This window comes from Sorex fumeus, unplaced genomic scaffold (assembly GCF_029834395.1).
Source record: "Sorex fumeus unplaced genomic scaffold, SorFum_2.1 ptg000128l, whole genome shotgun sequence".
NCBI lineage: Eukaryota > Metazoa > Chordata > Mammalia > Eulipotyphla > Soricidae > Sorex > Sorex fumeus.
In genome coordinates, this window is record NW_026606185.1 from 15,407,796 (window position 1) to 15,467,076 (window position 59,281).

The window sequence follows — 59,281 nt, forward strand, 5'->3', positions numbered from 1 at the left end:
AGAAAACATTAATAATCTTGAGGACACCTGCAAACTCACACAATTCCTGCTTCCCCACGCCCCACTCCCCACCCCCCCAACCGAGAATTGTTGCTTGCTCAGCAACAACAATATAATGATACAACTTTGAAGAAAACAAATAGGATGGGTAAGTGGACATGACTAGAGAGCCTGCACTGGGTAGGCAGGTGGATTGCCCTATTGTGTTCTGAAGCAGAACTTTCCAGCCAAGCTGTCGTAGAATGGACTTTTGGTTCTGTGAGACAAATTTCAATGCCTATAGGTGACAAACAACAGCCTAAATGGTGGGGACTCAGGAGAGGGCTCAGTTCTGTGACTCTTGTCTCTCTCTCTCTCTCTCTCTCTCTCTCTCTCTCTCTCTCTCTCATTCTTTTTGTTTCTCTTTGGGTGGGTGTGGTGTGAGAAAATATACCTTTAGCTGATGAACAAAAGGAGAAAAACAAAACCAAACTATGAACACTGAGGAGACCAAGCTCTCACATTTCAGAATGTCATCCTGATACAGGGCTCTTTCAAAACGGGTGCGACAGAAGAAAGGTGATCAAAATTTCACATAGATATTTCCCTTTACACAAGATATGTATGAAAATATCTATGAAAGAAATTGACCCTTTTTTTGTTTGGTGCTTTTTAGTCTTTTTTTTGTCTGTTTGCTTTGGGTTTTTTTTGGGTATTTTTTTGGTTTTCGGGCCACACCTGGCGATGTTGAGGGGTTACTCCTGGCTCTGTACTCAGGAATCTCTCCTGGCAGGGTTCAGGGGACTATATGTGTTGGTGAGGATTGAACCCGGTTTAAGCCTACCTGCTGTGCTATTTTTCTGGCTTGACCTTCGTCTTCTTCTTCTTTTTTTTTTTAATTTTTAAGACATGTATTCTCTTTTGGGGAATGTCGGTCTCTGAGGAATATCTCATTAATCTGACTCCCAAAAGCACGGAGATGAGTAAAAATGAGTGTTTAAATTTTTTCTAAAAAATAAAACAAACAAAAAACCCCTCAAAATCATTTTCAAACCATTGTTTTCAAACCATTTTGATTGTGTATTTCTACGTTTTTAGATCCAGTCATGTATTATTGTTGAAAATAATACCTAATATGTCTTCCTTTTTTTATGCTTCTGGCTTAAGAAAAGATCGTTCTGAAAAAAAAAGTAAGCAATTTAATTACCAATACAAAAATTATTAAATGAGATAGTATCAAGCAATGCCAGGTGACTGTTAGCAATACTTACCTCATATTTACTATGCTTGTGTTTGAAAAGCCAAATGCACTCACTTCCAAGAATTAATAACAAGAGATTTCACTATGATTTGGAGGAAAACTTACTCAGGAAAACCCAGGCCTTAGTAGCCACACAGCTGTATGCTACCTTTTAAAAATAGACTTGTGTCTTAAATATCTCATGACATCACACTCATTGGTGGCATATAAACAAAGCCCAAAAGATAAAAGGAGAGCAGAAGAAAGGAAAGAGGAGGGGAGGGGAGGGGAGGGGAAGGGAAGGGAGGGGAGGGAGGAGGGGAGAGGAGGGGAGGGAACAAAGCAAGGAAATAGTGCGCAGTGAAAGCAAAAACTCGAAACACAATGAAAGACTGACAAGAGAACACTGGCAGCAGTTGCCAGGGGGTGATGGAGGGATACTGGCACTGGTGTCCTGCATAACACTATATACCTAAAGCTTCAATCTGGGAGCAGGTGGTTGAGCTACATGGAGAAGGGCCTGCTCCTGGCTCTGTGTGCAGAGCACCACCCCGGTTGTACTTGGGGGACCGTGCTTAGTGCTGCAGATTAAACCAGAGTGCGTCACATGCAAGGCGGGGGCCTAAACCTTTGTACTATCTGTGCTCATAAAGCACAAATATATTTACACTGTGGTAAAACATATTACTTCAGTAATCACAACCATCCTGTTGTTCGTCGATTGCCTCGAGCAGGCCCCAGTAATGTCTCCTTCGTCCTAGCCCTGAGAATTTTTTTAAAAAGTGCCATATTCAAGGCTCTTTCAGGGTTAGGAGAATGAGACCCATCTTTGTTACTGGTATTTGGCATATTGGGGACGCCACGGGGAGTTTGCCAGACTCTGCCGTGTGGACTTCAGTAATAATTTGTTAAATTAAAAAAATAAACAAACAAGGGTGGAGAAAGAATACGGGGTTAAGGTGTTTGTCTGGCATGCAGTCAGCTCCTGCTTGAGTCCGAGCACGGTGGGGCTGAACAGGCAACACAAGTCAGGCTCGGGCGCCTGTGCTGCAGGCATCCTGCTGGGATTTGATCTCCAACACCACAAGCTCCCCTGAGCGTTGCAGCAGTGACTCCAAAGCACAGAGCTGGGAATAGCCTTGAGCATCAGCATCACCAGCTGTGGCCCCAAATTCAAAACAAGTTAAAAAAAAAAGTATCGATGAAATGAAAATACACTAATCCATTTTAAAAACTGTGGATCTGGAGTGATAGTACAGCGGGTAGGGAGGATGCCTTGCATGCAGCCACTCGATCTGGACACCTGAAATGGCCCCCTGAGCTCCACCAGGGCTGATCCCTGAACACAAAGCCAGGAGTAAGCCCTGAGTACCGCTGGGTATACCGCCCCTCCCCGCAAAAAAAAAAAAAAAAAAAAAAAAAAAAACCCACAAAACTTGGCATATCTTTACTACTTATTTCAGATTTCACTGGCAAAAAAGCATTCAGACTTTATATCTTTGCATTGTGGTCAGCCCATGAGATAACAGCACCGAACTTCCACAGGCTTCAGTGTAAGTGAAATTAGGTGACGGGCACAAAGAACTGTAGCACTGTAGCACTCTCTTCCCTTTGTTCATCGATTTGCTTGAGCCGGCACCAGTAACAACTCACAACCAACTGTGAGATTTGTTACTGCTTTTGGCATATCGAATACGCCACGGGTAGCTTGCCAGGCTTTGCCGTGCAGGCAAGATACCCTCGGTAGCTTGCCGGGCTCTCCTAGAGGGGTGGAGGAATTGAACCCAGGTCAGCCACGTGCAAGGCCAACGCCTTACCCGCTGTGTTATCACTCCAGCCCTACACGAAGAACAATAGTGTCTATTCTTTAAGTATCATTTTTCTTAATAAGGAGGGAACGATGCAGTTAATAAAATCCTGGTATAAACCGTTTATCTTTGAGAAAGCAAAGAAAGGTCAGTGTTCATCAAATGCGGAAGCCTGTGCTTGTGCTGGCTTTGAATGGTCCTATCACAGCATGTTCCCATGCTGGACCGCCAGACTGAGCCCGGACCCTGCAATGATGAGTGGGGCTGGGGGGGGGGGGGGGCGGGGAGGGCCCATGCAACGAAAAGCCATTGTCTTTTTTTTGGGGGGGGTGGGGTTCACACCTGGCAATGCACAAGGGTTACTCCTGGCTCTGCACTCAGGAATTACTCCTGGCGGTGCTCGGGGAACCATATGGGATGCTGGGAATCGAACCCAGGTCAGCCGCGTGCAAGGCCAATGCCCTACTCACTGTGCTATCGCTCCAGCCCCAAGCCATCATCTTTAAAGGGTAAATACAGTGAGACAATAACCAAAACCTACTGCTCCTTATCAACGTGGCCCAAACCCTCCTTCTCCCTAGAGAAGTGAGCTGAGACACTTAGGTCTGCCTACCCCACAGCATTAGAGTCCTTCCATGTCCCTGCTATCATTTGGACACACTCTTTCCTCATCACCACTGAGAATTATGACTTTCCTGGCACAGCCTCTAGCTTGTCTTCATGGTCTTAGTATGGCAGTGGCTGAAGCAGGCGCCTCTACGTAGGGACTAGGATCGCTGGTTAGGTCAAGAGCCAAGTCTTCTCCCTCCCTCCTTGTACCCAGCACTGATGATGTGCTAGGTGTCACTCAGCTAGGAAGCACAGCAGGACACAATCATGGATTGAGTTACTTAAGACTTTTTTTCTTGACAGTTTGGGAATGTCTTCGGGTCATTTTGCCATTCCATAAGGTTGTATCAGGTGAATTCACATGGAGGCATGAATGGCAAAGGGAAGCAGAAAGTTTAGGTCTTAATTTTTCTGTATTTTTGAAATTCTGTATACACCCGACATTATAGACTTTATTCTGATTTGCGCTATATTCTGAAACTTGGTGCTACATAATCTGTGTCCGGTAAAAGGGAAGAGTCAACGTATGTAGAACACACTTTAGTGCACAGAATTGTTCGTTTCAGAGGATCTAACTGCTTAGCCTGATTGTTCAGTGATATTAAATGCCAATATATCATGTCCTAGATCACAATGTGTGTGGGGGGAGGGAAGGGTGGGTGGGAGAGGGGCTGCTTGGTGCCGGAGTCCTTGCCTTCCACGCATGAAGCCCTGGGTTCCGATTAGGTGCGTGCTGCCCCTTCCACCACCACCACCCCACCATCCCCATCCCGCCCCAACACCGTTGGGGGGAGGGGGGATTCCCCACCCCTCATCCTAGCACTGAGCATGCGGCGTGGCCCTAAAATAAAACCTAATTACAAGACAGAAATAAAACGTGCGACTTAGAATCCCTTCCAGTCTCCGAAAGAACAGACCTCCAAAGCGGCATCGATTAGACGCTGCTCTAGTTCGGATTACCATTTGGGAGGCTTTGGGGGAAGGCGGAAGCGGGTCACGGTTTTGGAAGTCAGGGGTTCGGGTCCAGGTCTTAGCGCTTCACCGAAGCGTCTGTGCTAAAACTCGACCCATCTGCACGGCACCCCTCAAGTGCTCGCTCTAGCCGGGGGGAGACCCAGGCGGAGGTGGCCGGGGCTTTGTTGGCCGTCGGCGGGGCTGGCCGGGCGCGGGGTGGACGCGCCTTTGTTGGCCGCCGGCCGGGCCCGGCGCGGGGGCGGCGCTTCTGCCCGAGGGGGACCCGGCCCGCGTCGGCTCGGACCCGCCGACGTACGTGCGGTTCGGTGGGGGGTGGGGGGGCGGTGGGCGAGGCCGTGACCCAATAAAGCGGGCCGGGCCGCCGGGAGGCCCCGCCCGCGCCGGTTCCGGCCACTGGCCGCTGGTCCCGGCCGGCGGCAGCTCGCGCGCCCCGTCCTCCAGGGTGTGAGCGCGGCCGGGCCGGAGGGAGCGGGGCGGCCCGGGGGGGAGGGGGGAGGCCTGGGCGGACCGGAACCGGAGCCGGAACCGGAACCGGAGCCCGGCGGGGGCCTGGGCGGACCGGAACCGGAACCGGAGCCCGGCGGGGCCTGGGCGAGCCGAAGCCGGAACCGGAGTCGGAGCCCGGCGGGGCCTCGGCGAACCGGAGCCGGAACCGCTGTCCGCGCCCACCCGGGCCTCGGTGTGCGGGAAGCGCGGCCCCGGAGCCCCGCCCGCCGCCGCGCGCCCGGCGCCTCCTCCGCGCCGCCCTCCGCGCGCGCATGTAGCCGGCCCGGCGGGGCGAGCACGCGATGGCGGGTACGTGGCCCGGGCGGCGGGCGCGGGTCCCGGCGCGGGGGCGGGGGCGGGCGGCGGGCGCTGACCGGCCCTTTCTTCTCCCCGGCGCAGACCTCTCGCTGCTCCAGGAGGACGTGCCCGAGGACGCGGACGGATGTGAGTGGTCGCGGGGGAGGGCGGGGACCGTTGGGGCCGCGCCGGGCCCGGGAGGACGGGGCCGGGGGCTCCTGGGCCCGCGGCGGGTGTGGCCCCGGGCTGGGCCCGTCCCGAGGGCTGCCCCCACCACCCCCCACCGAGACCCCCAGCAGCGGGTCTGCAGCCTTGGAGGAGGAGAAGCCGCGAGTCTGCAGAGTCGGTCATCACAGCCGGCCAGCACCCGGGGACGACCCCCGGCACACACCCCGGCCAGCGCCCGGCCCCGGGGACGGCCACGGCGCATACCCCGGCCAGCACCCGGCCCTGACACACCCCGGCCAGCACCGGGCCCCGGCACACACCCCGGCCAGCATCCGGCCCCGGGGACGGCCACGGCACACAAACCCCGGCCAGCACCCGCCCCAGGGACGGCCACGGCGCACACCCCGGCCAGCACCCGGCCCCGGTACACACCCCGGCCAGTGTCCGGCCCCGGGGATGGCCACGGCGCACACCCTGGCCAGCCAGCACCCGGCTCTGGGGACAACCACGGGACACACCCCGGCCCGTACCCGGCCCCGGCACACACCCCGGCCAGCACCCGGTCCCGGCACACAACCTGGCCAGCACCCAGCCCCGGGGACGGCCACGGCGCACACCCTGGCCAGCACCCGGCTCTGGGGACGGCCACGGCACTCACCTTGGCCAGCACCCGGCCGGGGGGATGGCCACGGTACACACCCCGGCCGGCCGGCACCCGGGGGCGGCCAGCCTAGCCCGTGTGCGCTTCCCGAGCATCGGGAGATGATCGGAAGGTGCCCGAGTTGGATAACCAGAGGAGGATTTGTTGTGTAGGGGGAAGCCTGTCCGATGCCGAGATTTCCTGTGGTTCATGCCTAGGTAAGGAATCCGGGACGACTGCGGGCTGAAAGCGCCTTTTGGATACTGTGAAGCCTTTGCCTTAGTAGTGTGTTTTCTTTGCCCAGGTTGAACTTAAATTTTAAATTCTCTGAGTGAAGGGGAATTTACAATTTAGGTGAATTCCCCTAAAATGTTAACTGTTTTCAAAAGTAAATGACCAGTGTGCAGACTTTGGCCACATTTTTCTTTTGTTTTTTGCTATTTTCTTGCTTATTTAGAAAAAAATCGAAGTTCTTTAAAAGAGCTATATTCAAGTAGTGAAGCATAGCTCTTCTATTTCAATTAGTTATTACCTTTCTTCACTTTTTGCCTATTGGAAAATTAAAACTTATTTAAGGCAGCTCTTGATTGCTGGCAAAAGTTAGATTTGAGGGGAGCAGAGATGGAGAGATGGTACAGTGTGTTGGGTGCTTGCCTTGCACGCAGCCAACCCAGGTTTGATTCCTCTGCATATTAATTTGGTCTTGGAGCCCACTAGGAGTGATTCCTGAGTGCAGATCCAGGAGTAACTTCTGAGGCATGCTGGGAGTAGACCAAAATAAAAAACAAACAAAAAAATCCCACAAAACAAAAAAGTTAGAATTGAGCAGTGACCCTGATTGTTATTAAACCAGAGCTTGGGGTCTTGTATTTAGCCCTAAGACTGTCACTGGTTGGTCCAAATGATAACACTTGGGTACTACAGCTCTTGCATGGCTGCCCACCAGTGTTCAGATCATCACTCACCGTATGGTTCCCCTGGCTTGCCAGCATGGTCCCTGAGCACAGAGCCAGGAGTAAGCCCTGATCAGAGCCAGTATGGCACTTCCTGAACTCCCCAAAAACTTTGTAACGAGTAATATTTTATATAAGTAGAAGATCCTCAGGACGTGTTTCTGAATGTCCAGAGCAAAAACTTAGCATTTGAATGTATTTTCACATAGATGCCATCAACTCTTGACCTCTAGTGGCATCCTTGGGTCTCAGGCAGGGTTTAGAGGGCTAGGGCTGAGGAAGAGCCTGGCAGTCATTCTGAGTGTCCAGCCGTCTGCTGAGGGCCCAGGATACAGCTGAGAGAAAGATGTTCCCAGTCCAGTGGTTTCCAGTTTCCATATAGGTGTGACGCTACAGGGGCCAAGGCAGCCTAGGGCCTGGGTTAGTTAGGGAACGACTGTAGAGCCGAATGGCTTTCTTCTGGTCCCGGCCTTGTCCCTGTGGACAGACTGCTGCAGCCCCCTGACCCTCTCTAAGGCTGTTTGCTCATTTGTCCTTGGTCATGATAAATATTACCTGTTTGAGTCTTATGTAAATAAATTGCACACAAAGCGTGTGCAGCAGTACCTGGTAGGGAGCAATTGAGTGTCCGCGTGAAGAGCAAAGGGAGCTTAAAAGCAGGGAGCCAAGGAAGTGGGGTGTGGCATTAACTGTTAATGGGAGAATAGATGACCCAGATGCCGCCAAGGCTTGGAGTGAGCTTGTCAGATGTGTATTGGGTCGGGGGTAGCTCAGAGGACTAGAGAGTATACCTTGCACGTGTGAGGCCCCAGTCTGACCCCCAAATCACGTACTCGGTGCGCCACCCCACGCTTGTTACCCCATGGATTGCTGGGTGTATTTATGGTGGCACGTGGTACACCTAGACATGAGTAGCATTAAAATCTTTATCTCTCAGGGGCCAAGTATCATTGTGATTGGCCCCTGGGGTAGCTCCCCAAGGAGATAAAGTGTGCTTTATTTGGGGAAAAAACCCAGATCTTTGAAGGCACAAGTAGTTTATTTATAACTTGAAGACATTGTTATAATAATTGCTTATTTTTCTCAGCTGCTAAAGGTTTGCTAGTTTGAACAGAATTTTCAGAAGTATGGGCTGGAGCGATAGCACAGCGGTAGGGCGTTTGCCTTGCATGCAGCCAACATGGCCAACCTGAGTTCGATTCCTCCGTCCCTCTTGGAGAGCCCGACAAGCAACTGAGAGTATCTCTCCCGCATGGCAGAGCCTGGCAAGCTACCCATGACTTATTCAATATGCTAAACACAGTAACAACAAAAGTCTCCAATGGAGACGTTACTGGACCCGCTCGAGCAAATCGATGAACAACGGGAGGACAGTGACAGTGACAGATCACAAAGAATGGGCTCTTTGAACTGACGAAAGACCTTTAGGTGTCATCTATTGAGAAGGCTGGGAGAGTGAGGAGGGAATCTGGCCGTAGTGCTCGGGTTGAGGGCGAGATGTCGGGAACAAAAGGGCATATCGCATCCTGGAGAAACTGGGAGCGTAGAGGAGCAGAGCTGTTGGTCAGGACTCAGCCGGCCTCCTGGCTCAAGCTCTTGTCTGGCAGCTGTGGAGCTGTGTGCCGCTGAGTAGGCTAGGGTACAGTCAGCCCTGGACGCGGGACGCAGGTATCTGCTCATCAGCCTGGTTGCTTTCTCTAAGTGCAGAGCTAACACTGAACGATGAGAAAGGGACAGTTAAGTGCTGCTGTCCAGGTGAGTCAGTTGGGGCTCCGTTGGCAGGGCGGAGCGTTGCCAGGCTCTGATTAAGATTCTCAGGTCACTTGTAGGTTTTTAAACTCCAAAACCTCCATACAGGGTTGGTGGAAATGTTGATAGAATTGGGGAAAGGATTCCTCAATCAAGGATTTGACTTGGCTGTTGGAGAAAAGGAAACAAAATACAAAATACATGAAAAATAGTACTGACATGTACATGTCAGAGGGTCATAAAGGTAAGTACATACAATTATTAGGTACTATTAAAATTAGATTTAGTAGTGTGTCCGCTCTGTATTATGAAACATGCTTTGAATTTTGGAGTGAAAGCAAGCTTGGGTTGCATATCCCTTAGCTGTGACTTCAGGTTGGGGAAATTTTTTGTTCCTGGAGCAGTAGGAAACAGTCAGAATGCAGATAGACTTTCAACGATAGTTTAAATTTCTTTGATCAGTTTTCCAAAGATGTAATTTGGAGTTATTTAGTTTATGAGGCTTCTAAAATGGATGAGATAAACTTAAGATACAGTAGGATTTGATGAGTTAATACTTGTAAACATAATGAAAATATGAAATTTTTAACATAGTAATGTTAGAGTCATTCACAAAAGTTCATTCTTATTATAAGAATGATCATTCCGCTCAGTAGCTTCCATCCACAGAATGCCTTCCCAGAGGCAGTTGTGGGTTATGTAGGCTGTGGTATTTGATGTTAACAAACAGGTCTGCTGATGCTTGAAGGGACAAATATTTTTTCCTTAGAATAAAACTCTTGAGTAACAACTAGCCTTTCTAATTTTATGTATATATGTGTGTGTGTGTGTATATCTGCTCTTGATTCTAAATACTCACTTTTAAATACTCTTTTTTCTTAAACTACCCAGTTTACTACATCAGACTGCCGAAGTTCACTATAGGCCTTTTGTTTAGACCTCTGCTTAAAGTCCTTAAATTATTAATGCATGCTGTGTATGTTTTGTTCTTACCTTTTTAGACCTTTTACACCTTTTTACACCTTTTAGGTATAAACAGTGATGCCTTTTTGGGACTATGGTATGGGATATACCATGGATTTTTATGTCTGTTGAAGGTTTGGAATCAGTCCTCTTACATTATATTTTTGGACCTGAGAGCAATGTTGAAATTGAGTGACTTAACTATGGATCCGGAACTAATCAGAATCCTTAGGACCTCTGACTACTTTTTGAAAACCAAGTTTTATAAACAGTGTAAACTTGGGGCTTGAGCGATAGCACAGTGGGTAGGACGTTTGCCTTGCATGTGGCCAACCCAGGTTTGATTCCCAGCATCCCATATGGTCCCCTGAGCACCACCAGGGTAATTCCTGAGTGCAGAGCCAGGAGTAACCCCTGTGTATTACCTGGTGTGACCCAAAAAGCAAAACAACAACAACAACAACAAAAAACTGTGTAAACTCTTTGCCACCTGGGAAAGGGAGAAGCCAAAAAATAAAATAAAGCCATAATTGGGACTGTATCTATTTCATGTGCCCAGGGAATTGTTTAAAAACCTTAGGAGGGGGTGTGTGGGAGTATGGGAAGCACCCCAGGAAATGCCGTGATATGTAGGAATGTTGTTAAATAGGAACTTGGAAAAGTGAGTCATTAAGACTTGGTAGCATGTTTTAATTGCAGCCAACCAGGCTAGACAGGAAAAATAATTTTTTTGTAAAATGATCTATTTAAGGATAATATTGATATCCTAGACAAGAATGTTGCAGATGGCTTTAGTGGTCCTGCACGTGTGTAGTCAGTAATTGATTCCTTGGTGACAATTCCTCATGTAGAATTTTCCTTTTGAAAAGCAAGAAAAAGAGGGAAGAGCTTTGTTTTTAAGTATGTATGACAGCTGTCTAGGCTTGCAGCTACATGACTAAAAACTCACAAAATGAGTAGTCATTGTTCTTTCTGCCGATGGTAAGAAGTCCTCTGGAGGTAAAGTTCAACTCTGCCATTGATGTTTGAGCACTAGCTTATTTTTAGTTCATTGGTCTCTGTTCTTCTCATCAGAACAAAAATACCATATTTTTTATTAAACTATTGTTATTGTACTCCTCCACCCCTCTCGGAGAACCCGGCAAGCTACCGAGAGTATCTCTCCTGCATGGCAAAGCCTGGCAGGCTGCCCGGGACGTATTTGATGTGCCAAAAACAGTAACAAGTCTCACATGGTTACTGGTGCCTGCTCGAGCAAATCGATGAACAATGGGAGGATAGTGCAGTGCTATTTTCCTGTATGTTTTGTTATCTTGTGTATTTTACTTTATTTTTATTAGTTTAATTTGTTTGAGGGTCACACCTGGAGATGCTCGGGACTCTTTCAGCCGTGCTCAGGGGATCTTAAGGGGTGCTGGGGGTCAGACCCAGGTTGGGTCTAGCAAGGCAAGTGCCTAACTGTTGTATCGCTCTGGCGGCCCTAATTTTAATTTTAGTTATTTATGTTTTGCTTTTCTGGGCCACACCCAGTGGAACTCAGTTCTTACTCCTAGCTGTATGCTCAGGGATTGATCCTAGCAGGATTGGAGGACTGGATGAGGGGCCAGGGATTGAAGCACAAGCACCCCGCCCACTATACTATGGCACCGGCTCCCCTCCTTTTTATTTTTTGATAATGAATTTATGCTGTTGGGGCCAAGGGGTAGCTCGAGGGTAAAGCACATGCTGGCGTGAGTCAGGCCAATATGGTCTCTAACGTTCTCAAGGCCCCTTGACGCTCCCCAGCTCTGCAGACGCCTCCCCCCCCCCTTTTTTTTTTGCCATCGGCTATGTAATAGGGTGTGAACTCTTCAAACTTAAATTGAGGTCTTGTTTTCCTCTTAATTTGGATCTGAAAATAACCCTCATTTAATGTTTGAAGATGAGTTGACAGGCACGGTTTTTGTGTGGCAGAATCTTCCATCTGGCAGGTCTTCCAGGGCCCTCTCTTGAAGCATTGCCGCCTTTATTTTGACCGCAGTCACTTTCGTCATCATACTCATCACAGATGTAGGGAAGAAGTCTCTGGCTTATTTTTATTATGCCCTGCACATTTCACCATTTTTTGGTCAGTCTTAATTGTAACAAGAATATTGATAAATAAAAATTAAGTTTTATGTTTTCATTTGGTGGATCATTAGGATCAAGAGTATCTCATAAACTTCTAATAAAACCAGAGCTGCTCTCTACCTCGAGTGAGCCAGAAATTCCAGAACTGCAGATGTTTAATGCTCAGTGGATCATTGTTTTCATCACGGGCATGAGAGTGATCAGGCTCAAGTTCTCGTGTACAAAGGACACATGGTGGCTGAGGCCAGAATACAATCCAGAACCTGGAGATGTTGATGTGCTTTTCCTTGATGGCATCTCACAGAGCATGTTATCTCGCTGCCAGTGGGCAATGGGAGAAATTTCTGAATTTCATTGATATTGTAAAGCACCATGTACTGTCATGGTGTGTGCTGGGCACCAGGACCTCGTTGGGCGTCGTGCTTGGGTCCTTCTCATGTTCCCCCTGGAGGTCTGGAGTTTCACAGATTGACAAAGACGGCACTTTCCAGGACTTATCTATTGGCCAGTTTGCTCAGTCACCTTACTTAAAAGTATTTGACTTAAACCTGTTTAACAGTTTATATGTTTGATAGTTATTGCTATTTTATTATTTTACAGATTTATTACTATTTATTGTTGTGCTCTAATTACAGTTTTGCTTTCCCTTAATTTATCACTCATTTAGGTCACTAAGTCTTCTAAATATAATGGGGGATTCAAAAGTACTAGCAAGTATTTGGGGGTAAGATAATTTTTTGTTTTGGGCACCTCCATCTGTCTTAGAAACGTTTGACACAAAGTGCTGTAAATACATTTTTCTTGGTGTTGTGACACCCTCGTTCATGAGAGAGACAGTCATTGGTGCAGCTGGAGCGTATCAGGGTGAGCTGATAGACTGCCCCCAGCGTGTAGCAGGTGTGCCGCTATCGTGGAGCAAGGGGAGCACTGAGGGGAGCATGTGCTCAGACCTCACTCCTGCTGCGCATGGGGGACCAAGGGAGTGCCATGGGTGGAGGCTCGATCAGTCCCTTCGAGGCACACACCCTCCCCACTATATTCTCTCCAGTCCCTGCACAGCAGAGTATGTTAAAAGAACCCGTATCCCCTAGTGTGTCTGTGGACTGTCACTTCATTTGCAGCATTGATACACATGCGTTCTTCAGGATAAGAGACAAGATGCAAGACTGTTTTTGTTAGGAGTATTTATGTGTACTTGAGAGGGAGAAATAGAAGGTAAAAAAAACAGCCCAAAGCATGTCCCTTTTTTTTTTTTTTTTTTTTTTAAGGGCAGGGAATAGAAGAGCTATAGGCCTTATTGCAGTAGAAAGAGGTTTCTCCAGCAGGGGCAGTATGCAGGGCAGACAGTTAATGTGGACCCAGATCTTGGAAGCTGCAGCATTAGGGGGCTAGAAGGATGGAACAGAAGGATGGACTTGACTTGCACGCGACTGACCGAGGTCCAGTCCTCAGCATCTCTTCTTTAACCCCGAGCCCTCCCAAGAGTGATCCCTGAGCACAGAGCCAGGACTAAGTCCTGAGCACCACAGCATGTATCCCCAAAACCACAGTGGATAAATAGATATATCATGGCATTAGGAAGTTGTGCCTTGATTCAGACTGCCGGGGCAATCTAGGGGTAGATGACACAAGTTGGAGGGAGATGGCACTTACGAAGTGGAGTGATTTATTTGAAAGTGAAGTTCTGATTTGTGAGATGGACTGAGGAATCCTCATATTTTTGACTATTCAGATATAAGGACTTACACAGTCAGAGCCCACCCTAGGAGTTGTGCCCGTATCATAGTCTACATGGAAGGTCTTGTACCAGAGAGCCGCGTGTGACGGGGACGCACCTCCAGCCTCTTCCCGTGGGCCCTCTTTCAATATTCCAACACCAATCCTACCCCAATAACACCTTTCCTCCACCATTACTTCAAACTTTCCCACCACCATCCAAGCCTGCCCCCAAAGTGGGTCCTAAATAATTTATTATGTATGGCTTGTTATGAATAACGTATTAAAAATGATCCCAAAAAGTTTCCATAGAAGAAAGTGTGTGATACAAGATTGTTGTATCTTACCCTAGAGCCAGTAAGCCCTTCTAACTATGTTCCTTTAAATACAAGATACCGGGGCTGGAGAGAGAGCACAGAGGGTAGGATGTTTGCCTTGCACGTGGCCAACCCGGGTTCGATTCCCAGCATCCCATATGGGAGTAACTCCTGTGCATCGCCAGGTGTGACCCAAAAAGAAAAATATATATAAGATACCAAATTCGTTATCAAATTGTCTGTTTTGTTATTTGACATAATACAGGGTAGAGGTCTTCAATTAATTGGTCTTCAATTCAGTTAATTACACCTAAAATCATTTTGGAAGCTCTTATTTTAAAATTTAAAATTCAGAAGTAAAGCTTATTTCCATTTAAAATGGAATCCAAGTACCAGAAAACTTTGCTTCCCACTACCCTTTTAAACATCAAATTGTTTTTCGTTGTTTTAATCAAGTATTTTAATTATTAAGCAAATATTTTGTTGTTGCTGGGTCATGCCTGGCAGTCCTCAGAGACTACCCCTGACTCTGTGCTCGGATCTCCCCAGGGGTGCTGAAAGACTGTGTATTTTGGACCCTATGTTGGCTCCCGTGTGCCAGGTATGCACCCAGCCCACTGAACGTCTCCAGCCTTATCCTTACCTTTACATTTAAGAATAGACTCTTTACATTGGAATTTCAAATCCTTTTCTCCCAGGTAATATGAAATAAATTAGTTATATGTGTATCAAGGGGATAGGCTGGGTAGTGGGAGGGAACCCAGGGATACTGTGGAGGAAAGGATACCCTGGTGGTGGGATTGGTGTTGGAATGTCTGATGCCAGAAAAAACTGTCATGAACATCTTTGTAAGTCACAGTGTCTCAAACATTCCTGGAAAAAAAATTTTTTTTTTCTCTTGTCTTTCCAGTTACTGCATACACAGTTTCTATACATTTTTATACTTGAAAGTTCTGTTTACCCTGTCACATTTTTGGTACCAGACTTACATATATAGACAAATTAGAAATTTTAACTTTTTTAGCCTGATGACAGCTACAACTTTTCTGTTTCTGTGATGGCTGTTCTTTTCCATGCCAGGACACATGCACAGCGTGTACCCTTCCACTGAGCCTCGTGTGTGGCCCCCTTCACTCCTACTGCTCCTGAGCACCAGAGAGGGTTGCAGACCGCCCTAACTAGGTACTAAACGAGATTTTTGCAGCAGTCATCTCTCAGTGAAGGCTTGAAGATTTTTTAAATTATGTATTCATGGGTGAATATAGTTTCTTTATAGAATAAGATAATAGCATCAACTCCTACTTATTTTTAAGAGCTAAGAATCCTGGGAAATGTTGTAGTTCTTGTTTGGGATCCACATCTGGCATTGCTCTGTGTGTGTGTGTGTGTGTGTGTGTGTGTGTATGTGTATGTGTATGGAGGGGGTTGCGGTTTGCTGCCAACTCAGGAGGTAGCACACCCAGTGGAGTGAGGGGGCTGAGGGAGCCCAGGCCTCGTGCGGGCAGGCATGCACTCTAGCAGTCTGGGAAATTTTGTGGACTTGGATCAAAAGAGATGTTAGAAGAGTCAGTATTTTTCCTTAAAGATTTTTTTTTTCAAGATGGGGGGCTTGGCAGGAGGACATATCTGACGGTGCAGAGGACTGAGCCCTGGCTCTGTACTCAGGGGTCACTCCCCTGGGACTCTGGGGCCCACATACGGTGCCGGGGATTGAATTTTGGGGATGGAACACGAAGTACCTTAGCTGTTCTGTTATCTTTCTGGCCCACCTAGAACTTCTTCGATGCCAAAAATGATTTTATTTTATTTTTGTTTTGGGGGCCACAGCCAGTGATGCTCAGGATTCACTCCTGGCTCTGCACTGAGAACACTCTGGGCAGGCCAAGGGACTGTATGAGTGTTAGGGATCGAATCCAGGTTGGCTGTCACTACATTGTATTATCACTCTGACTCTGAAGTTGATTTTTTACTGCTCTCTCTTTCTTGTACACACACAAACACACACACATTATTTTTAAATTTGGGTGTTTTGGCTATACCTGGAGATGCTCAGAGGTTTCTTGTGACTCTGCACTTAGGAATCACTCCTGGTGGTGCTCAGAGACCATATGAGCTGCCAGGGATCAAATCTGGATCAGCCACATGCAACGTAAGTACCCTACCTGCTGTTCTATTGTTATGGCCCAATTTTAATGTAGAAAAAAGCCAAAACTGTTGATACAGTTTTTGAATCAAAATTGATTAGATAGCAAAGCTGAAATACTAAAATCAGTAGATACGGAAAATTACGTGAAAATTGGTATATTTGATTGTAGTGTTGATAGGACCAAAGTTGATTTTTAATAAATTGTTAGTTTCAGTTATTTTGACTTTTTTCTTTTTTTTTTTATTGAATCACCATGAGATCGTTATAAAGCTTTCGTGTTCAAGATTCAGCCATACAATAATCCCATCCCTCCACCAGTGTACATTTTCCACCACCAGTGTCCCCCAGTATATCCCTCTTCCCCATCCCAGTTCTCACCCAGCCTCCATCGCAGACAATTTCCCCAGTACTTGCTCTCTACTTTCGAGCATTATGTTTTGCTCGAATTTTCCCACCACTATTCAAGCCTGCCTGCCAGGGGCAGATGCTAGATCATTTATTATCCATTGCTCATTTTAAATACCTTGGGTGCCACAGCCGTATGCTTCTGGAATCCTAGATTGTAGACGATTGGATTCCAGAGACATCTCTGTAGGGCACTAATCCATTTTGGGATTCAGTTGGGTGTCTCTGGACCAGGGCAGTTGGTGTGCTAAGATGGTGCCCAGAGGCACATTGTGGGCATGACAGCCAGGCCAGTGAGCGGGCAGAGTCAGGAAGGGACAGCCCAGTGCCTCTGCTCCCATGCGGTATGAAGATTTAGTACTGGAACAACGTAGGCCTTGCTTCTGGAAGCTCTTGGTTGTCAGGATTCCGTCTGGAGTAGGTGGGGAGACTGCACAGGCTCCATCTGGGGTGCCCCAGTGAAATTGGTTCAGTATGGGGACCAGAGATATCTCCAGTTCAGTGGTATCTTCTGGGACTCACTGCTGTGTCTCTGGCTTTTGATCTCTTTTGAAATTTATTTATGGGTCTCTGAAGCAAAGCCAGTAATAGAGTTTACAGTGCGGTGCTGGAGTTGGTTTGTGGGGGTGACTGCCAGTGCTTACATGTGTATTGAGAAGTGGGGGGGGGGGGATGTAGCCCACCCCAACTCTGTGAAAGCCTGGAGATTTCAGTCACAAAACTCACATACCCAATTTTTCAGCAGATCATATCTTGGTGAGGTCCTTCCTGAGACAGCGGAGTCAGGCCAGGGGCATGGGCAGCAATTTTGGATTGTAGAAGCAAGCGGCTGCTGGGGGCTCAGCTTGGGCAGGCACAGGCCAACCTGCCCCCCTACGATTTACCCCAGTCTGGTCAGCCATGCTCGGGTCCGAGATTAACTGTGACTTTTGATCTCTTTCGGGATTTATCTATGGGTCTCTGAAATAAGGCCAATAAATAAGCTTGTATGGCTGAGCCAGAGGTGGTTTGTGGGTGTGGCTCCCACATACCTAACTTTTGGCTGTTTAGTTTCTTGGCTAATTTAGTCCCAAGTTGTTGGGGTCCGGCCAAAGGCACAGGGGCAATTTTGGGGTATCAGAAAGCCTGAAGGCACCATAAGGCTGCTGACACACTTGCCCTGCAGGTACAGGTTGACCTGTTGCAGCACCATACCACCGTTTTTACTTTTTAAAAGTACCTGACTTGGGTCAAAATGTGATTCAGCAGTAGAGTACTTGTCTTTGTGTGTAAGGGCGTGGGTCTGCTTACCTGCCATAGCAGAAAATAAATACTTGTAAAATAATTTCTAAACAAAAAAAAAAAGTTGATCCCTTAATACGTCAGTGTATTTTTAAACATCCAAAATACAAAATTTGGCTAAGGTTTGTATTTGCCTTGCGGGTAGCTTATTCAAATAGCTTTGAGATAATGGATTCACTTTTGTTAGTCTAAAGGGAGGCAGTCTGCCTTGAAAGGGAACGTCTTCCATCCAAACCCCAAGGCTCAGTAGAGTACCCCTGAAAGTGTTTTATTAGAGTTACCTCCCAGAAAATCCTGTTCCCTAGTTTTCTTTAAGCCTGTAGTCTGCAACTTTGTTCCTTGGAGGGTACAGGTTCACAGGTACAGAAAGTTTGGAAACCACTGGTTTTCCTACCACAGCAGTTACAATTGCCAATCTTCTTGTTACTGGTCTTAGTGATAACTATCCATGGGTGGGAGAGCTGCTGATCTGCGGGTCTAAAAAAGGGTTAAGAATGGTGCTATACACCGCCAGGAGTGATTCCTGAGTGCATGAGCCAGGAGGAACCCCTGTGCATCACCGGGTGTGACCCAAAAAGCAAAAAATAAAAAAAAATAAAATAATGGTGCTATAGGCAGTCGCTCTTAGTACTTCTCAGGTTGCTGAGAAATGGGAGGTGGAATCTATTTAATTTATAGTTTCATAAATTCTACTTTATAAAACTAGAATTCATGGGTCGGAGAACTATTGAAGGAGTTCATGTGCTTCTCTTGCATGCACTGGACCAATCCCCAGTACCACATACCGCTCCTGGGCATTGCCAGGAGTGAGCCCTGAACACAGAGACTGAAGTAAGCCCTGAATAAGCGTTGCCTGTTGTGGTCCCAAAATTAAGGAAAAAATTGCCCTGGTAGACTTGTCGATAGGTTATAATTTTTATTATGGGAATCTGCCTTTCATGTTAAATCCATTCAGATTTAATATACTGAGCTGGCTGGGTTTTAGGTCTACACTTTGAGGTGTGTGTGTGTGTGTGTGTGTGTGTGTGTATTTGTCACAGGAATAGTTGCTTTCTTTTTGTTAATGAAAATTTTTTTTAGTATTACATTTTAACTCCTCTATTGACTTTCTAGTATGTATTGAAATTATTCCTATGAATTGTAATTTGCATCTTTTATTTAAAGTAAATGTACTTCTGTGTATAAACTATAGAATCCTTGCAGCAGTATTTCCACATTAATACTCAAGGCCTTTTTATCCGAGATTATTACTGAGGTACTTGTGGTATTTTTTTCAGTAGTGATGGTTTTTTTGGTGTGTATTCCCCATATTCAAATAGCTGTGGTAGCTCTGTGTTAGATCCCAGTCACCTGTACCTCTAGTAATCAAATTCTGTGTTCCCCATTAAATGAATTGATGAAGAAAACTCCTCAGTTGGGTGATGATTCAGGCCACAAGAATTCCACAGGAAACAGTGGAACTGGAAATAGAAACAGACCTTTGTTCTTGATAGCTGTACTGATGACTTTTGTAATGAAGGAATTGCTAACTGGGCGAGAGGATGACTAATAAAGTTGAGGCAGAATATGACTTTGTCTCAGAGCATGTTTCTCAAATCAGTGGGGTTATTTGTTAAAAATGAACACTGGGCCTGATTGCTGACCGATGGAGTTAAGCACACCAAGCTTCTCCTAAGCAGTGATGTTTGAGAGTCAGCCCTCTGGGGATGTTCTCCAGGGCGCTGGCTTTGCGTGGACCAGAATCAGTATTGCTAATGTCTAATGTGTGACTGATGAAACAGTTTGGTCATAGTCATAGAATTCTAGAGCCTGCATAAAGGTGCCTTCCATGGCATGCTAGCCAGTTGCATCAGGAGAAAACTGAGGCCAACTGAGGCACATTTTTACAACACCCTGATGCATAATACATAAGGTACAATTCTATGAATAGAAAATCAGAATAACTGGTATTAAACAAATGTCTGCACTCTGTTAGTTTAAGTGTGTTAGTGTTATTTTAAACCTATTTGGCAATCTGCCTTCTTGCTGGGTCATTGTTCGTTATGTGGTATGGGTGGTTGTTGACGTGAGGGGGGCTGGGGATTGAGTCCAGAGACCACACAGGGTGGGAGTGAGTGCTCTGCTGCGGAACCACAGCTTGCACCTTTGGGGGTGGGTTTTAGGAGAGAGAGTCTGCGCTTAATAGGATTTATATGATTGGGTTTCACATTTTCCATCTCTATCCTTTTTGTTATTGTTGTTACTCTCCTCTGCCACCTTTTGGAATATCTGTTGTCATTCCATCTTAGGTCCTTTATTGACTTACTGAAGGCTGCATGTTTTTGTTGGGAGTTTTTGATGTTTGTTGGCTGCCATAGAGTTTATAATTAGTATGGAACTTATTTGTGGTAGGGGTTTGGGCCACACCTAGCAATGCTCATAGGTTATTCTGGGCTTTGCACTCAGGAATTACTCCTGATGATACCAGAGGACCATATGGGATATGGGATGCCAGGGATCAAACCTGGTTGGCTGCGTGCCAGGCAGATGCCCTGCCTGCTGTACTACCACTCCCTTCCAAGACCTTTCCAGTAACCTCTTCACGTACTGTGGAATCACTTTATGTACTTTATTTTCCACTGTCATTTATTTTACATGCATTTATTTTACTTCTGTTATAAATTCCACAAAGTACTTTTTCATCTGTTTTATATGCTACATTCTAAACAGCCACTTATCTTTTGAGATTTTAAAAATAGTAAAAAGACTCTTGTATTTATTTACCATTTCTGATGCTCTTCCTTCCTTTGTGTAGATCTCTAGTTCTGTCTGATATGAGGAACAGACTTCTTTTTCTTGTAGTTCTTGTCTGCTGCTGAGGTCTTTTCACTTTTGTATGTCTGAAAAATCTTTTACCTTTGCATTTGGAGCATACACATTTCAGATTTCAAAGATAGTTGAAAGATTTCTGTTTCCTAGCTATCGAGTTTTAAGTGGCTTTTTTACTTTTAGAGCCTTTGAGATGTTGCTGTCCGGCCCTCGGGATTGCGTTATTTCTGTTGGGAAGTCCACTCTCTTTGTTCTGTATGTGAGCCTTTCTCTGGCTGCATCACAGAATGGACTCAGTCAGTGTTGGACTCTCTGTCCTTTCAGTTGAGTTATCAGGTCTATGATGACTCTTGACTGGTTTCACTGCTTTGTGGTCACGAAGTTTCTGTAACTTCTTGTCTATATAAGCTTCTAGAGGCAGCTAGAACATACCTGTACACAAGAGGAGGCGTCCTTGACTCTTGTCTTAAAAGTTGAAACTAAAGATTTACTGTGATTCTTTGTGCCTCTCCACCTCATTTAGTCTGTTAGGCTGCTTCAAATAGATAAGGGCTGCCTTTTAGTTTCAAGGTGTTATAAGGAGTATTTCTGATGTCTCTGATAGTTGGTGTGGATGACTACAGCTCAGAGTCTGATGTGATTATTATACCTTCAGCCCTGGACTTTGTCTCACAAGATGAAATGTTGACGCCACTGGGGAGGTTGGACAAGTATGCTGCAAGTGAGAACGTATTTAACAGGTATGTGCATATTCTTCTCATTAGAATGGAAGGGGGTGCTGTTTATTATAGTAATCTCAGTAAGAAATGAAATTACCAGTTTTAAGAGAAACTACTAATAATTTATGTGGTCTGAGATACCACAAGGGTACCACCTTACAGTAATACTCATAATTGTGACCTGTTATACTTACTTTTACTTCTTGGTTCTTACAACAACATAAGCACTTTTTCTCTGCTTTTTGGCCAAAAAAAAAAAAATCTTTGGGATTGGACATACTTTTGATGTCTATGTAAATCAGTCACTGAGAGGAAGATGTAGTTTTTTTCTGTTGAAAATGATGTATGCACTGTGTGCCAGCTCATGGCCTTAGGATTTGGACGTGGGAGTTAATACTCTTGATGCATTGGCTTCAGATGTAGCCCCAGAACAGCCCTGTCATACAACTCTGGAAAATCAGTATTTCTTTCCTAAAATTCGTTAAGAGTAGATATGTAAAACCATACTAGTAAAAAATAATTTAACAAATGTTTTGTGTAATGAATACACGTTTGCCCATGATAGTGAAAATCGAAGATAGCTAAAATGTGTTTTCAGTGACTTTGGAAATTTTTCAAATCAAGTAAAGATGGAAAATATTTTGGCAACTGTGATCTTGTTAAAATCCAGATTGACATTGTCACTTAGGAAATTACAGACGTTATGTAATAAAAATATATTAAATATTTTTCTTTACCGAAGCTTGCCTTTTAAATTTTTAACTGTTAAGTATTAATGCCACTGAACAATAATTTTCTTTTTCTCTGTAGACAAATGGTGGCTCGGAGTTTGTTGGATACCTTGAGGGAAGTCTGTGATGATGAAAGAGATTGCATTGCTGTTTTGGAAAGAATTAGCAGATTAGCTGATGATTCAGGTATTTATGTAACCCTTTCTCCACACAGAGTATTTTTATGTCAAGTTTGTTTCTGTCTGGTGAAGAATTTAATGTGGAATATTTACAAAATGATTTTTTGACTAACCCATCGATGAAGATCAAGTCTCAGGTTCTATCCCTTCTACTACATATGGTACCCTAAGCACTGCCAGATGTGACCCAAGAACAAAAGAAAAAAAAGTATGAAACTAAGGTCTGCACATTTTATAATAGGTTCATTTAATTGAATGATTTAATTTTGGAGGGGCCGGAGGAATAGTACAGTGGGTAGGATGCTTACGTTGTACATAGCTGAGCCAAGTTCAGTTCCCAGCATCCCAGTGGTCCCTGCCAGACTGCCAGGAGTGATCCCTGATTGCAGAGTTCAAAGTGAGCCCTGAGCACCACTTTTAGGTCAAGTGTGACCTAAAAACAAAACCCCCCAAAAAGTTTAAGTTTGGACATATAAGATGCTTTTTTTTATATGCTCTCACTTGCTAGAACATCCATCATCTATCATAAAACAAAAGCAAAAAAACAAGGGTCTACTTAGAGAGGTACATTGTTTTTAGACTTTGAAAATGTTTATGAAAATTTAAAAATGTGTATATTTATTTTGGTTTGGGGGGCCACACCCAACGGTGCTTAGGGTTTATTCCTGACTCTACTCAGAGATCACTCCTGACACAGGGTTCTGTGTTCGCCTGAGTTGGCTGCATGCATGGCAAATGCCCTACCCACTGTGTTATCAATACTATCATTTTGGACCCCGAGGTATACGTATTTTTTAAAAGCAAGGTCTTGGGTAAAGAAATTGACAGACATGGAAAGATTGTACAGACAAAATAGAAGACAGTGGGTATCAGAAAGTATTTAAGGCCATCATGCACTCTTTGTAATTTTCATGTGTTCTTTTTAATGTTAAGTCTAGAATGCTTTGTTTATTGACTAGGTTAGGAGTTGGTCCTTATGATAGCTCAGAGGTTCTGAAAGTGGTGGAGTTTCTGGATACTCACCCTATTAAAGCTGTCCTGTATTAGTAGGCATTCCACTGAGTGCAGTATGGCACTGTGTGGATCAGAGCATCCCAAGTGCATTTGCCCTGTTACCCAAATAGGTGAGGAAAAAAGAAAAAGTCACTTGCCACCCCTCCGGAAATCAACTGTCTCTACATGAACAAGCAGAAAGCACACACGCACTTTTTTGTCCCCCAGGCCACTAGCCTTCACAGCTGGGGGGGGGGGGGGGGGGCTTGCTTAGTTGTCTTTGGGAAACACTAGTGCAGATAATAAAAGTATTAATTTCTTACTGAAACTGATTACTTAGTAGCATAGACCGTGAATGATAAATGCTTGGGATGCAGTAGTCTTTTTTTCACTCATGGGGTTGGACCTATGGTAGGTCGTGCGAAGGATTGCAGAGATGATGCACTTTATAAGCCATTTTACACTGAGGGTGAAAGTCCAGAGCTATGTCTGAAGCCTCCAAATTCTGTTACTATGGAAGACTGTTCGCTCACATTTCTCTTATTTCAATAGAACCGACCGTGAGAGCAGAACTGATGGAACAGGTGCCTCATATCGCATTGTTTTGTCAAGAAAACCGGCCTTCAATTCCATATGCATTTTCCAAATACTTGCTTCCTATTGTGGTTAGATATCTTGCAGATCAGAACAATCAGGTAAGAATGCTAGTTACATGTTCTTAATGGGAATTTGTGTATATATATATATATATGTAAAATGACCTACGCGATCTCTTTTGGATATATTTTCTTTAATTTCTTTCTACCTTCAAAATAGCCTATCTTAGACAATTCTGGCAAATCTAGGCGTTTCCTTAGTGCTGGTTTCCGCACTGCTAAGGAGCCATCTTCTCACTGACCCTCAGGGATCTCCTTCAGAGTCAGTGGTTCATTTGGGAGGTATCTCTAACCAGAAATGATTTCTGTTCTGTTTCATCTGTTACAAAGTGACCAAGTTCTGTCTTTGTAATAGTTGAAGAGCCACAAATCTTTATTTGCAAGGTTTGAAAACTACAGCTACCTTTTAAGCTGGAATGTAAGTTTTCAAACTTGTGAAAATAAAGTAGTAGGGCTTTTGAATATTGTGTAAAAACTTTATACATAGTACTGTAGCACTGTAGCTCTGTCCTCCCGTTGTTCATCGATTTTCTCGAGCGGGCACCAGTAACGTTTCTGTTGTGACACTTGTTACTGTTTTAGGCATATTGAATACGCCAAGGGGAGCTTGCCAGGCTCTGCTATGCAGGCGGGATACTTTCGGTAGCTTGCCGGGCTCTCCGAGAGGGACAGAGGAATAGAACCCGGGTTGGCCGCGTGCAAGGCAAATGCCCACCCGTTGTGCTATCACTCCAGCGTCCACTTTATACATACTGTTACTTATTCTCTAGGTAAGGAAAACAAGTCAGGCCGCGTTGCTGGCTCTGCTGGAGCAGGAGTTAATAGAGCGATCTGATGTGGAGACCAAGGTGTGTCCTGTCCTCATAGACTTGACTGCCCCGGACAGCAATGACGATGTGAAGACAGAGGCTGTGGCTGTAAGTCGAATAGATTTTGGGGTTTGTTATTTTTCTTAGAACACAGGTTGTTTTTGTTTTTTTTTCAATTTAGGCAATACTTTCATACAATACAATTATATTGATTAATAACATTGTATTAATATTTTAATAGTTACATTTAATACAACTTTATTAATATTTTAATACAATTATATTGATTAATATAAAATTCCCATAATTGCTATGCTTCGTTACATGCTCTAGGGCTATGTGTGTTAGGTATCTATTAAAATAGCTACAAATTAGTGGCCAAAGTGAAGGTACAGCAGGTAGAGTGTTTTCTTGAAAGTGGCTGACCTGGATTCAATCTCAGCATCCCATATGGTTCCCCTTGCCCTGCCAGGAATAATCCATAAGCCCTACCGGGTGTACACCGTTCCCCAGAAAATAAAATAAAGTCGCTATAGTAGCTATAGAGTAAATTTGAAAAGTATAAGTGAGCTACAATGGGACATAGACCTGTTAGGAAAAAGGTGTGTCTTTGTGGGCCCCACTTGAAATTAGATGGCTTTATTAGCGTCTGTCTCTGAAAAAATACTACGGATATAGTTGATCTCTCCATTTAAGTGTTTGGTTTATTTCATCAGTGTTTTATAGTTTTTAGCAGATGTCATGCATTTTGTAAAGATTTCATGTTGTTTAAACTAGGCCTTCTAAAAACTTTCCCACCCACTTGTGGTTGTAAACACCTGAGAAGCACATCCTCGCAAAGAAGCACCTCAGATCCTGCCAGAAGCACCTCAGATTCGTTTTCTGGTTGATTGTTTTTTTATTTTTTGTTTTTTTGGGTTTTTTTTTTGTCAGAAGTGGGTGGAGGGAACACCCAGCAATTCTCAGGGTTATTCCTGGCTCTGCGCCCAGGTATCACTCCTGGCAGGGCTCAGGGGACCATTTGAAGTGCCAAGGGTCAAACCTGGGATGCAAAGCAAGTGCCCTAATCACTGTACTATTTTTTTGGCCCCTGTGGTTGATTTTTGATTAATTTTAGTTTCTTATATGTTTGGGAATCTTGCCAGCTATGGAGGGAATTTGTTTATTCGGCCAGAGTTCATGCTCAGTACAGCTTCATTTTATATGGTATTACATGAGCTGAAGCAGGAATATCAGAATTGCCTTGCTTTGGGTCGTTCTAATTTTGGTGACTGTGAAAGGTATGAACTGCCACTGTAGAGTCCTTTCTTAGTGATGTTTCTAACTTCAGATCCTTCAGATTCTTTTAATGGATAATTTTTTTGCTCTTGAGCAGTCACCATTACGAGGATAAATATAGGGGAGTTTTTTTGTATCTAAAGTTACCAGGTAGAATTTGGAATTATTTTTCTGGGTTTGCCATACTTACTGTAATTACTGTTTGATTTTATTGGTAGTTTATGTTTATTTTTCTGTTTTTACTTAGATAAAATGATTTTTGTAATGTATGCAGTATAATGGTACTGCATTTCGTATTTCCTCTAATTATATACTTTCAGTAAGTTGGCAGATTTAACTGCGAAGTCTCAGCTTGACGGTATTTCAAGTATGTTTCTGTCCTTATTGCAGATAATGTGCAGAATGGCCCCCATGGTCGGGAAGGACATCACGGAGCGCCGCCTCCTCCCCAGGTTCTGTGAGATGTGCTGTGACTGCAGGATGTTCCATGTGCGAAAGGTACTTGTCAGTCAGCTTCTGCTGAAGGACACATTGCTCTGGTCAGTGCACCCAGAAGTGAAAATAGAAAGATTGGTTGAAAGAGCTCTGTCTGCAGTATTTTGAAATGTCAGTGATGCTTATGTTGTTTCAGGTCTGTGCTGCCAATTTTGGAGATATCTGCAGTGTAGTTGGCCAGCCAGCGACTGAGGAAATGTTGGTAAGTATTGTAGAAACAAAGGAATACATTGTGCATTACAAATTTATATGTGGAGCTTGAAATGTATACATTTACCCACAGTTTTTTCCAACAATAATTTTTTGACTAAAGAGCCATGACTTCAAGTTTGGCATTTAAATGTCTTCAATCTGAACACCCTTTTTATTTTTGGGGGTCACACTCGGCGATGCACAGGGATTACTCCTGGTTCATGCACTCAGGAATTACTCCTGGCGGTGCTCAGGGGACCATATGGGATGCTGGCAATTGAACTCGGGTTGGCTGAGTACAAGGCAAACGCCCTACCCACTGTGCTGTTGCTCCAGCCCCAGACACTTTTAAATTACATTTTGATAGGAAGAGTTTGTTGAAAATGGAGATGTGCAATTTTTTTTTCTTTATTTGTCTTTGGACCATATCCGGTGATGCTCAGGACTTAGTCTCCTGACTCTGATTTTAGCATCATTCCTGGCGGGGTTCAGGGGACCATTCAGGATGTCAAGTCGACTGCATGCAAGGCAAGCTTCCTGCCACTGTACTATCACTCTGGCCCCTATGAACATTTTTTTATCTTTATTTTTCTTATCCCTCTTTATTAAATCAGCTCTTACTCAGGTGATTGTGTTGCATTTTAGTAAGAAGCTAAACCTTACTAATTATTAGTACTTCCTGAGTACTAATACTGAACTGTGTTTCTACCATCTTATTAAAAATGTAATATTTGACAACACTCTGAATGCAGAAAGTAAAATAGAAGTCACCAAGAAACCTGTTCTGTCTGTCTGCTAAACAAACATCCTTATTCCCTAGCTTCCCAGGTTTTTCCAGCTTTGTTCTGACAACGTGTGGGGAGTCCGGAAGGCTTGTGCCGAGTGCTTCATGGCGGTTTCCTGTGCAACGTGTCAAGAAATCCGGCGGACAAAATTATCAGCATTGTTTATAAATCTCATCAGCGATCCTTCACGATGGGTAGGGTTTGGTTCTGCTGCACCTTTTTGTAAAATAAGACCTTTTTTTAGCTAAGTTGATTTTAATTTTGTAATTTAGGAAATAATTTCTATTTTAAGATGTTTTTAATGCCAGAGTAGATAGTAGATTACTATCTTAGCTTTTTAAAAAATGCTTTATTTCTGATGAGTATGGTATATAGTACTTGCACACATCTTTCTTATTTCCATGCAACGAGTAAATCAGTCTTTCCTACCTGGAAACATTGAACTTAGCATATCTTATTGGTTTTGCTGCTTAATATTTCCCCCCTGGCAGTAATGGTTTTCTTCATTCTTTTTGTTATTTTTAATATTAGGGCCACTCCTGGCTGTGCTCAAAGTCTAACTCCTGGCTCTTTGCTCAGGGACCGTTATGTGGTGCTAGGGATTGAGTCGGGGTCAACTACGTCACATTCCCTGTAAGCACCTTACCTGTTTCTTCAGAACACCCATTCTTTGTGTTCTTAAGAATACACAGCACCGGGCTGAAGTGATAGCACAGTCAAGAGGGCGTTTGCCTTTCATGTAGTTGACCTGAGTTCAATCCCCGGCATCCTGTGTGGTCCCCTGAGCACTGCCAGGAATAATTCCTGATTGCAGAGCCAGGAGTAACCCCTGAGCACTGCTGGGTGTGACTTTTCTTGAAGAAATTTTTTTTTAAGGCAAATGTTATCTAGGATCCTATTTCAAATTTTTGTGTTTGTTCTTTATTTTTGTTAAAAACTAGGATAAAAAAACAGAAAATACAGTGACTTTTAATTTCTAACTAAATAATGATCTACAGTAGTTCTGAATCTGAGTGCTTTTTTTTTTCTAATTGAATCACCGGGTAGGTTGTTTGCCTTGTACACGGCCGACCTGGTCGGCCCAGGTTTGATTCCTCCGCCCCTCTTGGAGAACCCGGCAAGCTACCGAGAATATCTCACCCGCACGGCAAAGCCTGGCAAGCTCCCCTGATGTATTCAATATGCCAGACACAGTAGCAACAAGTCTCACAAAGGAGACATTACTCGATGAACAACAGGAGGACAGTGACAGTGACAGTTGAATCACCATGAGCTACAGTTGCAAAACTTTTATGTTTGAGTTTCAGTCATACAATGATCGAACACTTTATCTCTCCAGCAGTGTACGTTTTCCGTCACCAATATCCCCAATATCCCTCTCCCTACCCCCCTCCCCTGCCCCTGCCACTATGGCAGACAGTTGCCCTCTCTCTCTCGCTCTCTCTCGCTCTCTCGCTCTCTCTTGCTCTCTCTCTCTCCTTATGGCTATTATGGTTTGCAATACAGACTACAGATAATGAGAGGCCATCATGTTTTTATCTATTTTCAGCATGTTTTTATCTATTTTCATGTTTTTATCTATTTTATCTGGGCTGGAGCGATAGCACAGCGGGTAGGGCGTTTGCCTTGCACGCAGCCAACATGGTCGACCCGAGTTCGATTCCTCCACTCTGAGAGGAGCCCGGCAAGCTACTGAGAGTATCTCGCTCGCATGGCAAAGCCTGGCAAGCTACCCGTGGCGTATTCGATATGCCAAACAAAGTAACAACAAGTCTCACGATAGAGATGTTACTGGGCCCGCTCGAGCAAATCGATGAATAACGGGAGGACCGTGATCTATTTTATCTATCTTTTATCTATTTTCAGCACACATCTCCCATCCTGAGCGATCCCTCCAGCCATCATTGTCTTAGTTATCCCTTCTCTATCCCAGCTGCCTTCTCCCCCAGCTTATGAGGCAGGCTTCCAACTATGGAGCAATCTTCCTGGCCCTTGTCTCTACAGTCCTTGGGTGTCAGTCTCGTATTACGGTATTTTATATTTCACAAATGAGTGGAGTTATTCTATGCCTGACCCTCTCTGACTCATTTCACTTAGCATGCTTGGGTTTATTTTTTCGAGGTTTGATTTTGGGGTCGTACCTGGCAGTGCTGCAGGGGTTCATCTGCTGCTGGGCGAGGCATCAGCCTGGGTTCTTGCTGTGGCACGAGCTCTCCTGCCCAGTGAGTGGTCTCCCGGCTGCAGTTCAGGGTTCTTTTAGAAAGTTTTATTGTTAAATATATATATTAGTAGCAAATTTAATAATAATATCTCATTTAAAAAAATTATTTTATTTACTTATTTAGTTTTGCTTTTTGGGTCATACCCAGAGATGCTCAGGGGTTACTCCTGGCTCTACACTCAGGAATTAATCCTGGAATTACTCGTGGTGGTGCTTGGCAGACCATATCGGATGCTGGGGATCGAACCCGGGTTGGCCACGTGCAAGGCTTACCCGTTATACTGTCACCTTAGCCCAAATATCTCATTTTTTTGTGTGTATTTTAATACTGTCCTTTAATTCCTCCAAGGTTCGCCAAGCAGCTTTTCAATCTCTGGGACCTTTCATATCTACCTTTGCTAATCCGTCTAGCTCAGGGCAATATTTTAAAGAAGAAAACAAAGGTTCAGAAGATACATCAATAGAAGACAAAAATAGGTATGATTTTAAAACTTTGCTTTCCAGTTTTACTGCTTGTGAACATTTCCTTTATATTTTTTTTTACAGTAGATATTCTTTTTTGGAGAATTAGTAATTTCTCTTAATTATAAAAATTGATAAATATCTTTATAGTTTTAGCTTAAATATTTGTTAAACATCTCTGGTTTAATATTAAAATGTGAAGCCTAATACCTAGCACTTAGAAAAGTATATATTATAGATTTGATAATGTTTGTACTAGGTTACTTAATAGATTATTTGTTTGCTAAACTGTTTATGTAATATTAAAAGTATTGGTTCTATGAATTAAAATATTTGGGATTTTTGAAGTAAAATATAATTTAGAAATACATTCATTTTTATTATATTCTTTTCAGTCACAATTTAATTGTGGATCTTGGATTCTCTGTCTAAGATAATGATTGAATTGCTCAGTTCAGGGGAGAATGTTTCAGTGATGAGCATAAAATTATAGAATATACATTTCAATTAACTAGATTTCTATATCTTTAAAAAAATTACCTTAGAATAATTATCTGTAATTTTTTTTGCATTAAAACAGTTCAGCTTCAGGTTTTAAAAGCTTATTATATTCTTAAGGAAAAATGATTCAAGACCAACAGTGCATGGGAAGTTGTGCACAAACAGTTAGCGTTTACACTTGAAATAATTTAGTGCCTGATTTTGAAACGGTCCCTGCCTATAATGCTTGAGTTACCATAGTGCTTGTCCCTCCCTTACCATGATGCTAATGGACATTTTCTTCGTAGGTCTTGATACTGTGATAATTGCTTTCTTGGTGTTTTGATTTGGCAGTTCTTCCTTTCTTCTCTGCTGCCTTGTTTTACCTTTTTGCCCGTTCTCCTACTGTCCTGCTGAATAGCCAAACAAACCTGAGGTACTGTTTTTTGTAAAGGAAGAAAAAAAATCACTCTAAGCCTGTCTTCCTAGCAAGCAAATTCTGTCAGTTCTTTTGAAAACAGCTGCTACAAAGAGTTTGACAAAAGTGATGAGGGTGGGGGGTGTTACCAGCTTTTCATTTTTTATACCAGCAGACCTTTTCACTATCTAATTGTATAAAAACTTTATGTGATTTATTTCTTTTCAAATCTGAGAGTCTAGTGAAAATTAAATTTTACAGAGAATAATATAGAACAAAGTCAAGAAACTGTGTGGAAGGCCAAATGATAAATATTTTTGGTTTCTTTCACAACTTAATTTTACCTCTACCTTTAGAGTAGAAAGCAACCGTAGAAAATGCATAAGCACGTGGCCTTACTGTTCCTATAGAACTAATTGACCAAATGGTTGGTTTGCCTACCATGGCCGATAGTTTACTATTGATGTTGAACATCATTGGAAGAGATTCTTAAAAGAGATCTGACATGTTTTCACTACACATCTTAATTTCTCTTCCATTGTAAAAGGATACGTTTTCATATAAAATCAGTACTGTTTGTAGCATTGGACATCACTTTCTTGAATTGTGTGAAGGAAAGGAGAGTTCTTGTCTAGGGAAGTTAGGTTAAATACTGTAAAAATATTTGTATCTATTCCTAACTTCAGAATGAGTTACTCCTATATTAATCTCAGATCAGTAGTTTGTCCACCCTCTCTTCAGTACTTCACTGACATTTTCTTTTAAGTTAGTTTTAAACTGTTTTTATTTAAGACCCATAATTGATTATAATTGAGCACTTACTATGAACCAGCTACTGTAGATGAAAGTGTAGAACTTGATTCCTCAAGGTTCTCTCAGTTTCTAAAATATTCAAGAAATATTTCACAAAGCAAGTTTTTGGCAACATGCTTCCACTATTATGTAATATTTCATCAAATCCTGGAAATAATGTTACTTTACTACTCTTGAAGCATTTATTGCTTATAAATCTGACATTTACGCTGAGTCAAGTTATTGAACGCTTTGGAAATGTTAATAAAAGGCAATTTCTAAGAACAGGTAGACACTCAAATTTGCTATTTTTAATTATGTAAAATAAGCATTTTCTTTTCTACTCTGTGGAGCCAATTGTTACTTAGTTCTCTTAATACACTGTGTTCCTTTGGTTCTCCCTGCTTTCTGTTCGGGAAGCCATCCTGATCTGTCCGTCCGTACCTCATTTAACAAGCTGAATGTCAGTGTTTTGTTTGCTGTCTCGAGACTTACTCCCAAGAGTCTTTTCCTGACTTTTTTAGGAAATTCAGTGTGTTCATGTCTTTGCTGTCAGTAGCACTGGAATGAGGGCACTAATTTTAACAAGCTATTTTAAATTGTGTGTTTGCATAGATACCGTCCAGTTAGCCAGCAGCCAACCACATGGAGCTGCCTTGGTTTCTATGAGCGCCACACCTGAAGGTGCTCAAGGGCTCCTGCCTCGGTACTCAGTGCTAGCCAGCAGTGCTTGGGACTAGGACTTCTGGGCGTGGAGCCCCCCCACACCACCACCACCACCACCACAGGATCGCCAGTCTTGCACTCCAGCCCTTTGAGCCCTCTTCCTGGCACCATCTCCCCTCCAGCCTAGTTTGTCTTTGAAAACACCTTCATTTAGTCTGGCACAGAGTTATATCACATAATAAATCTTGACAGAATTATTTTAAGAAAATACTGGTGGCTGGAGGGATAGTACAGTAAGTAGGGTGTTTGTTTGCCTTGCACATGGTTGACCCGAGTTCAATCCCTGGCATCCCGTATGGTCCCCAAGCATTACCAAGAGTGATTCCTAAGTGCAAAATCAGGAATAATCTCTGAGTATTGCCGGGTATAATGCAAAAAGCAAAAAAAAAAAAGAAAGTTACTGGGCTTAATCTCAGAAGCCATATATAACTGAACTACTTAGGCTAACTTTTTGTCCTAAACGGTTAATCCAGCTGTATATTCATTCTAAAGTGAAATTGGAAGCACGTCACTGATGTTATCATTTCACTTAGTTTATTCATACTACATGAAAGATGTGTCTTATTTTTTTTCTTTGATTTCAGAATGTTTCATGACTTAATTTCCTAGGCCCACAGTCATAAGTGAAGAGTCATAAGGATATGATTGTAATTGCATGGAAACACCAGAGGAAGCAGAAGACTCTGTGGGAGAAACTGCTGAGTCCCCTCTGGAGCTCTTTCACCTATAGTCTCTCAGGAGACAGTACTGTTCTCTTCTTATAAAGAATTCTGTCTCATCAATTTTCAGAACATACTTTGATTGTTTTGAAAGTATTTTGAAAGCTTTTGTGTCACAGTTAATGCAGTTTTTACTTTTGGTATCTTGCATTGACTGTTAAACAGCTCCAGGAAAAATGGGTATGCAGGGGGCTGGAGTGATAGCACAGCAGGCAGTGCATTTTGCCTTGCATGTGGCTGACCTGGATTTGATCCCGTAGGATCCCAAGCACCGCCAGAACTTAATTCCTGAGTGCAAGGCCAAGAGTAAAACCTGAGCACCACCAGGTGTGTCCCTAGAACAAACAAAAAAAAAAATAGAAAAGGGAAGCAGCTATTAAAATTGTAGTAGTTCATAATGGAATGTAGTACAATGTTTTAGTCAAAAGAGGTTACTATTTGGGACCAGAACGATAGTACAACAGGTAGGGCATTGACCTTGCATGCAGCTGACCTGAGTTGAATGCCCAGTATCCCATATGTCCCCCAAGCACCGCCAGGAGTAATTCCTGAGTGCAGAGCCAGGAGTAAATCCTGAGCATCTCCTTGTAAAAACAAACAAACAAAAAAATGTGTTTACTTTTTAAAAACTTTATTAAAAGGTTGAAGGTTGGACACTGAGTAAATTTGTTATCACTGTTTTTTTGCTGCCTAGAATACTAAATTTTAATCTGCATGCCATGGTGAAGTTAATAAAGTACTTCAAAACCCAAGAAATAGTTTTAGAGTGGAGTTCATGCCCAATTCAATCAGCCCAATCATTGGCTGAATAAATAGCAGTACTCCTACATTAAAAAAAAAAAAAAGAAATAGTTTTAGATACTGAGTAGCTTTTTATTTAGATTCATTTTGCATATTTTCTTAAACTCCTCACATAACAGATGAAATCTTAAAACATTTTACCCCATTTAGTTTTTATCCTCACTAAACTACTCATTATGCTAAGTTTTAAAATCACTCATTTTTATGATAGTAAGAATTTGAGTCCATGGCACTGGAGCCTTATTATAGCAGAGAGGGTGCTGGCCTTGCATGTAAGTGATCCAGGTTCAGTTCCTGGCAACCCACATCCCTTGAGCACTGCCAGGAGTAATTCCTGAGTGCAGAGCCAGGAGTAACCCCTGAGCACCACCAGGTGCTGTCCCAAAAGCATGAGAGAAAAAAAATGGAGTCCCTAAAAGCTGTTTTATATTAATGTGCCAGTGCTTGAAAAAGAATTTAAGAATTTGAAGTCTAGTTCTTGTTTATAAAATCTTCATTAAGATACTATGACTCATAATGATGTATAGGTAGTGATGGTTTCATACATATGTGATTCCAACACCCTAGCTCTACCACCAGAGGACTCAGTAAAGTTTGATTTCTTCAAGTTGCAGCAGAACTTCATTGTTTACAAATACTACATGTTTTTATGGGCTGGAGCGATAGCACAGCGAGTAGGGCGTTTGCCTTGTACATGGCCGACCCGGTCGACCAGAGTTCAATTCCTTCGCCCCTCTCGGAGAGCCTGGCAAGCTATCGAGAGTATATCACCCGCACGGCAAAGCCTGGCAAGCTATCCATGAAGTATTCAATATGCCAAACACAGTAACAAGTCTCACAATGGAGATGTTACTGGTCCCACTCAAGCAAATCGATGAACAACGGGAGGACAGTGACAGTGACAGGACATGTTTTTATGGTTACACGAACAAAAGGGAAAGAACAAATTAAAATACTAGTGCTGTGTAGTATGCTTGCAAATGACATTTTTGTACTAAGATTTAAAAAAAAAAATAGGTAGTTTTTTGAACTATTCTTTCAGAGAACAAAATGAAGGTGGCTTTGGGGGCCAGCCCTTGCAGACTGGATGCTTCATGCCCAGCAGTGCTGTTCTGCCTCTTACTCTGCATCCTCTCCGCTCGCTCTTGTATATGTGGAGACACTTATCTCAAGAATCATCTTTGCTTTTTCTTTGCTCACAGATTTGCCTGTGTCCTTTTCTCCCTTTCATACTTCTTAGGAAGATGTTCCCCGTTCACCCATAAAAGCAGTGTTCTTGAGAAGCTTTCTTTATCTCAGAAAGACATTGTTCTTCTCAGCTACTTCATCCCTTTGCCCTAAACCTAAAAATATGCATAAATGGACAGCAGGGAGGAAAAACTGCTTAAAAATTCCTCGCTCTTGTCTGCATGACGGTTATATTTTTTTATCCATTTTTCTTTCATCACACACATCCACGGCTCAAACACACTCCCCTCAACTGATAATCTTCATATCTGTCTCTCGTGGCCAGCTAGTTTTCCATAGACATCACCACCTAAACTTTAGCGTAGATGCCCTACTGAGCCTGTCTGAAGCAGAACTTTGCACTTCTGGATGGTCATCCCTGCCTTGTTGTAGTGCCAGCATGCAACAAGTGTTCGAGTCTTTGAGTGTCATCACCTGTGTTCAGTGTCTTACGTAACCTGGAGATTCTTTTATTCCTGCCTGTATTTCCTCCAACCCATTTTCTAGACTGCATCAATTGGTCTTTCAAAAATAACACATCAAAAACTGTAATTCCTTTAATTCTGCATCATTTCCCATAGCCTGTGGGATCAATTCCAGAGGGGTTTGGTATGGAATTCACTGGTTCCTGAATTTTTCTGCCGTATCCATCATTTTCTTTTCCTAGACATGAAAGAAGTCATTCTGTTTTCCCGAGAAGGCTGTGCCTCTTCTACCACTCTGACCTTTGCATCTGCTGTTGCTTCTTTGAGTACATTTGCTGCTCTTTTGTCTCATGATCACTGCTTCTTCTGGATGTAACTCAAATCGTTAAAGCCTTTCTGTTTCCATTCCTTTTGGCTTGCTTCCTGTGTTCAGTGTGTACTTCCTTGCTTACCACTCTCACAGTTATTTGCTTATGTGTTTAGACCTCTCTCTGTACCTAAATACTAATCTCACAAGCAAGATCTGCATCTTATTCACATATGAATCAATATAGATTTCAGTTCCTGGCTCCTAGTAGGTGCTCAATCCATGTTTGTCAAATTTACTTGAGTCAGATAAAATTTGAGGGGATAAACATTAAAAACTAAAACTGTCATGCCTGAGTTAAAGTCATGAGTACAGTGCTTTAACAAGTACTAAACTTTAGAAATTTGTCCTAATTGTTTACATTATGACATTACGGGAAAATCTTTGGGAACTGCAAAGTGTGAAAGAAAAAATATATCTTTGTGTTTACACGTAAGCAGATTTTAATATATTTTGTGAGAGTAGATATTTTCTGATGAAGTATACTGTTTTTTCCTTTTCTTTTTATGTAAACAAATGTGTTTTTAGCTTTTAGCATATCATTTAAGCAGAATGGCAGCACAAGTCCTAAAAATCAAATAATTTAAGAATTTTACTTAAAATCTACTGGAGGATTTATCTTCCTACTATTTTTCTGTAGCTTTTAATTATTGAAATCAACATGGTATTGTAGAATCCCAGGATTCTTGAATGTTATCTTCTCCAACTAATATATTTTCATATCTAGACTTATGCTTCACGGATGTGTACCTCTCTGAATACAGACCCTCTGATGGAAAAAGAAGCATTATCTGTAACATACATAAATCACTCAATTTGAATGGATTGTCTATAAGTTTTAATACTTAGCTTGTCTAAGTGCTTTTTTGGACGATGTTTCATTGACTTTTTTTCAGTAACTTTCTTATACTTTCATGTTTTTCCCCCAAATGAAACAATAAAAGGATCAAAAGTCAAGAAGTGCCAGAGGATGTACAGATCAGGCCTGAAGATGATTGTTCCGATCCCTTTGTGGATAATTCCAGTGTCAAACTGGAAAAAACGATGGAAGAGGATACTGAAACATCTAAGAAATCTCCAGGTGAAATAAATGTTCCAATGGACAGCTCTTTACTTTGTACTTTGTCCTCAGAAACTCCTCAGGAAGCAGCTAGTAGTGAGAATGATAAAAAGCCTGGTAACCCCAGCTCACAAGATTCCGCTGTCTTAGATCAGGAGTTGTACAACTCCTTCCATTTCTGGAGGACTCCTCTTCCTGAGATCGATCTGGATATCGAGCTTGAACAGGACTCTGGGGAAAAATGCAGCCCAGAGCACCCTGAAGCATCGTGTGAAGTCACTGTACCAAGTATTCCAAATATCCCCATGGCCACCCGAAAGGAACTTGAAGAAATGATAGAAAATCTCGAGCCCCATATTGATGACCCAGATGTCAAAGGTATGATGAAGCATCACTCAAGTTCTTGATTCTAAATATATTGTTTTCTGGCATTGTCTCCTAGAAAAAACTACCTTTTATATTTTGGTGTGTCTTTTTTTTTTTTTTTTTTTTTTTTAGGAAAATTAAGCTAATTTTCCTAGAATTTCATTTAAGATGTGGTTACCTCTTTATTCTTAAGTAGCATATAATAGATTTGTGTTAATTTACAAATCACTCTTTAATTTTCACTGTATTTTCACTGAATAGAGTTTTCAGTAGAACATCCTATTAATCTTTCACGATAGATTATCTTTTACAAAAGTCCTGTGGCTTTACTTTTAGTTTTCTATATTCTGTGGCTTTTTAAATGACAGATTGTGTTTGATGGTACAGCAAGTACTGAATTCTCATCTCCTTATGAGAAATGAGACACAGAAACTAAGAATTTAGACCTTCTTTTAAGGGTGTTCAACAGCTGATGTCTTGAAAAATATTTGACTCCAGTTTTCAGCTTTTTGTTTAAAATACATTTTAATAATATTTGACAAGTTTTGTTTATTTGCTCTAACTTCAGTAATTATAATTCTACATTTGTTTTTGTTTTGGGCCACACCCAGCTGTGCATTGGGCTTAATCCTGGATTTGTGCTCAGGATCATTCCTGGTTGGGGCCGGGTCAAACCCAGGCTGGCAGCATGCAAGGCATGTGTGCCTTACCTAGGGTACTCTCTGACCCCTGTTTGTATTTCTTACATAGTTTTCTTATGAAATAAAGATTACCAGCTATGCTTTAAGCCTATTTCAGGAACTTTCATTGCATTGTATAATTTGCTAGTCCTCTGCCACATGATAGGTACTTTAATAAGTACCCATTGAAATTTGAATAAGCAACATATAAAATTCTTTTTTTTTTTAACAAGTAAGCTGTAAGTAATATGCATGGTTTGCTTTAAAAACAACTTCACATGCATGCAGGCTTCAGGATATCAGAAGAAGCCTAATACTATTGGACTGAACTTGTACTGGGGATTGGGGCAGAATGATAGTACCGTGGTTCGGGTGCTTGCCTTGCATACGGCTTACTCTGGCACCTCATAATAGTCCTCCAAGCCTGCCAGGAGTGGTCCCTGAATGCAGAACCAGAAATAAGCTCTGAGCACTGTCGGGAGTTTCCCCCCACTACTAAACCCCCCTCCCCCCACCAAAAAAAAAATTGTGTCATGGGCTGGAGAGATGGTACAGGAGCTAAGACGCTTGCCTCACATGTGACTGCCCCTGGTTCAGTCCCTGCCATTGCAGAGGGTCCTCTTGAGTACCATGAGGAGAGATCCCTGAGCACTACTGGGTATGCCGTTTCCCCCCCCCCCCCCCCCCCCCCCCCCCCAAATAATCAGTACTGTGAATTTGCAGACTTCTGGTAAATTTAAGTATCAAAACTTAGTCTGTTCTGTTTCCCATTTATCTTTTACACCTGATAGTGTTTATGCTTGTCCTGGTGTTCTTTTCTCTCGTGAGGGCAATACTTCACAGCCTGCTCACTGTGACTCGTCTTGATTGTGAGTGAAGTATTTCCTCAGGCACTCAGAGACAGCTGCAACAGACCTAGCAAAACCCCCAGCCTAAAGAACAGGAAGGGCTGAGTGGTGCAACAGAAAGAGGGGGCTGGGGAGGAGTGGTGTGGGGAGGGGTGTGGTGGGGTGAGGGAGCGCGGCTGAGGCTGCATGACATGAGCTTTGGATTTCATTGAAATCTAAGGTCATGTTTGACTTTCCTTAGTGGTGAATGTTGTAGTGCACTTTGTTAAAGGGTGTCTGAGCCTTGTGCTGGGTTCAGTCCACAGTGCTGCAGAAAGAGGGGTATATACCGTAATACTGGGTGTCTTATATGGCCATTGTGAGCATTCACTGTCATTGTCATTGTCTTCCCATTGTTCATCGATTTGCTCGAGCAGGCCCAGTAGCATCTCCATCCTGAGACTTGTTACTGTGTTTGGCATATCAACTACGTCACAGGTAGCTTGCCAGGCTTTGCCATGCAGGCGAGATCCTCTTGGTAGCTTGCCAGGCTCTCCAAGAGGGGCAAAGGAATCGAACTCGGGTCGGCCGTGTCGGTGGCGTGCAAGGCATGCGCCCTATTTCTTTCAAACTGTCAAAAATATCTACCTGGGGCTGCAGCCACGTACAGCATGTAGGGCTCTCGCTTTGCACGCAGCCAGCTTGAGTTTGATCCCGGTACCCTGGTGCCAGCAGCGGACAGTGGGTTGGACACTTGCCTTGCACACAGCCAATCTCTGGCTTCCCTTGGTCCCCCGAGCACCACCACAAGTAATTCCTGAGTGCAGAGCCAGGATAACTCCTGAGCATTGCTAGGTGGGTGACCCCTCCCCCCAAAATGATGCCCCGGTACCTCGTGGTCCTTCGGCACTGCCTGGAGTCACTCCTGAGTGCAGAGCAGGAATGACTGCATGTGACCTCCTCCACCGGCAGAGTCTGCCTTTGTGGGCGGGGCTGAAGGGGTGCCCCTCCAGTGGTGTTTGGGGTCCAGCGACCGCTGCTCCCCGTACCCCGCCCTCAGTGCTGGGGGGGACCGAGTGCATGGTGAGCACGCGGCCTCGGGCTGGCCCAGCCCAAACAAATGCCTGCTTTTAAATTTATTTGGGGGGGGGGCATGGGGTACAGGGAATCAAACCTGCTGCTCCTGCCTACAAACCCTGTATTCCAGCCCTTCCCTTTGCTGTTTCCCTGATCCCAAAATACCCTTTTCAGAAGGTCGACATTTAACCCAGGTTGGAGAGTTTTGATCAGAGACTAAATTGTGGTGTTTGTAGGTCTTTCCCCCTTGTTTTGGATAGATGGGTGGGCAGTTTTTTTCCCTCCCATTTTTTGTGGTAGTGCTTGGGATCTGACCCAGGCCTCACACGTGCAGAGCAGTGCTGCTTTCCTGCCCCTGGGAAGCGTTCTTCCAGGGTGAGTCCCTTGTCTGCAGAGGAACCTTTCAGCACGGTGGTCGCTCTCCGTGATGACCAGCGGGGAGGGGCAGGGATGCAGTGCCAGCACTGAACTTGGACCTTGGCCATTTCAGAGCATCTGCTCACAGGCCTGGGTTCCCTTTGGTTCCGTTTTGCAGACCTCTGCACCATACTGCACTCCCCCGGGGGCGTGTCCTGAGGAGCTCTCTCAAGTCATAGGCACTCTTTGCTTCTAAGGCTTTGTTTGCTTTTTAAAGTCTTGCTCATGTAGCTTTTACCATCCTCAAAGTAGTGATGCTTTTCTTTTTTCTTACAAGTTTTTGTCAAAAAAAAAAATAATATATATATATATATATATATATATATATATATATATAGTGTTTTCAGGGTCTAGATTGATATACACCTGTCAGGAACAAAGAAAAGAGACTTTACATGGAAGGCCAAAAGGGAGCCAGGGTGTCCACATTCCAGATACTAGGAGAGTGGAGGCTTTTCTGGCATCATTCAGACACAGTTTCCAAGGGCTGGAACGACAGCACAGTGGGTAGGGTGTTTGCCTTGCACGCGGCCGACCTGGGTTCTATTCTCGGCAACCTTATAGTCCCCCAAGCATCTCCAGGAGTGATTCCTGAGTTCAGAGCCAGAAGTAACCCCTGAGCATTGCTGGGTGTGACCCAAAAAGAAAAAAAAAAACAGTTTCCAAATCCCAGGCAGTTGAGATTACTAGGTGGCTAATTCTGATTGACCTTGAACAGTGACTGCGTTGGATTATTGCAGCAGCTTGATTTATAATGGCTGCATCATACATAGCAAAAGGAAAAAATGCCCAGATTCATAGATTAATTCTTTCCAATTCAGACCCGGCAAACAAATTCGACCCTTTTCTTTGCAGGGTGCTCCTGCACGTGTGTGATTTGCCAAGGATCGTAGGAGCAGCCCCGCCAGCTCATTGTGGGGGTGGCGGATGCCCAGTAGGCGTTGAACTTAATACGGAACTTTCACACAAACCCCTTCTAATGCATTTTATGGGAACAAAATGTTTTAGCCCGTATGCATTGTATAGGCTGGAGCGATAGCACAAGGGTAGGGCATTTGTCTTGCACGCAGCCAACCTGGGGTCCATTCCTCCGTCCTTCTCGGAGAGCCCATCAAGCTACTGAGAGTATCCTGCCCACACCAAGAAGTCTCACAATGGAGACGTTACTGGTGCCCGCTTGCGCAAATTGATGAACAGTGGAAGGACAGTGCTATGCACTGTACATTCTCTTTCACTACTATTTGAATTTAATATGGGGAACTTAAAAGAAGGAGGGGAGCTAAATGATTAAAGCCCTTGTTTATGTTGAAGCTGAAATTCTACGAAGGATCAGGATGAGTTTCATATGTTGATTTTTTGTGATTAAATACCTTGGATTTTTTTAATTTAGCAAATCTAATCCTATAAAACCTCATTCTCCATAATTAACTCTCTATAGGTAAATACCTAATATAATGTAGTAAATTTATTAAATTTATAAATGCTGTAGCATAGTGACAGCATATCTCAATGGTTGGCCACTGGTTGCTTTACATTTTTAAGTACACTGGGGACAACTTACTGATTTTTTGCAAATTAAGTTAAGGGAGCAGAGAGAGACAGTTGTGTGGGGAGGGTATTTGCCTGGCATGTGGCCGACCCAGGTTCAAGCCCCAGCATCCCACATGGTCCCTCAAGCCTTGCCAGAAGTGATCCCTGAGTACAGAGGCAGGAGTAACCTCTGAGCACTGTCAGGTATGGCCCCAAAATAAATTTTTTTGCAATAGCACAGCGGGTAAGGCATTTGCCTTGCATGCAGCCGACATGGCCGACCCGGGTTCGATTCTTCTGCTCCTCTCGGAGAGCCCAGCAAGCTACCAAAAGTATTTCACCTGTACAGCAAAGCCTGGCAAGCTACCCATGATGTATTCAATATTCCGAAAACAGTAACAAGTCTCACACTTTGTTGTGAGACGTTATTGGTGCCCATTTGAGCAAATCTATGAACAACGGGGGGGGCAATGCAGTGCTAAATAAATTGAAGTTACTCTATTTTCAGCACCCAGATAGATCATTATTCGAAGTTATACTAAGCGCCGTATCTTGCTAAATTTCTTATTTGGGAGAGTGGAGGGATGCTTTTCATTAGTTTTAATCCCTTTCGTAAAGAAGGTGCAGTTCGAAACCTCGACATCTGCTGCATGCTAGCGTTTGGTGGTCATTTCTGTTTGTTGCACTTACCATGAGCCATTGGAGTTTGGTGTTTGGGACAGATCACTAATCTCACATTTAGAATGAAATGCAGCAGAACTGGGTTAAGGTTTGAGATGTTAAAAATTTAACTGCAACAAAAATCTTTGTAATTACCGTTGTTTTATATTGGCAGGGTTTGTGTGGCGCTCTTCTGCTAAAATAGCTTAGTAAGTAAGCCTTGTCAGTTTGCTTCGCGCACTACCACAACATAGTTCACTTACTCTGAAATTGACTCTTAATCAATTGGGGGTCCCGCCTAAACTAGATAGAATTCTCTCCTCTTACTAACGCAGAATAATGTACAGTAGTGGATAAACATCTTTAATCTCGCGAAAGCACACCGTTTTCTCCTTTTCCTCTTGGAGGACTAATGATTCACCATAGCAGCGTCCTCCCCGGCAGAGCCACCGCTCACCTGCCTCTCCCGTTCTGCCCGCAGCACAAGTGGACGTGCTCTCGGCCGCGCTGCGTGTTTCCAGCCTGGATTCCTGCGACGAGGCCGGCGATGCAGAAAAGAGAAGAGACGCGCCAGACGAGCTGGTCGCCGATGAGCTACCCGACTGTCAGCTGAATCATGACTCCTCCGTGCCTTTGATCGGCGATGCTGTGGAGGTAACACACTCAGCCGCGTGCCTGCCCCGCGAGAGCTGCGCCTCGGACCTTCTTCTGCTGGGGATAGTGTTGTAGCCGGCCACTGTAGTCACTCGCTAGTGTCCTCATCCTGTCTCTGTGACTCTGTCCTGTTAGAAGTGCTTGGACAAGAGGAGCCCAGTCCTGTCTACATGACGAGCTTAGAGTAGCCGCCATGCGAACGTAGCTCCCTGCAGTGAAATAGTCTTACTGGAGACAAAGCCCTTTGTCAAGAATCATTAACTCTTCCCTTTTCTTTTCGGAGAGGTGCTTTGTTTCTGATCGGACCATTTCACTGCAGCAAGCAACACAGTATTCTGAGCGGAACATCGGGACTTGAGGCCAAGTTGCGGAGGGCCAGTGGCATTATCTGGAGTCTGGAGAGTGAGGGTGGGTACTGTTCCCGCATCGTCTCTGCCGTGTCCTTGGAGCTGTTCTGTATCAGCCTCCCAGATCCCTGCTGCAGCCCAACCAGGCCAGCGACATTTAGGGCCCCTAGTCCCTTCCCCTGTCTGTACACAAGCAGGGAGCAGTGTAGCGCTGATGGCCAGAAGCAGGTGATGAGTCGCTTCAGGAGAGAGGGCGCCTGCATCATGTCGGGCTGGCGAGAAGGTCCTTGCACGCGTGGGGGTTTCTCTTGTTTTCCGTTAGAGTGGTTAGAAGTCAGGTTTTTAACAAGTTTTGTGTAAATGCTTCAGTGCTTCCTAATGAAATCTTGACCACTTAATGTCATTGACAATTTGAATACTGTGGCTTACCTGTGTTTTAAAAGGTGCTTTATTTTTCTTTTGGACTCTCAAGAGAGAAAACGGATGAAACTGGGAATTAATAATTAGGAATACTACTAATAATAAAAGCATATGACAGCCCGTGCCTCCAAAATAGTTCACTAAAGTACCCTCTAAATACTTTTGCAAGCAATTTTGAAGTTACTTCTAAATTTACTTTTTAATTACATTCATTCTGGAATTCATTTACCAGCCTGTTAGGTTTGATATAGTCAGTGGAAGTTAGTAAAAATTGTTGCATATGTTTATAAACTTTCAAGAGAAAACAGGAGAATTTATACGTACTTATGTGTCCTGGCACTCTCGAAAGGTAAGTAACTTAGTCAAGATAGCTCAGTGAGGGAAACTTAAAGCCAGACCAGCTCTCTAAGTCAATATTTTTTCCTAACAGAATATGGACTCCACTCTTCGCTACATTCACAATGATTCAGACTTGAGCACCAATAGTAGTTTTAGCCCTGATGAGGAAAGGAGATCAAAAGTACAAGTAAGTAACCAGAGATTTCTCGCTTGTGTGGTTTACCGTCTGCTTTAAGACTGTTTCTCACCAGGTCTCGCCCTGATGTGCGGAGGGGTCTCATTTTGTTGTTTGTGCAAGTTCATACCAGTCCCTCTCTGTCTGAGAGAAGCCCCCACCATTTGTTCACGCCTAGTATGTTTCTTTATACCCACAATAAAAAGAGATCATTCTGTATCTGTTGAAAAAAAATCTTTCTACAGGAGTGTTAGTATGTGATAGTTTTATACTTTCTTTTTTGTCTTCTCTTCTTTTTTGGAAAATCATGCTATGTTATGCTCCATGATGAGAAGGGGCTATACCCAGTAATTCCGTAGGTGCTGATAGCTTTAGCTATATTGTGATGTCATAAACTGCTACATGTATTGTCCTTATCTGAGCATGTTGTTTGCTTCAAGATCTCCTACGTCAGGCTCTGGTGTGATCCATCTTTATTTCTTCTGTTAGTTAAAAATGGAGCTCGGGAACCAGAGAGACACAGGCACTAAGGCCCTTGGCACTGCACACAGCTGACCCTGCTTCAGCCACCAGCACCACGCCGAGTCCCCTGAGCACAGCCAGGAGTGACCCCAGAGCTCTGCTGGGTGTTACCCAAAAACAAACATTTTAAAAATGGAATCAGTATTCTTAGTATTTTCTCCACTTGGGCACGTTTTAAGTAAATACATAGATTATGTCATGCCATGAAGTTGAATTTCAAGTTTATTTCACACAAATGGGTTATATGTTTTCTATGTGTATGTGTATATACACACAGTTTACATTTGTGTAGGTTATTGCAGAGTTTCTCCCTAAAGGCAAGTGGCTTATTCCCTTGGGCCTCTGTCCCCCGCAGGGTGAAGAGAGCTCTGCCCCGACCTGCGGCCCAGGGGGACGCAGGGGCTGGCCCTTACAGCAGGAGTGGTGTCCATGTTGGCACCTTTGAGCAGCTGCAGCCTATGACCCCAGCTGTGGAGCTCACCGTGGCCTGAGCAGCCGCGCCCACGTGGGGCCCAGAGTCACATCCCCAGCACAGCCAGGAATGTCTCCTGTTAAAACAACATGTTGCTTATGGCACATGTGCTCATTTTACTCCATTTATAAGTCACTTATAATCAGCCACACTCACTGATTTTTTTTTCTCCTATGGGTGTTTTTATTCATTTATGTGTATGTTTCCTTGGCGTGTTTTTCTTAACTCTATTTCCATTATTAGAAAGTTGGTATTTTGAGATTTATTTTTTTCTTTTACTATTTGAGATGGCATGTTATATGCTTACATTTTAAAATGTTTGTTGTGCCAGAGAGAGGGTACAGGAGGTGAGGTGTTTGCCTTGCTCATGACAGTCCTGGTACCTACATGTGGTCCCTTGAGCACTGCCAGCTGTCACTTCTGAAAACAGATACAGGCAGAGCTCCTGAACACTGCCAAGTGTATCCCCATCACCTCCCCCAGTAATAAAAATAAAGCTTGCCTAATCTAGGCTACAGTACCTCAGAGTGCTTACTGTCCACTGTCCTTTTTTCTGCATTAGGATGTTGTCCCTCAGGACCTCTTAGACCAATATTTATCGATGACCGACCCCTCCCGCGCACAGACTGTGGACACAGAGATCGCCAAGCACTGTGCGTACAGCCTGCCTGGCGTGGCCCTGACCCTGGGCAGGCAGAACTGGCACTGCCTGAGGGAGACGTACGAGACTCTGGCCTCGGACATGCAGGTGAGCAGGACATGGAATGTGCATGGGAAACAGGCAGTGTTACCTTCCCAACAGGACTTCCGTTCCTGTCCTAACAAGTGCTTACAGTCAGAGAAACGTGGGTTCCGGAGAACTTAAAGCAACAGCACGGCTTTCCTGTAAATGACCTGAGCCCAGGCTGGCCCAGACAGCCCCAGGACAGATGCGCAGCTGCTCCAGGCCTCACCCAGGCAGATTCGCATCTGGTCATGCCCACCGTCCTGTCTCCTGCTGTCTGGTCCCGAGTGCCACAGCCTGGGAGAGGGTCTCTGTCAGCTCTGTGTGAGCGACACAGCTCAGTCGGCGACCCCAGTCATCACAAGAGCGACCTCAGAGTGGGAGGGAGGACCTTTCTGTTCAGGGTTTCCTTTCCAGGACTAATAGGGACAAACACCTGTCCTCAGTCTTTCGTGACACCAATTTAACAGCCAGGTGGGGTGTGTTGTGACCTAAGAGAAGCTGTGGGGTATGGGGCCAGATAGAGTGTAATGGCAGCTGGGCTGCCCAGAGAACACCACACGCTCCACCCCCCGGCCACGCCCTCATCTCAGAAAGGAAGTGGTGCTAGTCTGTGCGGGGACCTGCAGCTTTCTGGCAAGTTTGAAAAATGCATAATAGCCATTTAAGGCCTAGTGTTTATTTTTACTTACTGTCCTATTTGATGTTTTTTGTGATTAAGCCAGATATAAATTTGCTCTCATATTTTGTGTAAAAGTTTAAATCTAAGTGCTTTCCACTTATTAATGCAGTTATTTTTGCTTCTGCAGTGGAAAGTTCGAAGAACTCTCGCCTTCTCCATCCATGAGCTTGCAGTCATTCTTGGAGATCAGTTGACAGCTGCAGATCTGGTTCCGATCTTTAATGGATTTTTGAAAGACCTTGATGAAGTCAGGATAGGTATCCTTAAACACTTGCATGATTTTCTGAAAGTAAGTATTGATTTCTTTTGTATAAAATTTTAAATACCAAAATACCACTGTAGGTCTAAAATTTATTTTCAGCTATCACCAAGCATCTAATGCAGATTTCTTTATGGTCTGTATATAAAATATGTAGCCACGAGTCACTGGTGAGATGTAACTTTAAAAAGAAATAGTCCAATTTTTAGATCAGTTTGATTAGTGTCATTTTATTTATTTTCTTTTTGGGTCGCACCTGGTGATGCGCAAGGGTTACTCCTGGCTCTCTACTCAGGAATCACTCCTGGCAGTGCTGGGGACCATATGGAATGCTGGGAATTGAACCCAGGTTGGCTGTGTGAAAGGCAAACGCCCTACCTGCTGTGCTTTCTCTCCAGCCCCATTTAGTGTCATTTTAGTTTAAAAGTAATTGTGCTACGTTTGGCTTGTAAACTTCCAATCATAATTACACCTCTCTGACTTTGGGGGTGGTTGAGCCATAGTGGGCGGTGCATGGGGGCTACTTCCAGCTCAGCACAGGGCTCCTGCTGGTCAGGGGAAGTAGCTCTAGACCTGACTAGATCTGACTCCAGCCCTGGAGTTTCCCTGTACAATTCACCCCCCTCCCCTCCCAACCCCTGAAATTGCTGAATTCTGGAGAGAATTGTGAGGTAGTCAAAGAACAGTATGCACTGGGCCTCAAGCTCAGTTCCTGGCCCTGTGTGGTTTCCCTGATGCCGCTGGCCCAAGCATTGACTGTTGTGCCTGAATTGCCCAGCCTGCTTGGGAGGCATCCCCCCAAAACTGCAGGGATTAAATACATGTAACAAGTGGTTTGAAAGCCTGGAGGTCTCTGTGGCACTCCGGAGGACAGAATTCCCCTCTCCCTCTCCCTCTGAGAAGGAATCTGTCTCAGGTGAACACAGACTGTACAGATTGTTTCCTCTGGGAAACTGCAGCTTCGCAGACTCTGGCCTAGAAACGGACTCTTAAAGAGTCCTAAGGTTTGAGGTACCAAAGTATTGATCCCGGTGCTGTTCACAGAAGTGCAGATACCTGTTATAGACATTTCAATTCGACTTGTGCAAATATTTGCACAAGTCGAATTGAAATATCTATCTAAAACCTTTCTGGGTTTACCCTTCATTCAGAGCATTGTCAGGAATTGCATTTTAACCCTGAGTGTGCTGGGGCTGGCGCAGCAGTACAGCTGGTAGGGCACTTTCCTTGTGGCTGACCTGGGTTCGATCCCTGGTATTTCATATGGTCCCGAGCTTACCAGGGATTCCTAAGCACCGAGCCAGGAGTAAACCCTGAGCACTGCTGGGTATGACCCAAAAAAACAAAAAAGATAAAAGAATCTAACTCAAAGATGTGTGGCCACAGGGCATTAAGTTCAAATCTAGACTTTGCTTTCAGTGTCATTCTTAATTTTTGACATACAGCTCAGTTTGTTCTAATCACGTGAGTTTAGGGAATGTTTTTCCCTTGTTGACTATAGATACTTTAAAATATTTATAGGACAATTATTAGGTTGTTTTTTTTTTCCCCCACTCCAAAAAATACTTCTTGAGCTAAACTTGCTCTGTGCATCCCTGTGCCGCCCTCTGGCTCACAGATGTAAACAAGAATGCCATCGCCTTCAACAGGAGTTCTTGGGTATCAGAGTTAGGAGCGCGGTGGAAGGTGCTGAGTAGTGCTCTGCCCAGGACACTGCAGGCACAGGAAACAAGCAGCTTGAAAGTAAATTGGGATTCTCAGGAAAAAATCAGCTGACCAGTTCCTAAAAAATTAAATGCATCTTCCACACCTCCTCTACAAGAGTTGACTTTATCATTTGTAATTGTTTGAAACAGTCTAGTAGAATAAAATCTATGCCTTATTCTAGTAAATTGTTTTTAATTTCCTTTAGCTTCTCCATATTGATAAGAGAAGAGAATACCTTTATCAACTTCAGGAGTTTTTGGTGACAGATAATAGTAGAAACTGGCGCTTTCGAGCTGAACTGGCTGAGTAAGTCCAACAGCAGGGTCTCAGATTATGTTTTGGGTAGTCTGCCTCGCTTTATCTTTTCTGTATTTCTTTATTGCTTGTGTAAATTCAGGCATTGCTCACTTTAATTTGGGAAAGAGGGGCCTTTTGTCAACAGTGCTTAGGAAACACCAAGTCCCCTCCAGCAGTCCATGGCCCACCCTGCTGGGGGCTCAGTGCCTGGCCTGAGGGTTCAGTGCTGCCCGGACCCTGGCTCAGGGGCTCCTGGGGTGCCCGCCTAACCCGTGCGGGCCTCACTCCCTTGATTAGCTCCAGCCCCATCTCTTAATCATTTCACATTTCTTGTAATGTCTTTTTGGCAGTGAATTTTCTTAGCTTTTTTTTCTTTTCCCCTTTTAAAAAAATGGTAAAATAATTACATATTTGCCATTGGTGATAATGTAGTCACAGTTGTGTGGCCATCACAGCTCTCAGCCTACATGGAAACCCAGATGCTTGGCCCTGAAACAGCCTCTCGGTACCTTCCATCACCTCAGCACAGTTGGCATGACCCAGGGTAGTCTGTGTATTCTCATACTCCAGATTTTTCGTATAATTGAAATTGTACATTTACACTATAGCATTTATCAGTACTTCATTCCTTTTTAATTTTAAATGTATAGTACTCCATTATATGATTATATTCACTTATCAATTATATTATTTCTTCTTTTGAGTTGTTTTACCACTTGGCTTTTTTGTGAGTTGTGCTGATTGTTCACATCTTACTCTATTTGGGCATTTATTGTCGACTTTTGGGGGCTGCCTTGGGCCATCCATGGCTATGCTGGCACCGGGGCCCCTCTCCCTGGTAAGCTTAGTCTTACAGTCCAGATCTTTGAGGGGGTAGAGAGGGCAGATAAGAGTGGGAAGTTTGGGGCCACACAGTCTGGTGTCCAGGGATTACTCCTGGTGAGACCCAGGGGACCCTATGGAATGGCGGGAATCAAACCCAGGTCATCATGTGCAAGGCAAGCACCCTGTACCCCTGAGTTCCCGAGGCCCTCCCGCCCCCGCCTCTGTACAGTGGAGAATGGACGCTTCCTCTAGCTCAGTATCAATCCCTACGAGGTGGGGCGCAGAGCTTTCAGAATTCCTACCATGTGTTCAGGCCTGCCCCTCCTGAGCAAAGCCAGTGTCAGTGAGGGCTCTTAGCTTAAGACACTTGATTGTCCCTCCTGAGGCTGAGAGTTTTTTCACTGTGCTCCCAGTTGTCCTGGGAACGCAGTGGATGGGAGCCAGGGAGATGTGCCCCTGGCAGACAGACCACCCTGCACCTTCACCAGCAGCTCAGAGCTGGACTTTGCATTAGAGAAAGACTTGAGGAGGTGGGCACGCTTCCACCCCGTCCCCACTGCCGGCCAGCCATCCTCCAGTCCCGGGCCTCCTCTGCCTCCTGACCCTGATGTCCTGGGGAAGGCCATTGCCAGTGTGTGGAGTTTATACTGTCAAGACAGTGATTTTGTGTCTCATTGCTACAGAATTTAAAATCATATTTGTTAGTTTGCTTCCTGTGATTATGACTGATTTTTAAACATAAACACAGGTAGAAGTCATTTCTGTCCCAGGTGTACCTGTCATATGAACCTGGTGGGTGCTGGAACGGTCAAGTTCCAGTCATACATGGAACAGGCGCCCTTAGTGACTGGGTGTATTTGGAAATGCAGGTTTCTCAGTGATTTCTAAACAAAGGTTATGGGGGAAAATGGGTTCCAAATGATTGTGGTTGGAGATTCTAGCTCAAGCCCCAGAAGACACTCGATTTCACACAGTCTGCTTAATTTACCTGCCACAGGAACGAGCTGCTCCTAGAAGGTGCTCTGTGGTTTAGATGCATTTCCAGAACAGCTGGGGATGTCCCTGCACACCAGTCCTAATTAGTTACCAAAATTGTATGTGATTGTCATAAAATTTCTCTGTGTCCAGGCCAGAGCAATAGGATAGCAAGTATTTGCCTTGCATGCAGCCTACCTGGGTTCGATCCCCAGCATCCCATATCCCCTGAGCACCACAAGGAGTAATTCCTGAGTGCGGAGCCAGGAGTAATCCTGAGCATCTCTAGGGTTACTCCTAGAAAACCAAAACCAAAAAAAACAAAAAACCAAAAAAGAGAAAAAGTTGTCCATGCCCAATATTACAGTTTAGATGATTGCAGGCTGTTTCCCATAGTCTTATTTTTTATTTGTAATGCAATTTTAATTTTTGCAATTCACTTTTGCAGACAGCTGATTTTGCTTCTAGAATTATATAGCCCCAGAGACATTTATGACTATTTGCGGCCCATTGCTCTGAATCTTTGTGCAGACAAAGTTTCTTCTGTTCGTTGGATTTCCTACAAGTTGGTATGTGTTGGACCTCCGTTGTCGAGTAGCACACTTGTAGAATCTGAGGGGAAGTTCCTCCTCACCTCTTTATTCTGCCTTAGGTCAGTGAGATGGTGAAGAAGCTACACATGGCCACACCACCCACATTTGGAGTGGACCTCATCAATGAGCTTGTGGAGAATTTCGGTAGATGTCCTAAGTGGTCTGGCCGGCAGGCCTTCGTCTTTGTTTGCCAGGTAAGCAAGGGTGCATCATTTGTGACATAGTCTCTGTGTTGAACTGTGTTTCTTCTGTCACAGCTTCTCCGAGCATTGGGGGCCAGGGAGCAAAGCCCAGAGGGCTGGAGCACCTGCTGTGCGCAGCAAGCCAGCCAGGCCCAGCCCAGCACCACAGCTCCGAGCTAGGAGCATCCATCTAGCTGCGTCCTCTGGCTCTACGGGGTTCCCTGAGGGGGCTCTCGGGCACTTTAGGAAGCAGCCATCCCCAGTGCTGTCCACTAGAGGGCAGTCGGGGTCGTAGCTCATAGTGCAGAAAGATGACTAAACCAGCAGCACCCCAGGTCTCCATAGCTCACAGACCATGCAGTATGCATGTATATGTGTATGTGCTTTGTGATGTCCTTCTTGCTTTGCATTCCCAATAACTTGGAATATTGAAGCGCATTAGGGGCCAGGGCGGACGTAGCGTGTATAGGGCCTTTGCCTTGCACGCGGTTGACCTGGGTTCAATCCCCAACACCACGGAGAAGGGTTGCCTGGGCCTGCCAGGAGTGATACTTGAGCACAGAAGTAGCCCTGAGCACTACTGGGTGTACCCCCTCCCCGCAAAAAAAAAAAAAAGTGGGGGGCAGTAAACTCAATAGCATTGGGTTACGGGAAGATTAACGACTAAAGTGCTCATTGGACTGGGTGGGCAGCTCTAAAGCATCATTCCTTCCCACAGACTGTCATTGAAGATGACTGCCTTCCCATGGACCAGTTTGCTGTGCATCTGATGCCACATTTGCTGACCTTAGCAAATGACAGGGTTCCAAATGTTAGAGTGCTCCTGGCGAAGACGTTAAGACAGACTCTGCTAGAGAAAGGTGGGTGACTGAGGCTCGGGAGAGGAGGGGTGGTTTGGAGCCTGCCTGAATGGATGAATGTCTTGAGTGGAAGTTGGCTGTGCTCATAGAAATCATCTGATCAGAGACGGCCCTGTAAGCTGCTGTGGCTCTGAGAGGGGCACAAGAGTACTGAAGAGTGAGGAAAGGCAGTTTCACTCATCACTCTTGCTGTTCTTAATTTTAATACAAAATTTGTTTTATAAATTGAACAGTCACTTAGGATTGAAACCTAAATTGAAAACTACCTTTGATACACCCACCTTGTCTTCTCCTACTGCATGTGGGGCTAAGAGGCGTTTTGTTTTTCTCATTTTTATTCTTTGGTAAGAAGACAAATACCCCAGAGTTTGTTTTGCTACAAATGATAAATTCATCTAGATTTATCGTTTTACTTATAATAACCTCTGGATACCTAATAAATACCTGTTGAAAGGTATGAACTAAACGAATGTAGCACCACAAGAACTTTGTTGTAGACAGTATAGAATATGGGTACATACTGCTTTTTGCTTTGGAATCATTTAAGTGATTCAGAATTTAATAGATTTGAATAGAAATAGTGAAGTAGAGAAGATTCTGGTGTGGCTGTATCAGGAGTGCTTTCCCACTTACTACGGTCAGTGATACAGCAAAGTTTAGGTACCAGATATGTGAGTCAGTGATAAGAGGTCATGCCTTGCATGTGTGAGACCATGGGTGCATGGAATTTATATATGGTATAAAACTTTAATGGTATTATCACTTTATCAAGATAGATTAAGTACATTAATATATAAGTAACTGACTTAATGTATTTGAATTTTATTTCATTTAAATGTATTAAATGAATGCCATTGATCACTATAGATTTAGGCTTATATACGTGGTTGAAATGAATCTGTCAGTTAACGTTTTCATGTAACGTCAGTCTGGATGACCGGTCTGGCCTGCTTGTGCTCCCTCACCTGTGATCTGCTCTTTGTCTCCAGATTATTTTTTGGCCTCTGCCAGCTGCCATCTGGAGGCGGTCGAGCAGACCATCATGGCTCTTCAGATGGACCGTGACAGTGACGTCAAGTACTTCGCCAGCACCCACCCTGCCAGCACCAAACTCTCAGAAGATGCCATGAGCACAGCGTCCTCGACCTACTAGAAAGCATCCCCCTCGGGGTCTTTCCTGCTTCCCGGAGAGCCGAGCTGTGGCCAGTCCCTGCAATGTGGCCGGGGACAGCTTGGGGAGGAGGAGGGACCTTCCTTTCTTGCAGACTCAATCGCAGGCGAGTTGCCTCCAGGACACCAGGGATTTCAGAGTCAAGAGAAAGTACAGTAAACACTATTATCTTATCTTGACTGTAAGGGAAAATAATTTCTCAGAGGATTATCCTTGTCACCGAAGCCTTAAATCCTTCCGTCTTCCTGACCGAGTGAAACTTGAATTGGCAGAGCATTTCCGTACGGAAGGGCTGAGATTCCCGGAGACCTGCATTGCTTTCTCCTGACTCCGCACCGGTAGCATCCTCAGAGCCAGGAAGGGAAAGACCTTCAGTATTAGTCCCGGCCGTGTCCGTGCGGCGAGGCCTGCTGGGCCGCTGCCCAGCACTGCCTCAGTGTGAATAGTTTTTGACATATATAAAATGGGAAAGGAGGTTTTTTTGGTTTGTTTTTATCCTAAGGGCTTGATGCTAACACTAAAGTAGAATCTGGTTTTAACTCTTAAATGCAGCATATTGCTGTCCACATTTCCAGAATGTTTGCTGAGTATCCGTGTTCTGATTGTTTTCATGCTGGTCATGACCTAAGGAAATGCATTAGCACGTCCACTTTCTGTCAGGCGCTTTTAACTGGATCATGGTCGGCTCTGAAGTGGTTTTTCCTTCACTTACTGTCCTATCTGTGACCACTCTCGAGAGTGTCGCAGCCCTTAATCATGCTGTTCAAGACTGTTCTGGCACAAGTTCTCTTGTCCAAATAAAATTTATTACTAAGATCTATACAGAGATATATATACACTTTTCTGATTGTTTTCTGGATGTCTGCAAATAAATGCAATTTGTGACCTGTATTAATGATTTAGTATAAAATGGGGAACCTAGATTAAAATACTTATCTTTTAACTAGTTTAATGATTTCTTTGAAATATGCTAATATCCCCCCCTCCCCCGGGCCTGTCCTTGGCAGACAGGCAGGATGCTGGGTGTGACTCCCACCCCACCAAGCCTCCATCTCAGCTGCAAAGTGGGAGCACAGGAAGACCTGCCCCCCCTCCCCCTGGGGCCATCTTGCAGTCAGTAAGATGCTCTATCAAGGTGTTTGTAGCCATATGCTTGTGCCACTATGCAGAGCTGGGCTGCAAGGCCTTGGCCTCTCTGCTCCCTCTGCTGCTTCTCCGGCCTCCGTCTGTCTTGCTGCATGGGGACCCAGCTGCATGAACCACCTGCTTCTGTCCAACGGAAGATCAGCCTTTGGTCTCATGCCAGTGATTATGCCCTTGTGGCCAGAGAGCAGGAGGGGGCACCACGGTCAGTGCGACAGGGTCAGGGGGAAGCCGCCTGGTGCTGAGCACAGCCTCATGGTTCAGGTGTTTCTACCCGACATCACAGTTCTGAGTTGCATTAGAATAATGCAGCTGCATTTTCAAAACACAGCAGTAAAAACACATTTGGAGCCAGGAGTTAAAGCACTTACTTTGCATGCAGCTGACCTAGGTTCAAACCTGACACCACATCAGATCCCCTGAGCTCTGCCAGGAGTGATCCCTGAGCACTGCTGGGTATAGAACACATCCCACCCCACTCCCACACCAAAAACCTTAAATTTAAGGCATGCCAGAGCACCTAGAAACTTAAATATACTTGTGTAAACACTGTAGGCTGGGGCTGTGACACCCGATTTTCAGAGTGAAGCCTTGGATTGGGTCCTGGTCCACATCTTCCTCATCAGCTCCCAGCCGCCAGCCCAGCCTCCCGCCCTGGAAGCTTCTCACATGAGTGGCAGGTCTGCTCTTGGCTGCAGTGCTAGGTGCAGACTCCAGGGGATGTCAGCCAGGGACCACACGGCCTCTCATCAGCTGTGCGCCAAGGACTATGCCTGGGCTGAGACAGCTTTATTTGACAGCCCAGCACTCAGAATTATGCAAGTTGGGGGAGAAACTTGGGAGGAAAAGCCCACTGTACAGGGAGCATTCGGGGGTGGGGGGGCACCTCTGGAGCTGGGGAACCGAGTTTTCCCAAATAACCTGAAGATAAGGAAAACGGTGTCCAGGAGAGAAAGAAATAGCTCCCAATAGCTGGGGCGAGAGGGCAGAGAGGGGAGGGCACTTACATTGCATGCAGTTGGCTCAGGTTCGCAAAAAAAAAAAAAAAAAAAGAATGCTACATCAAAAACTTTATCACAATTAAATAGAAAACAAGGAAATGGGAAAATATTCCATGTCCGTGAATTGGAAGAATCAAGATCGTTAAAATGACCATCCTACATGAGATCACTATAAAATTCCCCATGATGGTTTTTAAGAACGTAAGACAAAAGCTCGAATTTGTATGAAAGCACATACTCCACCCAACAGTCAAAGCAATTCTCAGGGAAAAGATCCAAAGCACTGTGCTTCCCAAACTTCTTTTCTGGTTCACACACGGCAGTGCTGAAGGGCGATTCCTAGCCTGTGCTCGGGGGCTGTCCCCAGGATACAAAGCAGGTCCGCCACCTGTGCAGTCTCCAGGCTCGTGCCTAAGATCCCCCGGCCCAATGGAACAGCGGAGATCAGAACAGGAGCCAAGAACACAAAAGGAAGTGAAAGCTCTCCAACAAATGGCCCGGGAAAACTAGTAAAGCCATATGCAAAAGAATGAAATGGACCACCTCTCACAAGCACAAAAATCAACTCAAAGTAGATTAAAAACAAGCTATGGGGCCAGAGAGACAGCTTAAAAGGATGGGGACCCTCGGGCTCCAGGCCAGGAGCAGCCTTTAAGCGCTGAGACATGTAGCCCCAAACTGGCGGATGGGACACACACGTTTCAGACACAAACCCACAAAGGACACCACGACTGTGACTCAGACACAACTGCATCAGCTAGCTGAGGGCCATGCCTTGTGGCCATACTTCTTCTGCTCAGGGGTCCCTCCCAGCGATGCCTGGGGGTGCACGTGATGTGGGGTGCAGGCTCAGGCCTCCTACACTCAGGCGTGAGCAAGGGCTTGGGCTATCTCTCCGCCCCAACTCTACTGGCAACAAGAAGGAAAGCAAAAAATAAATCTGGAATTAATATTGAACTAAAAATGTTTTGCCCTGCAAAAGTATCAAACAAAGATAGTTTTTCACACATCTGAAAAAGAGCTAATATCCCTCCCTCCACACGAAAAGAAAAATGTCAGAAATGGGAAGGAAAGCTGAACGGACACTTCTCCAGAAAAAAGGCATACAATGATCCAATAGGCACATGAAAACACACGCATAATCACTAACAGAAATGAGTTACTGTTACACTAACGAGAACAGAACATAAAGGGCTAGCAGCAAGTGCCGGCAAGCATGTGAAGGAAAGGCCTCACTCACTGCTGGTGGGAAAGTAGACCGGGCTGGCCTCTCCTCCAAAAATACAACTCGAACTTCCCTCTGATCCGGTATCACGCCCAGGTCCCTATACAACTGGCATGGAAACAGTGGGGAGACGTGTGCACACCTGCTCACTGTGCATCATTCCCAACAGTCCAGTCTGGAAGGGAGTCAGCGCACCTCTGCTCAGTGACGGGAAGGCTGGACCTGCCTCTGGCCATATATACAGAACTGCAGAGTGCCACACTGCGAGTCAGAGACAGAAGGTTGTGTCATGATCTCACGTACAGGTGGGACAGAAAGGACAACATGCTCTGGAGACAAACCCTTCCACTCTGAGGCCAACACAAGGCCACCAGGGGCAGGAGCTATATAGCACAGTGCTTGCCTGGAACAGGCCAACCTGGCTCAACCCCAGCATCACATATGGCCCCCCAAGCACCATCAGGGGTGATGCTTTTTTGACCACAGCCAGGAGGAACCCCTGAGCATCACCAAGTGTGGCCCAAAAACCAAAAGATAAGAACAGAACAAGGTCACGTCAGTCTCCCTGGGCAGGGAGTGGAAGGGAAGTGTGCTACGAAGTGGGTGCTGTGCTGTGGGGACACTGTACCCGAGACCGAAAGAGTCACATTTTGGTCAATCAACATTACTTCAATAAACTTAAAATATATTAAAGAAACGAGAAGCATTTTTTTTCCTCAAATGGCTGTTGAATTTATTTGCTTGATCAATAATAGTTCTGGCAAAAATTAGTTAACCAACACTGAGACAACTGTAATGAAATACTAATTTAAAAATTTTATGACACCTTGATAGAAATTAAGAGTTTAAACAAACAAGAAAGAAACCTCCAATATTGCCAGCAAATATAAAATGAATGTAATATGACTGACAGGACAGCAAGAAGGCTTTTATACATTTATATTTGACACCTGACCGTATTTTCAGTCACCATAATATCTTCTCTCCAGATTTAAAAAAATAGTATGCTGATTTCTATAACAAAGCTTTTTTTTTTCATACAAAAATCAAATAATGGCCAACAAGTCACAACAGTGCAATAGGAAGAGGATAAAAAACCGCATCAAATAGGTGCTGAAAATAAATACGAAGAGGAGAGGACAGCGTCCCCGTGGGCGGTGGTTCCCATCACCTTGAGTGTGTGTGGTTTGTCTTTACAGCCATGAGAACTGACCTACCTCATGAGAGCCGTTCGCTTGGACAGAACACGCCCCAACACGGGTGCCTGAGAGCCAGCCTCCCCGAAGTCTCAAGTCACCACGGAAGTAGCCAAAGCAAGAGAACGAGGTTGGGCATCACAGCGATCATTACAGGGGGAGTTATTCCTGGCTATTGCTCAATTGTATCAACTGGGAGTCATTCAGCAGGTTTACTGAGAGAATACGGAGAACTTAACACTTTTGTTTAAGAGCATATATATGGCTTATTCAGGCAAAGAGACATTTACATTCTAGCCCAAGCAAGCAATCAGAGTCGTTCTGTTCTGGATGGAAGGTCAGTCACACAGATTCCTGGTTTGAGAAAAAAAAAAAAACAAACCAAAACCAAATGAACCTTTGTGTGGATGCACGAGGTCAAAGCAGTTACCTCTGACCGAGCAGTGAAAAGCATTTGCTTCTCACTAGGAGGAAGGAGCTGCCGGGGGGCCAGAAGAGCAGGATGGGCCCCAGGGCAGCACCGTGAGCACGAGGCTGTCCAGGTGACCCAAGCTCAGGGACTGCTGAGGATGAGTGACTGGGTGCTGAAGGGAACCCCAGTCAGCCAGTCTGGCCAGTCAGGAAAGATGAGGCGGCTCCTCATTAGATAATCTGCACCGGAAAGGTGGAAAGGCACGAGCAAGAGTGACTGGACATGCGGAGATCCTGGAGGGTGAGACTGTGTGGTGACCCCCAAGGCAGGAACAGTGTCCACCTCGGCTGAGAGAGAGA

At 44.5% G+C, this 59,281-nt stretch overlaps 1 protein-coding gene across 4 annotated transcripts; it reads left to right on the forward strand.

The window, feature by feature from the left end:
• Nucleotides 1-5,150: 5,150 nt before the first annotated feature.
• PPP4R1 (protein phosphatase 4 regulatory subunit 1) lies at nucleotides 5,151-54,836 on the forward strand. Of its 4 annotated transcripts, none has more exons than XM_056138138.1 (21): nucleotides 5,151-5,406; nucleotides 5,497-5,541; nucleotides 6,376-6,420; nucleotides 21,254-21,389; nucleotides 22,179-22,285; nucleotides 23,824-23,966; nucleotides 24,698-24,844; nucleotides 26,405-26,512; nucleotides 26,646-26,711; nucleotides 27,522-27,680; nucleotides 30,057-30,184; nucleotides 37,069-37,562; nucleotides 43,223-43,395; nucleotides 44,593-44,688; nucleotides 46,233-46,418; nucleotides 47,204-47,365; nucleotides 49,248-49,348; nucleotides 51,588-51,708; nucleotides 51,792-51,926; nucleotides 52,633-52,774; nucleotides 53,764-54,836. In XM_056138138.1, the coding sequence occupies exons 1-21, from the start codon at nucleotides 5,400-5,402 to the stop codon at nucleotides 53,925-53,927; spliced, it is 2,865 nt and encodes a 954-aa protein (XP_055994113.1). In that variant the 5' UTR covers nucleotides 5,151-5,399; the 3' UTR covers nucleotides 53,928-54,836. The 4 variants fall into 4 exon arrangements, with proteins under 4 accessions (XP_055994113.1, XP_055994115.1, XP_055994114.1 ...); XM_056138140.1 differs by having other exon boundaries at nucleotides 21,305-21,389; XM_056138139.1 differs by lacking the exon at nucleotides 6,376-6,420.
• Nucleotides 54,837-59,281: the final 4,445 nt, after the last annotated feature.

Coding starts and splice junctions, on each gene's coding strand:
- PPP4R1 (XM_056138138.1), top strand. Junction 5,542..6,375: donor GCCCGAGGACGCGGACGGAT/GTGAGTGGTCGC, acceptor TTTGTTGTGTAG/GGGGAAGCCTGTCCGATGCC. Junction 46,419..47,203: donor CTCTGGCCTCGGACATGCAG/GTGAGCAGGACA, acceptor TTGCTTCTGCAG/TGGAAAGTTCGAAGAACTCT.